Source organism: Phyllobates terribilis, unplaced genomic scaffold, assembly GCF_046119375.1.
Source record: "Phyllobates terribilis strain yellow unplaced genomic scaffold, ASM4611937v1 Scaffold_4096__1_contigs__length_65126, whole genome shotgun sequence".
Classification (NCBI taxonomy): domain Eukaryota; kingdom Metazoa; phylum Chordata; class Amphibia; order Anura; family Dendrobatidae; genus Phyllobates; species Phyllobates terribilis.
The window spans coordinates 3,651-65,127 of NW_027366848.1; the positions used below are offsets into that span (position 1 = coordinate 3,651).

General features: G+C 46.2%; 2 protein-coding genes across 2 annotated transcripts; both read right to left on the minus strand.

Moving 5' to 3' along the window:
* Positions 1 to 7,800: 7,800 nt before the first annotated feature.
* Positions 7,801 to 11,864, minus strand: LOC141248824 (E3 ubiquitin-protein ligase RNF123-like; the record flags this gene model as incomplete). The annotated part of the gene is made up of 4 exons (XM_073669457.1): positions 11,753 to 11,864; positions 10,625 to 10,709; positions 9,432 to 9,516; positions 7,801 to 7,880 (listed from the first exon to the last, which is right to left on the minus strand). Coding segments are annotated over exons 2-4 (247 nt in total), but the record flags the coding sequence as incomplete, so codon positions are not given.
* A 5,204-nt stretch (positions 11,865 to 17,068) lies between these two features.
* Positions 17,069 to 56,935, minus strand: LOC141248826 (telomeric repeat-binding factor 2-interacting protein 1-like). Its single transcript, XM_073669458.1, has 2 exons — positions 56,820 to 56,935; positions 17,069 to 17,854 (listed from the first exon to the last, which is right to left on the minus strand). The coding sequence occupies exons 1-2, from the start codon at positions 56,829 to 56,831 to the stop codon at positions 17,453 to 17,455; spliced, it is 414 nt and encodes a 137-aa protein (XP_073525559.1). The 5' UTR covers positions 56,832 to 56,935; the 3' UTR covers positions 17,069 to 17,452.
* Between the last annotated feature and the right edge of the window lie 4,542 nt (positions 56,936 to 61,477).

The following is a 61,477-nucleotide window of genomic DNA, read 5'->3' on the forward strand; positions in this document are numbered from 1 at the left end:
CTGTATGTGAGGTGCTCCCTCTAGTGGTGACTGTATATATATATACACATCTGTATGAGAGGAGCCCCCTCTAGTGGTGACTGTATATATATACACATCTGTATGAGAGGAGCCCCCTCTAGTGGTGACTGTATATATACACATCTGCATGTGAGGAGCCCCCTCTAGTGGAGACTGTATATATACACATCTGCATGTGAGGAGCCCCCTCTAGTGGTGACTGTATATATACACATCTGTATGTGAGGAGCCCCCTCTAGAGGTGACTGTATATATACACATCTGTATGTGAGGAGCCCCCTCTAGTGGTGACTGTATATATATTCACATTTGTATGTGAGGAGCCCCCTCTAGTGGTGACTGTATATACACATCTGTATGTGAGGAGCCCCCTCTAGTGGTGACTGTATATATATTCACATTTGTATGTGAGGAGCCCCCTCTAGTGGTGACTGTATATATACATCTGTATGTGAGGAGCCCCCTCTAGTGGTGACTGTATATATATATATACACATTTGTGTGTGAGGAGCCCCCTCTAGTGGTGACTGTATATACACATCTGTATGTGAGGAGCCCCCTCTAGTGGTGACTGTATATATATATATATATATACACATCTGTATGTGAGGAGCCCCCTCTAGTGGTGACTGTATATATATACACATCTGTATGTGAGGAGCCCCCTCTAGTGGTGACTGTATATATACACATCTGTATGTGAGGAGCTCCCTGTAGTGGTGACTGTATATATACACATCTGTATGTGAGGAGCCCCCTCTAGTGGTGACTGTATATATATACATCTGTATGTGAGGAGCCCCCTCTAGTGGTGACTGTATATATACATCTGTATGTGAGGAGCCCCCTCTAGTGGTGACTGTATATATATACACATCTGTATGTGAGGAGCCCCCTCTAGTGGTGACTGTATATATATACATCTGTATGTGAGGAGCTCCCTCTAGTGGTGACTGTATATATACACATCTGTATGTGAGGAGCCCCCTCTAGTGGTGACTGTATATATACACATCTGTATGTGAGGAGCCCCCTCTAGTGGTGACTGTATATATACACATCTGTATGTGAGGAGCCCCCTCTAGTGGTGACTGTATATATACACATCTGTATGTGAGGAGCTCCCTCTAGTGGTGACTGTATATATACACATCTGTATGTGAGGAGCCCCCTCTAGTGGTGACTGTATATATATACACATCTGTATGTGAGGAGCCTCCTCTAGTGGTGACTGTATATATATACACATCTGTATGTGAGGAGCCCCCTCTAGTGGTGACTGTATATATATACACATCTGTATGTGAGGAGCCCCCTCTAGTGGTGACTGTATATATACACATCTGTATGTGAGGAGCCCCCTCTAGTGGTGACTGTATATATACACATCTGTATGTGAGGAGCTCCCTCTAGTGGTGACTGTATATATACACATCTGTATGTGAGGAGCCCCCTCTAGTGGTGACTGTATATATATACACATCTGTATGTGAGGAGCCTCCTCTAGTGGTGACTGTATATATATACACATCTGTATGTGAGGAGCCCCCTCTAGTGGTGACTGTAATATACACATCTGTATGTGAGGAGCCCCCTCTAGTGGTGACTGTATATATATATACACATCTGTATGTGAGGAGCCCCCTCTAGTGGTGACTGTATATACACATCTGTATGTGAGGAGCCCCCTCTAGTGGTGACTGTATATATACACATCTGTATGTGAGGAGCCCCCTCTAGTGGTGACTGTATATATACACATCTGTATGTGAGGAGCCCCCTCTAGTGGTGACTGTATATATACACATCTGTATGTGAGGAGCCCCCTCTAGTGGTGACTGTATATATACACATCTGTATGTGAGGAGCCCCCTCTAGTGGTGACTGTATATACACTTCTGTATGTGAGGAGCCCCCTCTAGTAGTGACTGTATATATACATCGGTATGTGAGGAGCCCCCTCTAGTGTTGACTGTATATATACACATCTGTATGTGAGGAGCCCCCTCTAGTGGTGACTGTACATATACACATCTGTATGTGAGGAGCCCCCTCTAGTGGTGACTGTACATATACACATCTGTATGTGAGGAGCCCCCTCTAGTGGTGACTGTATATATACACATCTGTATGTGAGGAGCTCCCTCTAGTGGTGACTGTATATATACACATCTGTATGTGAGGAGCCCCCTCTAGTGGTGACTGTATATACACATCTGTATGTGAGGAGCCCCCTCTAGTGGTGACTGTATATATACATCTGTATGTGAGGAGCCCCCTCTAGTGGTGACTGTATATATACACATCTGTATGTGAGGAGCCTCCTCTAGTGGTGACTGTATATATACACATCTGTATGTGAGGAGCTCCCTCTAGTGGTGACTGTATATATACACATCTGTATGTGAGGAGCCCCCTCTAGTGGTGACTGTATATATATACACATCTGTATGTGAGGAGCCCCCTCTAGTGTTGACTGTATATATACACATCTGTATGTGAGGAGCCCCCTCTAGTGTTGACTGTATATATACACATCTCTATGTGAGGAGCCCCCTCTAGTGGTGACTGTATATATATATATACACATCTGTATGTGAGGAGCCCCCTCTAGTGATGACTGCATATATACACATCTGTATGTGAGGAGCTCCCTCTAGTGGTGACTGTATATATACACATCTGTATGTGAGGAGCCCCCTCTAGTAGTGACTGTATATATACACATCTGTATGTGAGGAGCCCCCTCTAGTGGTGACTGTATATATACACATCTGTATGTGAGGAGCCCCCTCTAGTGGTGACTGTATATATATATACACATCTGTATGTGAGGAGCCCCCTCTAGTGGTGACTGTATATATACACATCTGTATGTGAGGAGCTCCCTCTAGTGGTGACTGTATATATACACATCTGTATATGAGGAGCCCCCTCTAGTGGTGACTGTATATATATACATCTGTATGTGAGGAGCCCCCTCTAGTGGTGACTGTATATATATATACACATCTGTATGTGAGGAGCCCCCTCTAGTGGTGACTGTATATATACACATCTGTATGTGAGGAGCCCCCTCTAGTGGTGACTGTATATATACACATCTGTATGTGAGGAGCTCCCTCTAGTGGTGACTGTATATATACACATCTGTATATGAGGAGCCCCCTCTAGTGGTGACTGTATATATATACATCTGTATGTGAGGAGCTCCCTCTAGTGGTGACTGTATAAATACACATCTGTCTGTGAGGAGCCCCCTCTAGTGGTGACTGTATATATATACATCTGTATGTGAGGAGCTCCCTCTAGTGGTGACTGTATAAATACACATCTGTATGTGAGGAGCCTCCTCTAGTGGTGACTGTATATATATACATCTGTATGTGAGGAGCACCCTCTAGTGGTGACTGTATAAATACACATCTGTATATGAGGAGCCCCCTCTAGTGGTGACTGTATATATATACATCTGTATGTGAGGAGCTCCCTCTAGTGGTGACTGTATAAATACACATCTGTATGTGAGGAGCCTCCTCTAGTGGTGACTGTATATATACACATCTGTATGTGAGGATCCCCCTCTAGTGGTGACTGTATATATACACATCTGTATATGAGGAGCCCCCTCTAGTGTTGACTGTACATATACACATCTGTATGTGAGGAGCCCCCTCTAGTGGTGACTGTAATATACACATCTGTATGTGAGGAGCCCCCTCTAGTGGTGACTGTATATATATATACACATCTGTATGTGAGGAGCCCCCTCTAGTGGTGACTGTATATATACACATCTGTATGTGAGGAGCCCCCTCTAGTGGTGACTGTATATATACACATCTGTATGTGAGGAGCTCCCTCTAGTGGTGACTGTATATATACACATCTGTATGTGAGGAGCTCCCTCTAGTGGTGACTGTATATGTACACATCTGTATGTGAGGAGCTCCCTCTAGTGGTGACTGTATATGTACACATCTGTATGTGAGGAGCCCCCTCTAGTGGTGACTGTATATATACACATCTGTATGTGAGGAGCCCCCTCAAGTGGTGACTGTATATATACACATCTGTATGTGAGGAGCCCCCTCTAGTGGTGACTGTATATACACATCTGTATGTGAGGAGCTCCCTCTAGTGGTGACTGTATATATACACATCTGTATGAGAGCCCCCTCTAGTGGTGACTGTATATATATACACATCTGTATGAGAGGAGCCCCCTCTAGTGGTGACTGTATATACACATCTGTATGTGAGGAGCCCCCTCTAGTGGTGACTGTATATATATATACATCTGTATGTGAGGAGCCCCCTCTAGTGGTGACTGTATATACACATCTGTATGTGAGGAGCCCCCTCTAGTGGTGACTGTATATATATACACATCTGTATGTGAGGATCCCCCTCTAGTGGTGACTGTATATATACACATCTGTATATGAGGAGCCCCCTCTAGTGTTGACTGTACATATACACATCTGTATGTGAGGAGCCCCCTCTAGTGGTGACTGTAATATACACATCTGTATGTGAGGAGCCCCCTCTAGTGGTGACTGTATATATATATACACATCTGTATGTGAGGAGCCCCCTCTAGTGGTGACTGTATATATACACATCTGTATGTGAGGAGCCCCCTCTAGTGGTGACTGTATATATACACATCTGTATGTGAGGAGCTCCCTCTAGTGGTGACTGTATATATACACATCTGTATGTGAGGAGCTCCCTCTAGTGGTGACTGTATATGTACACATCTGTATGTGAGGAGCTCCCTCTAGTGGTGACTGTATATGTACACATCTGTATGTGAGGAGCCCCCTCTAGTGGTGACTGTATATATACACATCTGTATGTGAGGAGCCCCCTCAAGTGGTGACTGTATATATACACATCTGTATGTGAGGAGCCCCCTCTAGTGGTGACTGTATATACACATCTGTATGTGAGGAGCTCCCTCTAGTGGTGACTGTATATATACACATCTGTATGAGAGCCCCCTCTAGTGGTGACTGTATATATATACACATCTGTATGAGAGGAGCCCCCTCTAGTGGTGACTGTATATACACATCTGTATGTGAGGAGCCCCCTCTAGTGGTGACTGTATATATATATACATCTGTATGTGAGGAGCCCCCTCTAGTGGTGACTGTATATACACATCTGTATGTGAGGAGCCCCCTCTAGTGGTGACTGTATATATATACACATCTGTATGTGAGGAGCCCCCTCTAGTGGTGACTGTATATATACACATCTGTATGTGAGGAGCCCCCTCTAGTGGTGGCTGTATATATACACATCTGTATGTGAGGAGCCCCCTCTAGTGGTGGCTGTATATATACACATCTGTATGTGAGGAGCTCCCTCTAGTGGTGACTGTATATATACACATCTGTATGCGAGGAGCCCCCTCTAGTGGTGACTGTATATATACACATCTGTATGTGAGGAGCCCCCTCTAGTGGTGACTGTATATATACACATCTGTATGTGAGGAGCCCCCTCTAGTGACTGTATATATACACATCTGTATGTGAGGAGCCCCCTCTAGTGGTGACTGTATATATACACATCTGTATGTGAGGAGCCCCCTCTAGTGGTGACTGTATATATACACATCTGTATGTGAGGAGCTCCCTCTAGTGGTGACTGTATATATACACATCTGTATGTGAGGAGCTCCCTCTAGTGGTGACTGTATATATACACATCTGTATGTGAGGAGCCCCCTCTAGTGGTGACTGTATATATACACATCTGTATGTGAGGAGCCCCCTCTAGTGGTGACTGTATATATACACATCTGTATGTGAGGAGCCCCCTCTAGTGGTGACTGTATATACACATCTGTATGTGAGGAGCTCCCTCTAGTGGTGGCTGTATATATACACATCTGTATGTGAGGAGCCCCCTCTAGTGGTGGCTGTATATATACACATCTGTATGTGAGGAGCCCCCTCTAGTGGTGGCTGTATATATACACATCTGTATGTGAGGAGCCCCCTCTAGTGGTGACTGTATATATACACACATCTGCATGTGAGGAGCCCCCTCTAGTGGTGGCTGCATATATACACATCTGCATGTGAGGAGCCCCCTCTAGTGGTGACTGCATATATACACATCTGCATGTGAGGAGCCCCCTCTAGTGGTGACTGTATATATACACATCTGTATGTGAGGAGCCCCCTCTAGTGGTGACTGTATATATACACATCTGTATGTGAGGAGCCCCCTCTAGTGGTGACTGTATATATATACACATCTGTATGTGAGGAGCCCCCTGTAGTGGTGACTGTATATATACACATTTGCATGTGAGGAGCCTCCTCTAGTGGTGACTGTATATATACACATCTGTATGTGAGGAGCCCCCTCTAGTGGTGACTGTATATATACACATCTGTATGTGAGGAGCTCCCTCTAGTGGTGACTGTATATATACACATCTGTATGTGAGGAGCCTCCTCTAGTGGTGACTGTATATATACACATCTGTATGTGAGGAGCCTCCTCTAGTGGTGACTGTATATATACACATCTGTATGTGAGGAGCCCCCTCTAGTGGTGACTGTATATATATACACATCTGTATGTGAGGAGCCCCCTCTAGTGGTGACTGTATATATACACATCTGTATGTGAGGAGCCCCCTCTAGTGGTGACTGTATATATACACATCTGTATGTGAGGAGCCCCCTCTAGTGGTGACTGTATATATATACACATCTGTATGTGAGGAGCCCCCTCTAGTGGTGACTGTATATATATACACATCTGTATGTGAGGAGCCCCCTCTAGTGGTGACTGTATATATATATACACATCTGTATGTGAGGAGCCTCCTCTAGTGGTGACTGTATATATATACACATCTGTATGTGAGGAGCCCCCTCTAGTGGTGACTGTATATATATACACATCTGTATGTGAGGAGCCTCCTCTAGTGGTGACTGTATATATACACATCTGTATGTGAGGAGCCCCCTCTAGTGGTGACTGTATATATACACATCTGTATGCGTGGATCCCCCTCTAGTGGTGACTGTATATATACATATCTGTATGTGAGGAGCTCCCTCTAGTGGTGACTGTATATATACACATCTGTATGTGAGGAGCCCCCTCTAGTGGTGACTGTATATATACACATCTGTATGTGAGGATCCCCCTCTAGTGGTGACTGTATATATATACACATTTGTATGAGAGGAGCCCCCTCTAGTGGTGACTGTATATACACATCTGTATGTGAGGAGCCCCCTCTAGTGGTGACTGTATATATATATACACATCTGCATGTGAGGAGCCCCCTCTAGTGGTGGCTGCATATATACACATCTGCATGTGAGGAGCCCCCTCTAGTGGTGACTGCATATATACACATCTGCATGTGAGGAGCCCCCTCTAGTGGTGACTGTATATATACACATCTGTATGTGAGGAGCCTCCTCTAGTGGTGACTGTATATATACACATCTGTATGTGAGGAGCCCCCTCTAGTGGTGACTGTATATATACATCTGTATGTGAGGAGCCCCCTCTAGTGGTGACTGTATATATACACATCTGTATGTGAGGAGCCCCCTCTAGTGGTGACTGTATATATACATCTGTATGTGAGGAGCCCCCTCTAGTGGTGACTGTATATATACACATCTGTATGTGAGGAGCCTCCTCTAGTGGTGTGCTGTGTACCTAGTTTGGTGGGTGGTCTTTCCCCCGTATATTATGGACACAGACCCCCAGGCCCCGTGCGGTTCTCACCTGCACCCTCGTCCGTTGTCTGCGCGTCGGTCAGCAGTCGGTCGAGCCGCTCATCCAGATTGTGGAAGGTGAGAGGTTTCCTGTGGAGAGCAGCGGACGGTATGATCAGCGGCGCCCTCCTCCTCCTTGTTCTTACACGCTGGGGGTCCGCCATAGTGTGCGCGCCCTGATGTGTGGAAAGCCGGCTGACAACCACTTGTGGCCACCATGAGGAGCTCCAGGGTTGTCAGCCGACCTCCTGAAGACTGACGAGTCCTAGAGTGATGGAAGGTGCGGAACGGGCGACAGCAGCCATAGTGCTCCTCGCCCAAACAATCTGCCAGCCAGTGACCTGGGGAGCGGAGGCCGTAACCGGAGGAGGGCAGCTGCGGCGGAGGTAACCGGAGGAGGGCAGCTGCGGCTGAGGTAACCGGAGGAGGGCAGCTGCGGCGGAGGTAACCGGAGGAGGGCAGCTGCGGCGGAGGTAACCGGAGGAGGGCAGCAGAGGCGGAGGTAACCGGAGGAGGGCAGCTGCGGCGGAGGTAACCGGAGGAGGGCAGCTGCGGCGGAGGTAACCGGAGGAGGGCAGCTGCGGCGGAGGTAACCGGAGGAGGGCAGCTGCGGCTGAGGTAACCGGAGGAGGGCAGCTGCGGCGGAGGTAACCGGAGGAGGGCAGCTGCGGCGGAGGTAACCGGAGGAGGGCAGCTGCGGCGGAGGTAACCGGAGGAGGGTAGCAGAGGCGGAGGTAACCGGAGGAGGGCAGCAGAGGCGGAGGTAACCGGAGGAGGGCAGCAGAGGCGGAGGTAACCGGAGGAGGGCAGCAGAGGCGGAGGTAACCGGAGGAGAGCAGCAGAGGCGGCGGTAACCGGAGGAGAGCAGCAGAGGCGGCGGTAACCGGAGGAGGGCAGCAGAGGCGGCGGTAACCGGATGAGGGCAGCAGAGGCGGCGGTAACCGGAGGAGGGCAGCAGAGGCGGAGGTAACCGGAGGAGAGCAGCAGAGGCGGCGGTAACCAGAGGAGGGCAGCAGAGGCGGAGGTAACCGGAGGAGGGCAGCAGAGGCGGAGGTAACCGGAGGAGAGCAGCAGAGGCGGCGGTAACCGGAGGAGAGCAGCAGAGGCGGCGGTAACCGGAGGAGGGCAGCAGAGGCGGAGGTAACCGGAGGAGAGCAGCAGAGGCGGCGGTAACCGGAGGAGAGCAGCAGAGGCGGCGGTAACCGGAGGAGGGCAGCAGAGGCGGCGGTAACCGGAGGAGGGCAGCAGAGGCGGCGGTAACCGGAGGAGGGCAGCAGAGGCGGAGGTAACCGGAGGAGGGCAGCAGAGGCGGAGGTAACCGGAGGAGAGCAGCAGAGGCGGCGGTAACCGGAGGAGAGCAGCAGAGGCGGAGGTAACCGGAGGAGGGCAGCAGAGGCGGAGGTAACCGGAGGAGGGCAGCAGAGGCGGAGGTAACCGGAGGAGAGCAGCAGAGGCGGCGGTAACCGGAGGAGGGCAGCAGAGGCGGAGGTAACCGGAGGAGAGCAGCAGAGGCGGCGGTAACCGGAGGAGGGCAGCAGAGGCTATTTATAGAGGAGGTGAGGGAGCAGGACTATTATTGGGCACAGGCGCAGCAGCTGTCGCTCCTCAGCAGCACAGGGCAGAGCACACACTCATAGTTACCTGTAGTTAGCGCCATGCTGCGCCCCCTCGCTGCCCGGGAACACTCGGTGCAGGTACTGGCTCAGGAGCCGCTCAGTCACGATGCCTACAACACAGGAGATAGACAGCAGCGCCCCCAGGAGGACTATGGGGCTTCCCCAGTGTCAGGACCTCAACATCCCATCCATGTCTACACCAAGTCCGGGCATCCACACAGCTGAAGACTTGTTACAGTGTGTAAGTGCAGACAAGAGCACTCAGCACAAAGGGAAGATTACCGATACAAGGCAGCGAACCTTCAGCTGTGTGAGCAGGAAAGAAACGCTGGTAGCATCCATCCCATAATCCCGAGGGACGGGGCCAGCATAGATCCCACAATCCGGAGTAGTCGGGGCCAGTGCCATCCCATAATCCCGAGGGGCCGGCGCCATCGTAAATCCTATAATCCCGAGGGGCCAGCGCAATCGTAAATCCCATAATCCCGAGGGGCCGGCACCAGCGTCCATCCCATAATCACGAGGGGCCGGCACCAGCGTCCATCCCATAATCCCGAGGGGCCGGCGCAATCGTAAATCCCATAATCCCATGGGGCTGGGGCCAGCGTCCATCCCATAATCCCGAGGAGCCGGCGCCATCGTAAATCCCATAATCCCGAGGGGCCGGCACCAGCGCCCATCCCATAATCCCATGGGGCCGGGGCCAGCGTTCATCCCATAATCCCGAGGGGCCGGTGTCATCATAAATCCTATAATCCCGAAGGGCCGGCGCCATTGTAAATCCTATAATCCCGAGGGGTCGGAGCAATAGTAAATCTCATAATCCCATGGGGCCGGGGCCAGCGTCCATCCCATAATCCCGAGGGGCCGGCACCAGCATCCATCCCATAATCCCGAGGGGCTGTCGCAATCGTAAATCCCATAATCCCATGGGGCCGGGGCCAGCGTCTATCCCATAATCCAGAGGGGCCGGCACCAGCATCCATCCCATAATCCCGAGGGGCTGGCGCAATCTTAAATCCCATAATCCCATGGGGCCAGGGCCAGCATCCATCCCATAATCCCGAGGAGCCGGCGCCATCGTAAATCCCATAATCCCGAGGGGCCGGCACCAGCGTCCATCCCATAATCCCGAGGGGCTGGCACCAGCGTCCATCCCATAATCCCGAGGGGCTGGCACCAGCGCCCATCCCATAATCCCGAGAGGCCATGTTTTACCTGTGAGCTTTGTCTTCTCCGGTTCGCTGGACAGTCGGAAACTTCTCTTCGTCAGTGGCGCTCCGGAGCCTCTGGAAGCCATGACCTGAGGAGAACGTCAGCATGACGATCTGCCGGTCACATGACCTGGGGAGTGTGTCAGCATGACGACCTGCCGGTCACATGACTTGTGGAGAACGTTCAGCATGACGACCTGCCGGTCACATGCACATGACCTGTGGAGCGTGTCAGCATGACGATCTGCCGGTCACATGACCTGGGGACAGCGTCAGCATGACGACCTGCCAGCACGTGACCTAAGGAGAATGTCAGCATGACGCCCTGCCGGTCACATGACCTGAGGAGAGTCAGCATGACGACCTGCCAGCACGTGACCTGAGGAGAGCGTCAGCATGATGACCTGCCGGTCACATGACCTGAGGAGAGTCAGCATGACGACCTGCCAGCACGTGACCTGAGGAGAGCGTCAGCATGACGACCTGCCAGCACGCAACCTGAGAACATTAGCATGACGTCCTGCCGGTCACGTGACCTGTGGAGAGCGTCAGCATGACGACCTGCCGGTCACGTGACCTGTGGTGAGCGTCAGCATGACGACCCGCCGGTCACGTGACCTGGGGAGAGCATCAGCATGACGATCCGCCGGTCACGTGACCTGGGGAGAGCGTCAGCATGACGACCCGCCGGTCACGTGACCTGGGGAGAGCGTCACCATGACGACCCGCCGGTCACGTGACCTGGGGAGAGCATCAGCATGACGACCCGCCGGTCACGTGACCTGGGGAGAGCGTCAGCATGACGACCCGCCGGTCACGTGACCTGGGGAGAGCGTCAGCATGACGACCCGCCGGTCACGTGACCTGGGGAGAGTGGACATGGCAGGGTGGGTGTTACACTGCGGAGGTGGTTGCGGAGCGTCCTGAGTGGCTCCTCGAGGTCCCGCCCCCCTTCTGTGACGTCGGTGGTTGCGCAGTGGGAGGAGCCCACGCGTGGACTCTCAGGAGCTCTGAGTAAGATCCGGAGCGGAGTCACCGCGACCAAAGTCCTGTCCCGGAACAGCGGAGCCCCCGCCCCGGACCAGCGGCAGCACACGGCCGGTCTCCATAGTGATGGCGGCCGCACACTCACCTCCCCGGGCTCAGCCTGCGCTCTGCGCTCCCGGCAACGCTGACTCCTCCCCCTTCACCAGTCTCCGCCCCTCAAGCCACTTCCTGTTTTTTTTTTCCAATAAGCTTTATTCAGAGTGACAAACCGCGCAATTCTACGTACTACAGCGCCCGGCATGCCGCTCTCCCCGGGGCCGTAAGGTGGCGTGCTGGGAGTTGTAGTGCAGTGACTGGGGAGCCGCGGCTGGCGGCCTAATATAACAATAACGCAAATAATAAACTGCTGCGGAGCCGGAGGGGAAGACGCCGCACAGTGAGAACAGCGGCGGAAACGTGGCATCACAGCGCCGATAGCAGAAGGGTTCAATGACTCACAGAGACGCCCCGTCCTCCCCTCCATCTTCCTCGCTGATACAAGCCTGTGTGAGGTAGCAGAGCCCAGCTGCACAGTAGTCGGGGATATCAGCTGACTATTGTGAGGTAGCAGAGCTCAGCTGCACAGTAGTCGGGGATATCAGCTGACTATAGTGAGGTAGCAGAGCCCAGCTGCACAGTAGTCGGGGATATCAGCTGACTATAGTGAGGTAGCAGAGCCCAGCTGCACAGCAGTCGGGGATATCAGCTGACTATTGTGAGGTAGCAGAGCCCAGCTGCACAGCAGTCTGGGATATCAGCTGACTATTGTGAGGTAGCAGAGCCCAGCTGCACAGTAGTCGGGGATATCAGCTGACTATTGTGAGGTAGCAGAGCTCAGCTGCACAGCAGTCGGGATATCAGCTGACTATTGTGAGGTAGCAGAGCTCAGCTGCACAGCAGTCGGGATATCAGCTGACTATTGTGAGGTAGCAGAGCTCAGCTGCACAGCAGTCGGGATATCAGCTGACTATTGTGAGGTAGCAGAGCTCAGCTGCACAGCAGTCGGGGATATCAGCTGACTATAGTGAGGTAGCAGAGCCCAGCTGCACAGTAGTCGGGGATATCAGCTGACTATAGTGAGGTAGCAGAGCCCAGCTGCACAGCAGTCGGGGATATCAGCTGACTATTGTGAGGTAGCAGAGCCCAGCTGCACAGCAGTCGGGGATATCAGCTGACTATTGTGAGGTAGCAGAGCCCAGCTGCACAGTAGTCGGGGATATCAGCTGACTATTGTGAGGTAGCAGAGCTCAGCTGCACAGCAGTCGGGATATCAGCTGACTATTGTGAGGTAGCAGAGCTCAGCTGCACAGCAGTCGGGATATAAGCTGACTATTGTGAGGTAGCAGAGCTCAGCTGCACAGCAGTCGGGATATCAGCTGACTATTGTGAGGTAGCAGAGCTCAGCTGCACAGCAGTCGGGATATCAGCTGACTATTGTGAGGTAGCAGAGCTCAGCTGCACAGCAGTCGGGATATCAGCTGACTATTGTGAGGTAGCAGAGCTCAGCTGCACAGCAGTCGGGATATCAGCTGACTATTGTGAGGTAGCAGAGCCCAGCTGCACAGCAGTCGGGGATATCAGCTGACTATAGTGAGGTAGCAGAGCCCAGCTGCACAGCAGTCAGGGATATCAGCTGACTATTGTGAGGTAGCAGAGCCCAGCTGCACAGCAGTCAGGGATATCAGCTGACTATTGTGAGGTAGCAGAGCCCAGCTGCACAGCAGTCGGGGATATCAGCTGACTATAGTGAGGTAGCAGAGCCCAGCTGCACAGCAGTCGGGGATATCAGCTGACTATAGTGAGGTAGCAGAGCCCAGCTGCACAGCAGTCGGGGATATCAGCTGACTATAGTGAGGTAGCAGAGCCCAGCTGCACAGTAGTCGGGGATATCAGCTGACTATTGTGAGGTAGCAGAGCCCAGCTGCACAGCAGTCGGGGATATCAGCTGACTATTGTGAGGTAGCAGAGCCCAGCTGCACAGCAGTCAGGATATCAGCTGACTATTGTGATGTAGCAGAGCCCAGCTGCACAGTAGTCGGGGATATCAGCTGACTATAGTGAGGTAGCAGAGCCCAGCTGCACAGCAGTCGGGGATATCAGCTGACTATAGTGAGGTAGCAGAGCCCAGCTGCACAGTAGTCGGGGATATCAGCTGACTATTGTGAGGTAGCAGAGCCCAGCTGCACAGCAGTCGGGGATATCAGCTGACTATTGTGATGTAGCAGAGCCCAGCTGCACAGTAGTCGGGGATATCAGCTGACTATAGTGAGGTAGCAGAGCCCAGCTGCACAGTAGTCGGGGATATCAGCTGACTATTGTGAGGTAGCAGAGCCCAGCTGCACAGCAGTCGGGGATATCAGCTGACTATAGTGAGGTAGCAGAGCCCAGCTGCACAGTAGTCGGGGATATCAGCTGACTATTGTGAGGTAGCAGAGCTCAGCTGCACAGCAGTCGGGATATCAGCTGACTATTGTGATGTAGCAGAGCCCAGCTGCACAGCAGTCGGGGATATCAGCTGACTATAGTGAGGTAGCAGAGCCCAGCTGCACAGTAGTCGGGGATATCAGCTGACTTGTGAGGTAGCAGAGCCCAGCTGCACAGCAGTCAGGGATATCAGCTGACTATTGTGAGGTAGCAGAGCCCAGCTGCACAGCAGTCAGGATATCAGCTGACTATTGTGATGTAGCAGAGCCCAGCTGCACAGTAGTCGGGGATATCAGCTGACTATAGTGAGGTAGCAGAGCCCAGCTGCACAGCAGTCGGGGATATCAGCTGACTATAGTGAGGTAGCAGAGCCCAGCTGCACAGTAGTCGGGGATATCAGCTGACTATTGTGAGGTAGCAGAGCCCAGCTGCACAGCTGCCGGGGATATCAGCTGACTAGTGTGAGGTAGCAGAGCCCAGCTGCACAGCAGTGTTGAGGATATCAGCTGACTACTGTGATGTAGCAGAGCCCAGCTGCACAGCAGTCGGGGATATCAGCTGACTATTGTGATGTAGCAGAGCCCAGCTGCACAGCTGTCGGGGATATCAGCTGACTATTGTGATGTAGCAGAGCCCAGCCGAAGTCGGGTATATTAGCTGACTCTTATGATGTAGCAGAGCCCAGCCGCACAGCAGTCGGGTATATCAGCTGACTACGGTGATGTAGCAAAGTCTAGCCGCACAACAGAGTCAGAGATATCAGCTAACTACTGTGATGTAGCAGAGCCCAGCCGCATAGCAGAGTCGGAGATATCAGCTGACTCTTGGGATGTAGCAGAGCCCAGCCGCACAGCAATGTTGAGGATATCAGCTGACTATTGTGATGTAACAGAGCCCAGCTGCACAGTAGTTGGGGATATCAGCTGACTATTGTGAGGTAGCAGAGCCCAGCTGCACAGTAGTCGGGGATATCAGCTGACTATTGTGAGGTAGCAGAGCCCAGCCGCACAGCAGATTCGGGGATATCAGCTGACTAGTGTGATGTAGCAGAGCCCAGCTGCACAGTAGTCGGGTATATTAGCTGACTACTGTGATGTACCAGAGCCCGGCCGCAGTCGGGTAAATTATCGGACTACTGTGATGAAGCAGAGCCCAGCCGCAGTCGGGTATATCAGCTGACTCTTATGATGTAGCAGAGCCCAGCCGCAAAGCAGAGTCAGAGATATCAGCTAACTACTGAGATGTAGCAGAACCCAGCCGCACAACAGAGTCGGGTATATGAGCTGACTCTTGGGATGTAGCAGAGCCCGGCCACACAGCAGAGTCAGAGATATCAGCCATCTACTGTGATGTAGCAGAGCCCAGCCGCACAGCAGAGTCGGAGATATCAGCTGACTATTGTGATGTAGCAGAGCCCAGCCTCATAGCAGTGTTGAGGATATCAGCTGACTATTGTGATGTAACAGAGCCCAGCTGAATAGTAGTTGGGGATATCAGCTGACTATTGTGATGTAGCAGAGCCCAGCTGAACAATAGTCGGGGATATCAGCTGACTATTGTGAGGTAGCAGAGTCGAGATATCAGCTGACTACTGTGATGTAGTAGAGCCCAGCCACACAGCAGAGTTGGAGATATCAGTTGACTACTGTGATGTAGCAGAGCCCAGCAGCACAGCAGAGTCGGGGATATCAGCTGACTATTGTAGGTAGCAGAGCCCAGCCGCACAGTAGATTCAGGGATATCAGCTGACTATTGTGATGTAGCAGAGCCCAGCTGCACAGTAGTTGGGGATATCAGCTGACTATTGCGAAGTAGCAGAGCCCAGCAGCACAGCAGAGTTGGGGATATCAGCTGACTATTGTAATGTAGCAGAGCCCAGCCGCACAGCAGAGTTGGGGATATCAGCTGACTAGTGTGATGTAGCAGAGCCCAGCTGCACAGTAGTCGGGGATATCAGCTGACTAGTGTGAGGTAGCAGAGCCCAGCCGAAGTCGGGTATATTAGCTAACTACTGTGATGAAGCAGAGGCCAGCCGCAGTCGGGTATATCAGCTGACTCTTATGATGCAGCAGAGCACAGCAGAGTCGGGGATATAAGCTGACTAATGTGATGTAGCAGAGTCTAGACTCATAACAGAGTCAGAGATATCAGCTAACTACTGTGATGTAGCAGAGCCCAGCCGCACAGCAGAGTTGGGGATATCAGCTGACTATTGTGATGCAGAAGAGCCCAGCTGACTATTGTGAAGTAGCAGAGCCCAGCTGCATAGTAGTCGGGGATATCAGCTGATTATTGTGAGGTAGCAGAGCCCAGCCGCACAGCAGTGTTGGGGATATCATCTGACTATTATGAGGTAGCAGAGCCCAGCAGAGTTGGGGATATCAGCAGACTATTGTGAGGTAGCAGAGCCCAGCAGAGTTGGGGATATCAGCTGACTATTGTGAGGTAGCAGAGCCCAGCAGAGTTGGGGATATCAGCTGACTATTGTGAGGTAGCAGAGCCCAGCAGAGTTGGGGATATCAGCTGACTATTGTGAGGTAGCAGAGCCCAGCAGAGTTGGGGATATCAGCTGACTATTGTGAGGTAGCAGAGCCCAGCAGAGTTGGGGATATCAGCTGACTATTGTGAGGTAGCAGAGCCCAGCAGAGTTGGGGATATCAGCTGACTATTGTGAGGTAGCAGAGCCCAGCAGAGTTGGGGATATCAGCTGAATATTGTGAGGTAGCAGAGCCCAGCAGAGTTGGGGATATCAGCTGACCATTGTGAGGTAGCAGAGCCCAGCAGAGTTGGGGATATCAGCTGACTATTGTGAGGTAGCAGAGCCCAGCAGCACAGCAGGGTTGGGATGTCTGATCACTATTGTGGTGCTGTAGTTTCTGGTGACTTTGGTACCGGTACCACAATGTGCGTTACATATTCGGGGCAGTACCACGCTGATGCTGGGGAGCCGTCCTGACAACTTCTTCTCTGCTTTCTAATTACATTGTGAGGAAGAAAATACTGAAAAATAATTGACTTTAATCAAACACTATAGAGAAACTAAACAGACGGTCCCAGCCGCCGAGGAGAGGCAGCGGAGGAAGGCGCCACCACTTTATCCCCGTCACAGCGGAGGAAGGCGCCACCACTTTATCCCCGTCACAGCGGAGGAAGGCGCCACCACTTTATCCCCGTCACAGCGGAGGAAGGCGCCACCACTTTATCCCCGTCACAGCGGAGGAAGGCGCCACCACTTTATCCCCGTCACGTCTGACTGTTTCCTCCTTCACATCTGTAAGGAAGTTGGGGGCCGGTCGTATGTGCAGACCCCAGAGACAGGTTCCTGAGCGGTGGATACAGCCAGGCTGGGGCTGCAGCATCGGAGACGAGGTCCAGCTCACAGCTAACTGGCCAGGAAGGCCACTCTTTTGGCCACGTTATCCGCCCCGTACTTCCTCACCAGCTGGACCTGCAGCGCCGGATCGTTCTTCTGTAACAACACGTCATCTTTATGCTCCCAGACAGGAAAACCGTCAGGCCGCCGGCCGGTCAGCAGGAAGTGCCGGGTGCTGCCCACCTCCCCACTGTTCTTGAGAAGGGCCTGAGTCACCCGGCAGACGTCCATCCTAAACTCGCTCATCAGGTCGGTCAGGGCGTCCTGCAGACCCTCGCTGTCAGACATGTCCGGGCTGACCGTCACATCATCCACCTGAGACTCCGCGCTCATGGAGTCCTCACCCATCACAAAGTCTTTCAGACTGATAGCGGGAACCTTCACCGTACAAGCAGAATCCTCATCATCCAACTGCCAGGAGAGAGACGATGAGAGCACAATCCGCAGACATGGCAGCAAGTCAGTCATAAAACACCAATAGGAACAAAGGAGATGATGGGTGAGAGGCCAGAACTAACCCAACACAGGACCTCTGCACTAGAGTCCCAGAGCCACCTCTAACCATCCTGTATTTTACCCCAGAGCTGCACTCACTATTCTGCTGGTGGAGTCACTGTGTATATACATTACATTACTGATCCTGAGTTACATCCTGTATTATACTCCAGAGCTGCACTCACTATTCTGCTGGTGCAGTCACTGTGTACATACATTACATTACTGATCCTGAGTTACATCCTGTATTATACTCCAGAGCTGCACTCACTATTCTGCTGGTGCAGTCACTGTGTACATACATTACATTACTGATCCTGAGTTACCTCCTGTATTATACTCCAGAGCTGCACTCACTATTCTGCTGGTGCAGTCACTGTGTACATACATTACATTACTGATCCTGAGTTACATCCTGTATTATACCCCAGAGCTGCACTCACTATTCTGCTGGTGCAGTCACTGTGTACATATATTACATTACTGATCCTGAGTTACATCCTGTATTATACTCCAGAGCTGCACTCACTATTCTGCTGGTGCAGTCACTGTGTACATACATTACATTACTGATCCTGAGTTACATCCTGTATTATACTCCAGAGCTGCACTCACTATTCTGCTGGTGCAGTCACCATGTACATACATTACATTACTAATCCTGAGTTATATCCTGTATTATACTCCAGAGCTGCACTCACTATTCTGCTGGTGCAGTCACTGTGTACGTACATTACATTACTGATCCTGAGTTACCTCCTGTATTATACCCCAGAGCTGCACTCACTATTCTGCTGGTGCAGTCACTGTGTACATACATTACATTACTGATCCTGAGTTACCTCCTGTATTATACTCCAGAGCTGCACTCACTATTCTGCTGGTGCAGTCACTGTGTACATACATTACATTACTGATCCTGAGTTACATCCTGTATTATACCCAAGAGCTGCACTCACTATTCTGCTGGTGCAGTCACTGTGTACATACATTACATTACTGATCCTGAGTTACATCCTGTATTATACTCCAGAGCTGCACTCCCTATTCTGCTGGTGCAGTCACTGTGTACATACATTACATTACTGATCCTGAGTTACATCCTGTATTATACCCCAGAGCTGCACTCACTATTCTGCTGGTGCAGTCACTGTGTACATACATTACTGATCCTGAGTTACATCCTGTATTATACTCCAGAGCTGCACTCACTATTCTGCTGGTGCAGTCACTGTGTACATACATTACATTACTGATCCTGAGTTACCTCCTGTATTATACTCCAGAGCTGCACTCACTATTCTGCTGGTGCAGTCACTGTGTACATACATTACATTAGTGATCCTGAGTTACATCCTGTATTATACCCCAGAGCTGCACTCACTATTCTGCTGGTGCAGTCACTGTGTACATACATTACATTACTGATCCTGAGTTACATCCTGTATTATACTCCAGAGCAGCACTCACTATTCTGCTGGTGCAGTCACTGTGTACATACATTACATTACTGATCCTGAGTTACATCCTATATAATACTCCAGAGCTGCACTCACTATTCTGCTGGCGCAGTCACTGTGTACATACATTACATTACTGATCCTGAGTTACATCCTGTATTATACTCCAGAGCTGCACTCACTATTCTGCTGGCGCAGTCACTGTGTACATACATTACATTACTGATCCTGAGTTACATCCTGTATTATACTCCAGAGCTGCACTCACTATTCTGCTGGTGCAGTCACTGTTTACATACATTACATTACTGATCCTGAGTTACATCCTGTATTATACTCCAGAGCTGCACTCGCTATTCTGCTGGTGCAGTCACTGTGTACATACATTACATTAATGATCCTGAGTTACATCCTATATTATACTCCAGAGCTGCACTCACTATTCTGCTGGTGCAGTCACTGTGTACATACATTACTGATCCTGAGTTACATCCTGTATTATACTCCAGAGCTGCACTCACTATTCTGCTGGTGCAGTCACTGTGTACATACATTACATTACTGATCCTGAGTTACATCCTATATTATACTCCAGAGCTGCACTCACTATTCTGCTGGTGCAGTCACTGTGTACATACATTACATTACTGATCCTGAGTTACATCCTGTATTATACTCCAGAGCTGCACTCACTATTCTGCTGGTGCAGTCACTGTGTACATACATTACATTACTGATCCTGAGTTACATCCTATATTATACTCCAGAGCTGCACTCACTATTCTGCTGGTGCAGTCACTGTGTACATACATTACATTACTGATCCTCAGTTACATCCTGTATTATACTCCAGAGCTGCACTCACTATTCTGCTGGTGCAGTCACTGTGTACATACATTACATTACTGATCCTGAGTTACATCCTATATTATACTCCAGAGCTGCACTCACTATTCTGCTGGTGCAGTCACTGTGTACATACATTACATTACTGATCCTGAGTTACATCCTGTATTATACCCCAGAGCTGCACTCACTATTCTGCTGGTGCAGTCACTGTGTACATACATTACATTACTGATCCTGAGTTACATCCTGTATTATACCCCACAGCTGCACTCACTATTCTGCTGGTGCAGTCACTGTGTACATACATTACATTACTGATCCTGAGTTACATCCTGTATTATACCCCAGAGCTGCACTCACTATTCTGCTGGTGCAGTCACTGTGTACATACATTACATTACTGATCCTGAGTTACATCCTGTATTATACTCCAGAGCTGCACTCACTATTCTGCTGGTGCAGTCACTGTGTACATACATTACATTACTGATCCTGAGTTACATCCTGTATTATACCCCAGAGCTGCACTCACTATTCTGCTGGTGCAGTCACTGTGTACATACATTACATTACTGATCCTGAGTTACATCCTGTATTATACTCCAGAGCTGCACTCACTATTCTGCTGGTGCAGTCACTGTGTACATACATTACATTACTGATCCTGAGTTACATCCTGTATTATACTCCAGAGCTGCACTCCCTATTCTGCTGGTGCAGTCACTGTGTACATACATTACATTACTGATCCTGAGTTACATCCTGTATTATACCCCAGAGCTGCACTCAGTATTCTGCTGGTGCAGTCACTGTGTACATACATTACATTACTGATCCTGAGTTACATCCTGTATTATACCCCAGAGCTGCACTCACTATTCTGCTGGTGCAGTCACTGTGTACATACATTACTGATCCTGAGTTACATCCTGTATTATACTCCAGAGCTGCTCTCACTATTCTGCTGGTGCAGTCACTGTGTACATACATTACTGATCCTGAGTTACATCCTGTATTATACTCCAGAGCTGCACTCACTATTCTGCTGGTGCAGTCACTGTGTACATACATTACATTACTGATCCTGAGTTACATCCTGTATTATACTCCAGAGCTGCACTCACTATTCTGCTGGTGCAGTCACTGTGTACATACATTACATTACTGATCCTGAGTTACATCCTGTATTATACTCCAGAGCTGCACTCACTATTCTGCTGGTGCAGTCACTGTGTACATACATTACATTACTGATCCTGAGTTACATCCTGTATTATACTCCAGAGCTGCACTCCCTATTCTGCTGGTGCAGTCACTGTGTACATACATTACATTACTGATCCTGAGTTACATCCTGTATTATACTCCAGAGCTGCACTCACTATTCTGCTGGTGCAGTCACGGTGTACATACATTACATTACTGATCCTGAGTTACATCCTGTATTATAGTCCAGAGCTGCACTCCCTATTCTGCTGGTGCAGTCACTGTGTACATACATTACATTACTGATCCTGAGTTACATCCTGTATTATACCCCAGAGCTGCACTCACTATTCTGCTGGTGCAGTCACTGTGTACATACATTACATTACTGATCCTGAGTTACATCCTGTATTATACCCAAGAGCTGCACTCACTATTCTGCTGGTGCAGTCACTGTGTACATACATTACATTACTGATCCTGAGTTACATCCTGTATTATACTCCAGAGCTGCACTCCCTATTCTGCTGGTGCAGTCACTGTGTACATACATTACATTACTGATCCTGAGTTACATCCTGTATTATACCCCAGAGCTGCATTCACTATTCTGCTGGTGCAGTCACTGTGTACATACATTACTGATCCTGAGTTACATCCTGTATTATACTCCAGAGCTGCACTCACTATTCTGCTGGTGCAGTCACTGTGTACATACATTACATTACTGATCCTGAGTTACCTCCTGTATTATACTCCAGAGCTGCACTCACTATTCTGCTGGTGCAGTCACTGTGTACATACATTACATTAGTGATCCTGAGTTACATCCTGTATTATACCCCAGAGCTGCACTCACTATTCTGCTGGTGCAGTCACTGTGTACATACATTACATTACTGATCCTCAGTTACATCCTGTATTATACTCCAGAGCTGCACTCACTATTCTGCTGGTGCAGTCACTGTGTACATACATTACATTACTGATCCTGAGTTACATCCTATATTATACTAAAGAGCTGCACTCACTATTCTGCTGGTGCAGTCACTGTGTACATACATTACATTACTGATCCTGAGTTACATCCTGTATTATACCCCAGAGCTGCACTCACTATTCTGCTGGTGCAGTCACTGTGTACATACATTACATTACTGATCCTGAGTTACATCCTGTATTATACTCCAGAGCTGCACTCACTATTCTGCTGGTGCAGTCACTGTGTACATACATTACATTACTGATCCTGAGTTACATCCTGTATTATACCCCAGAGCTGCACTCACTATTCTGCTGGTGCAGTCACTGTGTACATACATTACATTACTGATCCTGAGTTACATCCTGTATTATACTCCAGAGCTGCACTCACTATTCTGCTGGTGCAGTCACTGTGTACATACATTACATTACTGATCCTGAGTTACATCCTGTATTATACCCCAGAGCTGCACTCACTATTCTGCTGTTGCAGTCACTTTGTACATACATTACATTACTGATCCTGAGTTACATCCTGTATTATACCCCAGAGCTGCACTCACTATTCTGCTGGTGCAGTCACTGTGTACATACATTACATTACTGATCCTGAGTTACATCCTATATTATACTCCAGAGCTGCACTCATTATTCTGCTGGTGCAGTCACTGTGTACATACATTACATTACGGATCCTGAGTTACATCCTGTATTATACCCCAGAGCTGCACTCACTATTCTGCTGGTGCAGTCACTGTGTACATACATTACATTACTGATCCTGAGTTACCTCCTGTATTATACTCCAGAGCTGCACTCACTATTCTGCTGGTGCAGTCACTGTGTACATACATTACATTACTGATCCTGAGTTACATCCTGTATTATAGTCCAGAGCTGCACTCCCTATTCTGCTGGTGCAGTCACTGTGTACATACATTACATTACTGATCCTGAGTTACATCCTGTATTATACCCCAGAGCTGCACTCCCTATTCTGCTGGTGCAGTCACTGTGTACATACATTACATTACTGATCCTGAGTTACATCCTGTATTATACTCCAGAGCTGCACTCCCTATTCTGCTGGTGCAGTCACTGTGTACATACATTACATTACTGATCCTGAGTTACATCCTGTATTATACTCCAGAGCTGCACTCACTATTCTGCTGGTGCAGTCACGGTGTACATACATTACATTACTGATCCTGAGTTACATCCTGTATTATAGTCCAGAGCTGCACTCCCTATTCTGCTGGTGCAGTCACGGTGTACATACATTACATTACTGATCCTGAGTTACATCCTGTATTATACTCCAGAGCTGCACTCACTATTCTGCTGGTGCAGTCACTGTGTACATACATTACATTACTGATCCTGAGTTACATCCTGTATTATACTCCAGAGCTGCACTCACTATTCTGCTGGTGCAGTCACTGTGTACATACATTACATTACTGATCCTGAGTTACATCCTGTATTATACCCCAGAGCTGCACTCACTATTCTGCTGGTGCAGTCACGGTGTACATACATTACATTACTGATCCTGAGTTACATCCTGTATTATAGTCCAGAGCTGCACTCCCTATTCTGCTGGTGCAGTCACTGTGTACATACATTACATTACTGATCCTGAGTTACATCCTGTATTATACTCCAGAGCTGCACTCACTATTCTGCTGGTGCAGTCACTGTGTACATACATTACATTACTGATCCTGAGTTACATCCTGTATTATACCCCAGAGCTGCACTCACTATTCTGCTGGTGCAGTCACTGTGTACATACATTACATTAGTGATCCTGAGTTACATCCTGTATTATACCCCAGAGCTGCACTCACTATTCTGCTGGTGCAGTTACTGTGTACATACATTACATTAGTGATCCTGAGTTACATCCTGTATTATACCCCAGAGCTGCACTCACTATTCTGCTGGTGCAGTCACTGTGTACATACATTACATTAGTGATCCTGAGTTACATCCTGTATTATACTCCAGAGCTGCCCTCACTATTCTGCTGGTGCAGTCACTGTGTACATACATTACATTACTGATCCCGAGTTACATCCTGTATTATAGTCCAGAGCTGCACTCCCTATTCTGCTGGTGCAGTCACTGTGTACATACATTACATTACTGATCCTGAGTTACATCCTGTATTATACCCCAGAGCTGCACTCACTATTCTGCTGGTGCAGTCACGGTGTACATACATTACATTACTGATCCTGAGTTACATCCTGTATTATAGTCCAGAGCTGCACTCCCTATTCTGCTGGTGCAGTCACTGTGTACATACATTACATTACTGATCCTGAGTTACATCCTATATTATACTCCAGAGCTGCACTCACTATTCTGCTGGTGCAGTCACTGTGTACATACATTACATTACTGATCCGGAGTTACATCCTGTATTATACCCCAGAGCTGCACTCACTATTCTGCTGGTGCAGTCACTGTGTACATACATTACATTACTGATCCTGAGTTACATCCTGTATTATACTCCAGAGCTGCACTCACTATTCTGCTGGTGCAGTCACTGTGTACGTACATTACATTACTGATCCTGAGTTACCTCCTGTATTATACTCCAGAGCTGCACTCACTATTCTGCTGGTGCAGTCACTGTGTACATTACATTACTGATCCTGAGTTACATCCTGTATTATACTCCAGAGCTGCACTCACTATTCTGCTGGTGCAGTCACTGTGTACATACATTACATTACTGATCCTGAGTTACATCCTGTATTATACTCCAGAGCTGCACTCACTATTCTGCTGGTGCAGTCACTGTGTACATACATTACATTACTGATCCTGAGTTACATCCTGTATTATACCCCAGAGCTGCACTCACTATTCTGCTGGTGCAGTCACGGTGTACATACTTTACATTACTGATCCTGAGTTACATCCTGTATTATAGTCCAGAGCTGCACTCCCTATTCTGCTGGTGCAGTCACTGTGTACATACATTACATTACTGATCCTGAGTTACATCCTGTATTATACTCCAGAGCTGCACTCACTATTCTGCTGGTGCAGTCACTGTGTACGTACATTACATTACTGATCCTGAGTTACCTCCTGTATTATACTCCAGAGCTGCACTCACTATTCTGCTGGTGCAGTCACTGTGTACATTACATTACTGATCCTGAGTTACATCCTGTATTATACTCCAGAGCTGCACTCACTATTCTGCTGGTGCAGTCACTGTGTACATACATTACTGATCCTGAGTTACATCCTGTATTATGCTCCAGAGCTGCACTCACTATTCTGCTGGTGCAGTCACTGTGTACATTACATTACTGATCCTGAGTTACATCCTGTATTATACTCCAGAGCTGCACTCACTATTCTGCTGGTGCAGTCACTGTGTACATACATTACATTACTGATCCTGAGTTACATCCTGTATTATACCCCAGAGCTGCACTCACTATTCTGCTGTTGCAGTCACTTTGTACATACATTACATTACTGATCCTGAGTTACATCCTGTATTATACCCCAGAGCTGCACTCACTATTCTGCTGGTGCAGTCACTGTGTACATACATTACATTACTGATCCTGAGTTACATCCTATATTATACTCCAGAGCTGCACTCATTATTCTGCTGGTGCAGTCACTGTGTACATACATTACATTACGGATCCTGAGTTACATCCTGTATTATACCCCAGAGCTGCACTCACTATTCTGCTGGTGCAGTCACTGTGTACATACATTACATTACTGATCCTGAGTTACCTCCTGTATTACACTCCAGAGCTGCACTAACTATTCTGCTGGTGCAGTCACTGTGCACATACATTACATTACTGATCCTGAGTTACATCCTGTATTATACTCCAGAGCTGCACTAACTATTCTGCTGGTGCAGTCACTGTGCACATACATTACATTACTGATCCTGAGTTACATCCTGTATTATACCCCAGAGCTGCACTCACTATTCTGCTGGTGCAGTCACTGTGTACATACATTACATTACTGATCCTGAGTTACCTCCTGTATTATACTCCAGAGCTGCACTCACTATTCTGCTGGTGCAGTCACTGTGTACATACATTACATTACTGATCCTGAGTTACATCCTGTATTATAGTCCAGAGCTGCACTCCCTATTCTGCTGGTGCAGTCACTGTGTACATACATTACATTACTGATCCTGAGTTACATCCTGTATTATACCCCAGAGCTGCACTCCCTATTCTGCTGGTGCAGTCACTGTGTACATACATTACATTACTGATCCTGAGTTACATCCTGTATTATACTCCAGAGCTGCACTCCCTATTCTGCTGGTGCAGTCACTGTGTACATACATTACATTACTGATCCTGAGTTACATCCTGTATTATACTCCAGAGCTGCACTCACTATTCTGCTGGTGCAGTCACGGTGTACATACATTACATTACTGATCCTGAGTTACATCCTGTATTATAGTCCAGAGCTGCACTCCCTATTCTGCTGGTGCAGTCACGGTGTACATACATTACATTACTGATCCTGAGTTACATCCTGTATTATAGTCCAGAGCTGCACTCCCTATTCTGCTGGTGCAGTCACTGTGTACATACATTACATTACTGATCCTGAGTTACCTCCTGTATTATACCCCAGAGCTGCACTCACTATTCTGCTGGTGCAGTCACTGTGTACATACATTACATTACTGATCCTGAGTTACATCCTGTATTATACTCCAGAGCTGCACTCACTATTCTGCTGGTGCAGTCACTGTGTACATACATTACTGATCCTGAGTTACATCCTGTATTATGCTCCAGAGCTGCACTCACTATTCTGCTGGTGCAGTCACTGTGTACATTACATTACTGATCCTGAGTTACATCCTGTATTATACTCCAGAGCTGCACTCACTATTCTGCTGGTGCAGTCACTGTGTACATACATTACATTACTGATCCTGAGTTACATCCTGTATTATACTCCAGAGCTGCACTCACTATTCTGCTGGTGCAGTCACTGTGTACATACATTACATTACTGATCCTGAGTTACATCCTGTATTATACCCCAGAGCTGCACTCACTATTCTGCTGGTGCAGTCACGGTGTACATACATTACATTACTGATCCTCAGTTACATCCTGTATTATAGTCCAGAGCTGCACTCCCTATTCTGCTGGTGCAGTCACTGTGTACATACATTACATTACTGATCCTGAGTTACATCCTGTATTATACTCCAGAGCTGCACTCACTATTCTGCTGGTGCAGTCACTGTGTACATACATTACATTACTGATCCTGAGTTACATCCTGTATTATACCCCAGAGCTGCACTCACTATTCTGCTGGTGCAGTCACTGTGTACATACATTACATTAGTGATCCTGAGTTACATCCTGTATTATACCCCAGAGCTGCACTCACTATTCTGCTGGTGCAGTTACTGTGTACATACATTACATTAGTGATCCTGAGTTACATCCTGTATTATACCCCAGAGCTGCACTCACTATTCTGCTGGTGCAGTCACTGTGTACATACATTACATTAGTGATCCTGAGTTACATCCTGTATTATACTCCAGAGCTGCCCTCACTATTCTGCTGGTGCAGTCACTGTGTACATACATTACATTACTGATCCCGAGTTACATCCTGTATTATAGTCCAGAGCTGCACTCCCTATTCTGCTGGTGCAGTCACTGTGTACATACATTACATTACTGATCCTGAGTTACATCCTGTATTATACCCCAGAGCTGCACTCACTATTCTGCTGGTGCAGTCACGGTGTACATACATTACATTACTGATCCTGAGTTACATCCTGTATTATAGTCCAGAGCTGCACTCCCTATTCTGCTGGTGCAGTCACTGTGTACATACATTACATTACTGATCCTGAGTTACATCCTATATTATACTCCAGAGCTGCACTCACTATTCTGCTGGTGCAGTCACTGTGTACATACATTACATTACTGATCCGGAGTTACATCCTGTATTATACCCCAGAGCTGCACTCACTATTCTGCTGGTGCAGTCACTGTGTACATACATTACATTACTGATCCTGAGTTACATCCTGTATTATATCCAGAGCTGCACTCACTATTCTGCTGGTGCAGTCACTGTGTACGTACATTACATTACTGATCCTGAGTTACCTCCTGTATTATACTCCAGAGCTGCACTCACTATTCTGCTGGTGCAGTCACTGTGTACATTACATTCACCTGATCCTGAGTTACATCCTGTATTATACTCCAGAGCTGCACTCACTATTCTGCTGGTGCAGTCACTGTGTACATACATTACATTACTGATCCTGAGTTACATCCTGTATTATACTCCAGAGCTGCACTCACTATTCTGCTGGTGCAGTCACGGTGTACATACATTACATTACTGATCCTGAGTTACATCCTGTATTATAGTCCCAGAGCTGCACTCACTATTCTGCTGGTGCAGTCACTGTGTACATACTTTACATTACTGATCCTGAGTTACATCCTGTATTATATCCAGAGCTGCACTCCCTATTCTGCTGGTGCAGTCACTGTGTACATACATTACATTACTGATCCTGAGTTACATCCTGTATTATACTCCAGAGCTGCACTCACTATTCTGCTGGTGCAGTCACTGTGTACGTACATTACATTACTGATCCTGAGTTACCTCCTGTATTATACTCCAGAGCTGCACTCACTATTCTGCTGGTGCAGTCACTGTGTACATACATTACTGATCCTGAGTTACATCCTGTATTATACTCCAGAGCTGCACTCACTATTCTGCTGGTGCAGTCACTGTGTACATACATTACATTACTAATCCTGAGTTACCTCCTGTATTATACTCCAGAGCTGCACTCACTATTCTGCTGGTGCAGTCACTGTGTCCATACATTACATTACTGATCCTGAGTTACATCCTATATTATACTCCAGAGCTGCACTCACTATTCTGCTGGTGCAGTCACTGTGTACATACATTACATTACTGATCCTGAGTTACATCCTGTATTATACTCCAGAGCTGCACTCACTATTCTGCTGGTGCAGTCACTGTGTACATACATACATTAGTGATCCTGAGTTACATCCTGTATTATACCCCAGAGCTGCACTCACTATTCTGCTGGTGCAGTCACTGTGTACATACATTACATTAGTGATCCTGAGTTACATCCTGTATTATACCCCAGAGCTGCACTCACTATTCTGCTGCAGTTACTGTGTACATACATTACATTAGTGATCCTGAGTTACATCCTGTATTATACCCCAGAGCTGCACTCACTATTCTGCTGGTGCAGTCACTGTGTACATACATTACATTAGTGATCCTGAGTTACATCCTGTATTATACTCCAGAGCTGCCCTCACTATTCTGCTGGTGCAGTCACTGTGTACATACATTACATTACTGATCCCGAGTTACATCCTGTATTATAGTCCAGAGCTGCACTCCCTATTCTGCTGGTGCAGTCACTGTGTACATACATTACATTACTGATCCTGAGTTACATCCTGTATTATACTCCAGAGCTGCACTCACTATTCTGCTGGTGCAGTCACTGTGTACGTACATTACATTACTGATCCTGAGTTACCTCCTGTATTATACTCCAGAGCTGCACTCACTATTCTGCTGGTGCAGTCACTGTGTACATTACATTACTGATCCTGAGTTACATCCTGTATTATACTCCAGAGCTGCACTCACTATTCTGCTGGTGCAGTCACTGTGTACATACATTACATTACTGATCCTGAGTTACATCCTGTATTATACTCCAGAGCTGCACTCACTATTCTGCTGGTGCAGTCACTGTGTACATACATTACATTACTGATCCTGAGTTACATCCTGTATTATACCCCAGAGCTGCACTCACTATTCTGCTGGTGCAGTCACGGTGTACATACTTTACATTACTGATCCTGAGTTACATCCTGTATTATAGTCCAGAGCTGCACTCCCTATTCTGCTGGTGCAGTCACTGTGTACATACATTACATTACTGATCCTGAGTTACATCCTGTATTATACTCCAGAGCTGCACTCACTATTCTGCTGGTGCAGTCACTGTGTACGTACATTACATTACTGATCCTGAGTTACCTCCTGTATTATACTCCAGAGCTGCACTCACTATTCTGCTGGTGCAGTCACTGTGTACATTACATTACTGATCCTGAGTTACATCCTGTATTATACTCCAGAGCTGCACTCACTATTCTGCTGGTGCAGTCACTGTGTACATACATTACATTACTAATCCTGAGTTACCTCCTGTATTATACTCCAGAGCTGCACTCACTATTCTGCTGGTGCAGTCACTGTGTCCATACATTACATTACTGATCCTGAGTTACATCCTATATTATACTCCAGAGCTGCACTCACTATTCTGCTGGTGCAGTCACTGTGTACATTACATTACTGATCCTGAGTTACATCCTTTATTATACTCCAAAGCTGCACTCACTATTCTGCTGGTGCAGTCACTGTGTACATACATTACATTACTAATCCTGAGTTACCTCCTGTATTATACTCCAGAGCTGCACTCACTATTCTGCTGGTGCAGTCACTGTGTCCATACATTACATTACTGATCCTGAGTTACATCCTATATTATACTCCAGAGCTGCACTCACTATTCTGCTGGTGCAGTCACTGTGTACATTACATTACTGATCCTGAGTTACATCCTTTATTATACTCCAAAGCTGCACTCACTATTCTGCTGGTGCAGTCACTGTGTACATACATTACATTACTGATCCTGAGTTACCTCCTGTATTATACTCCAGAGCTGCACTCACTATTCTGCTGGTGCAGTCACTGTGTACATACATTACATTACTGATCCTGAGTTACATCCTGTATTATACTCCAGAGCTGCACTCACTATTCTGCTGGTGCAGTCACTGTGTACATACATTACATTACTGATCCTGAGTTACCTCCTGTATTATACTCCAGAGCTGCCCTCACTATTCTGCTGGTGCAGTCACTGTGTACATACATTACATTACTAATCCTGAGTTACCTCCTGTATTATACTCCAGAGCTGCACTCACTATTCTGCTGGTGCAGTCACTGTGTCCATACATTACATTACTGATCCTGAGTTACATCCTATATTATACTCCAGAGCTGCACTCACTATTCTGCTGGTGCAGTCACTGTGTACATACATTACATTACTGATCCTGAGTTACATCCTGTATTATACTCCAGAGCTGCACTCACTATTCTGCTGGTGCAGTCACTGTGTACATACATTACATTACTGATCCTGAGTTACATCCTGTATTATACCCCAGAGCTGCACTCACTATTCTGCTGGTGCAGTCACTGTGTACATACATTACATTACTGATCCTCAGTTACATCCTGTATTATACTCCAGAGCTGCACTCACTATTCTGCTGGTGCAGTCACTGTGTACATACATTACATTACTGATCCTGAGTTACATCCTATATTATACTCCAGAGCTGCACTCACTATTCTGCTGGTGCAGTCACTGTGTACATACATTACATTACTGATCCTGAGTTACATCCTGTATTATACCCCAGAGCTGCACTCACTATTCTGCTGGTGCAGTCACTGTGTACATACATTACATTACTGATCCTGAGTTACATCCTGTATTATACCCCAGAGCTGCACTCACTATTCTGCTGGTGCAGTCACTGTGTACATACATTACATTACTGATCCTGAGTTACATCCTGTATTATACTCCAGAGCTGCACTCACTATTCTGCTGGTGCAGTCACTGTGTACATACATTACATTACTGATCCCGAGTTACATCCTGTATTATACCCCAGAGCTGCACTCACTATTCTGCTGGTGCAGTCACTGTGTACATACATTACATTACTGATCCTGAGTTACATCCTGTATTATACCCCAGAGCTGCACTCACTATTCTGCTGGTGCAGTCACTGTGTACATACATTACATTACTGATCCTGAGTTACATCCTATATTATACTCCAGAGCTGCACTCATTATTCTGCTGGTGCAGTCACTGTGTACATACATTACATTACTGATCCTGAGTTACATCCTGTATTATACCCCAGAGCTGCACTCACTATTCTGCTGGTGCAGTCACTGTGTACATACATTACATTACTGATCCTGAGTTACATCCTGTATTATAGTCCAGAGCTGCACTCCCTATTCTGCTGGTGCAGTCACTGTGTACATACATTACATTACTGATCCTGAGTTACATCCTGTATTATACTCCAGAGCTGCACTCCCTATTCTGCTGGTGCAGTCACTGTGTACATACATTACATTACTGATCCTGAGTTACATCCTGTATTATACTCCAGAGCTGCACTCACTATTCTGCTGGTGCAGTCACGGTGTACATACATTACATTACTGATCCTGAGTTACATCCTGTATTATACTCCAGAGCTGCACTCACTATTCTGCTGGTGCAGTCACTGTGTACATACATTACATTACTGATCCTGAGTTACATCCTGTATTATACCCCAGAGCTGCACTCACTATTCTGCTGGTGCAGTCACGGAGTACATACATTACATTACTGATCCTGAGTTACATCCTGTATTATAGTCCAGAGCTGCACTCCCTATTCTGCTGGTGCAGTCACTGTGTACATACATTACATTACTGATCCTGAGTTACATCCTGTATTATACTCCAGAGCTGCACTCACTATTCTGCTGGTGCAGTCACTGTGTACATACATTACATTACTAATCCTGAGTTACCTCCTGTATTATACTCCTGAGCTGCACTCACTATTCTGCTGGTGCAGTCACTGTGTACATACATTACATTACTGATCCTGAGTTACATCCTGTATTATACTCCAGAGCTGCACTCACTATTCTGCTGGTGCAGTCACTGTGTACGTACATTACATTACTGATCCTGAGTTACCTCCTGTATTATACTCCAGAGCTGCACTCACTATTCTGCTGGTGCAGTCACTGTGTACATTACATTACTGATCCTGAGTTACATCCTGTATTATACTCCAGAGCTGCACTCACTATTCTGCTGGTGCAGTCACTGTGTACATACATTACATTACTAATCCTGAGTTACCTCCTGTATTATACTCCAGAGCTGCACTCACTATTCTGCTGGTGCAGTCACTGTGTCCATACATTACATTACTGATCCTGAGTTACATCCTATATTATACTCCAGAGCTGCACTCACTATTCTGCTGGTGCAGTCACTGTGTACATTACATTACTGATCCTGAGTTACATCCTGTATTATACTCCAGAGCTGCACTCACTATTCTGCTGGTGCAGTCACTGTGTACATACATTACATTACTGATCCTGAGTTACCTCCTGTATTATACTCCAGAGCTGCACTCACTATTCTGCTGGTGCAGTCACTGTGTACATACATTACATTACTAATCCTGAGTTACCTCCTGTATTATACTCCAGAGCTGCACTCACTATTCTGCTGGTGCAGTCACTGTGTCCATACATTACATTACTGATCCTGAGTTACATCCTATATTATACTCCAGAGCTGCACTCACTATTCTGCTGGTGCAGTCACTGTGTACATACATTACATTACTGATCCTGAGTTACATCCTGTATTATACTCCAGAGCTGCACTCACTATTCTGCTGGTGCAGTCACTGTGTCCATACATTACATTACTGATCCTGAGTTACATCCTATATTATACTCCAGAGCTGCACTCACTATTCTGCTGGTGCAGTCACTGTGTACATACATTACATTACTGATCCTGAGTTACATCCTGTATTATACCCCAGAGCTGCACTCACTATTCTGCTGGTGCAGTCACTGTGTACATACATTACATTACTGATCCTCAGTTACATCCTGTATTATACTCCAGAGCTGCACTCACTATTCTGCTGGTGCAGTCACTGTGTACATACATTACATTACTGATCCTGAGTTACATCCTATATTATACTCCAGAGCTGCACTCACTATTCTGCTGGTGCAGTCACTGTGTACATACATTACATTACTGATCCTGAGTTACATCCTGTATTATACCCCAGAGCTGCACTCACTATTCTGCTGGTGCAGTCACTGTGTACATACATTACATTACTGATCCTGAGTTACATCCTGTATTATACCCCAGAGCTGCACTCACTATTCTGCTGGTGCAGTCACTGTGTACATACATTACATTACTGATCCTGAGTTACATCCTGTATTATACTCCAGAGCTGCACTCACTATTCTGCTGGTGCAGTCACTGTGTACATACATTACATTACTGATCCCGAGTTACATCCTGTATTATACCCCAGAGCTGCACTCACTATTCTGCTGGTGCAGTCACTGTGTACATACATTACATTACTGATCCTGAGTTACATCCTGTATTATACCCCAGAGCTGCACTCACTATTCTGCTGGTGCAGTCACTGTGTACATACATTACATTACTGATCCTGAGTTACATCCTATATTATACTCCAGAGCTGCACTCATTATTCTGCTGGTGCAGTCACTGTGTACATACATTACATTACTGATCCTGAGTTACATCCTGTATTATACCCCAGAGCTGCACTCACTATTCTGCTGGTGCAGTCACTGTGTACATACATTACATTACTGATCCTGAGTTACATCCTGTATTATAGTCCAGAGCTGCACTCCCTATTCTGCTGGTGCAGTCACTGTGTACATACATTACATTACTGATCCTGAGTTACATCCTGTATTATACTCCAGAGCTGCACTCCCTATTCTGCTGGTGCAGTCACTGTGTACATACATTACATTACTGATCCTAAGTTACATCCTGTATTATACTCCAGAGCTGCACTCACTATTCTGCTGGTGCAGTCACGGTGTACATACATTACATTACTGATCCTGAGTTACATCCTGTATTATAGTCCAGAGCTGCACTCCCTATTCTGCTGGTGCAGTCACGGTGTACATACATTACATTACTGATCCTGAGTTACATCCTGTATTATAGTCCAGAGCTGCACTCCCTATTCTGCTGGTGCAGTCACTGTGTACATACATTACATTACTGATCCTGAGTTACCTCCTGTATTATACCCCAGAGCTGCACTCACTATTCTGCTGGTGCAGTCACTGTGTACATACATTACATTACTGATCCTGAGTTACATCCTGTATTATACTCCAGAGCTGCACTCACTATTCTGCTGGTGCAGTCACTGTGTACATACATTACTGATCCTGAGTTACATCCTGTATTATGCTCCAGAGCTGCACTCACTATTCTGCTGGTGCAGTCACTGTGTACATACATTACATTACTGATCCTGAGTTACATCCTGTATTATACCCCAGAGCTGCACTCACTATTCTGCTGGTGCAGTCACTGTGTACATACATTACATTACTGATCCTGAGTTACATCCTGTATTATACCCCAGAGCTGCACTCACTATTCTGCTGGTGCAGTCACTGTGTACATACATTACATTAGTGATCCTGAGTTACATCCTGTATTATACCCCAGAGCTGCACTCACTATTCTGCTGGTGCAGTCACTGTGTACATACATTACTGATCCTGAGTTACATCCTGTATTATGCTCCAGAGCTGCACTCACTATTCTGCTGGTGCAGTCACTGTGTACATACATTACATTACTGATCCTGAGTTACATCCTGTATTATACCCCAGAGCTGCACTCACTATTCTGCTGGTGCAGTCACTGTGTACATACATTACATTAGTGATCTTGAGTTACATCCTGTATTATACCCCAGAGCTGCACTCACTATTCTGCTGGTGCAGTTACTGTGTACATACATTACATTAGTGATCCTGAGTTACATCCTGTATTATACCCCAGAGCTGCACTCACTATTCTGCTGGTGCAGTCACTGTGTACATACATTACATTAGTGATCCTGAGTTACATCCTGTATTATACTCCAGAGCTGCCCTCACTATTCTGCTGGTGCAGTCACTGTGTACATACATTACATTACTGATCCTGAGTTACATCCTGTATTATACTCCAGAGCTGCACTCACTATTCTGCTGGTGCAGTCACTGTGTACATACATTACATTACTGATCCCGAGTTACATCCTGTATTATAGTCCAGAGCTGCACTCCCTATTCTGCTGGTGCAGTCACTGTGTACATACATTACATTACTGATCCTGAGTTACATCCTGTATTATACCCCAGAGCTGCACTCACTATTCTGCTGGTGCAGTCACGGTGTACATACATTACATTACTGATCCTGAGTTACATCCTGTATTATAGTCCAGAGCTGCACTCCCTATTCTGCTGGTGCAGTCACTGTGTACATACATTACATTACTGATCCTGAGTTACATCCTATATTATACTCCAGAGCTGCACTCACTATTCTGCTGGTGCAGTCACTGTGTACATACATTACATTACTGATCCGGAGTTACATCCTGTATTATACCCCAGAGCTGCACTCACTATTCTGCTGGTGCAGTCACTGTGTACATACATTACATTACTGATCCTGAGTTACATCCTGTATTATACTCCAGAGCTGCACTCACTATTCTGCTGGTGCAGTCACTGTGTACGTACATTACATTACTGATCCTGAGTTACCTCCTGTATTATACTCCAGAGCTGCACTCACTATTCTGCTGGTGCAGTCACTGTGTACATTACATTACTGATCCTGAGTTACATCCTGTATTATACCCCAGAGCTGCACTCACTATTCTGCTGGTGCAGTCACTGTGTACATACATTACATTACTGATCCTGAGTTACATCCTGTATTATACTCCAGAGCTGCACTCACTATTCTGCTGGTGCAGTCACTGTGTACATACATTACATTACTGATCCTGAGTTACATCCTGTATTATACCCCAGAGCTGCACTCACTATTCTGCTGGTGCAGTCACGGTGTACATACATTACATTACTGATCCTGAGTTACATCCTGTATTATAGTCCAGAGCTGCACTCCCTATTCTGCTGGTGCAGTCACTGTGTACATACATTACATTACTGATCCTGAGTTACATCCTGTATTATACTCCAGAGCTGCACTCACTATTCTGCTGGTGCAGTCACTGTGTACATACATTACATTACTAATCCTGAGTTACCTCCTGTATTATACTCCTGAGCTGCACTCACTATTCTGCTGGTGCAGTCACTGTGTACATACATTACATTACTGATCCTGAGTTACATCCTGTATTATACTCCAGAGCTGCACTCACTATTCTGCTGGTGCAGTCACTGTGTACATACATTACATTACTGATCCTGAGTTACATCCTGTATTATCCTCCAGAGCTGCACTCACTATTCTGCTGGTGCAGTCACTGTGTACGTACATTACATTACTGATCCTGAGTTACCTCCTGTATTATACTCCAGAGCTGCACTCACTATTCTGCTGGTGCAGTCACTGTGTACATTACATTACTGATCCTGAGTTACATCCTGTATTATACTCCAGAGCTGCACTCACTATTCTGCTGGTGCAGTCACTGTGTACATTACATTACTGATCCTGAGTTACATCCTGTATTATACTCCAAAGCTGCACTCACTATTCTGCTGGTGCAGTCACAGTGTACATACATGACATTACTGATCCTGAGTTACCTCCTGTATTATACTCCAGAGCTGCACTCACTATTCTGCTGGTGCAGTCACTGTGTACATACATTACATTACTAATCCTGAGTTACCTCCTGTATTATACTCCAGAGCTGCACTCACTATTCTGCTGGTGCAGTCACTGTGTCCATACATTACATTACTGATCCTGAGTTACTTCCTGTATTATACTCCAGAGCAGCACTCACTATTCTGCTGGTGCAGTCACTGTGTACATACATTACTGATCCTGAGTTACATCCTGTATTATACTCCAGAGCTGCACTCACTATTCTGCTGGTGCAGTCACTGTGTACATACATTACATTACTGATCCTGAGTTACATCCTGTATTATACTCCAGAGCTTCACTCACTATTCTGCTGGTGCAGTCACCGTGTACATACATTACATTACTGATCCTGAGTTACATCCTGTATTATACTCCAGAGCTGCACTCACTATTCTGCTGGTGCAGTCACTGTGTACATACATTACATTACTGATCCTGTATTATACCCCAGAGCTGCACTCACTATTCTGCTGGTGCAGTCACCGTGTACATACATTACATTACTGATCCTGAGTTACATCCTGTATTATAGTCCAGAGCTGCACTCACTATTCTGCTGGTGCAGTCACTGTGTACGTACATTACATTACTGATCCTGAGTTACATCCTGTATTATACTCCAGAGCTGCACTCACTATTCTGCTGGTGCAGTCACTGTGTACATACATTACATTACTGATCCTGAGTTACCTCCTGTATTATACTCCAGAGCTGCACTCACTATTCTGCTGGTGCAGTCACTGTGTACATACATTACATTACTGATCCTGAGTTACATCCTGTATTATACCCCAGAGCTGCACTCACTATTCTGCTGGTGCAGTCACTGTGTACATACATTACATTAGTGATCTTGAGTTACATCCTGTATTATACCCCAGAGCTGCACTCACTATTCTGCTGGTGCAGTTACTGTGTACATACATTACATTAGTGATCCTGAGTTACATCCTGTATTATACCCCAGAGCTGCACTCACTATTCTGCTGGTGCAGTCACTGTGTACATACATTACATTAGTGATCCTGAGTTACATCCTGTATTATACTCCAGAGCTGCCCTCACTATTCTGCTGGTGCAGTCACTGTGTACATACATTACATTACTGATCCTGAGTTACATCCTGTATTATACTCCAGAGCTGCACTCACTATTCTGCTGGTGCAGTCACTGTGTACATACATTACATTACTGATCCCGAGTTACATCCTGTATTATAGTCCAGAGCTGCACTCCCTATTCTGCTGGTGCAGTCACGGTGTACATACATTACATTACTGATCCTGAGTTACATCCTGTATTATAGTCCAGAGCTGCACTCCCTATTCTGCTGGTGCAGTCACTGTGTACATACATTACATTACTGATCCTGAGTTACATCCTATATTATACTCCAGAGCTGCACTCACTATTCTGCTGGTGCAGTCACTGTGTACATACATTACATTACTGATCCGGAGTTACATCCTGTATTATACCCCAGAGCTGCACTCACTATTCTGCTGGTGCAGTCACTGTGTACATACATTACATTACTGATCCTGAGTTACATCCTGTATTATACTCCAGAGCTGCACTCACTATTCTGCTGGTGCAGTCACTGTGTACGTACATTACATTACTGATCCTGAGTTACCTCCTGTATTATACTCCAGAGCTGCACTCACTATTCTGCTGGTGCAGTCACTGTGTACATTACATTACTGATCCTGAGTTACATCCTGTATTATACTCCAGAGCTGCACTCACTATTCTGCTGGTGCAGTCACTGTGTACATTACATTACTGATCCTGAGTTACATCCTGTATTATACTCCAAAGCTGCACTCACTATTCTGCTGGTGCAGTCACAGTGTACATACATTACATTACTGATCCTGAGTTACATCCTGTATTATACTCCAGAGCTGCACTCACTATTCTGCTGGTGCAGTCACTGTGTACGTACATTACATTACTGATCCTGAGTTACCTCCTGTATTATACTCCAGAGCTGCACTCACTATTCTGCTGGTGCAGTCACTGTGTACATTACATTACTGATCCTGAGTTACATCCTGTATTATACTCCAGAGCTGCACTCACTATTCTGCTGGTGCAGTCACTGTGTACATACATTACATTACTGATCCTGAGTTACATCCTGTATTATACTCCAGAGCTGCACTCACTATTCTGCTGGTGCAGTCACTGTGTACATTACATTACTGATCCTGAGTTATATCCTGTATTATACTCCAGAGCTGCACTCACTATTCTGCTGGTGCAGTCACTGTGTACATACATTACATTACTAATCCTGAGTTACCTCCTGTATTATACTCCAGAGCTGCACTCACTATTCTGCTGGTGCAGTCACTGTGTCCATACATTACATTACTGATCCTGAGTTACATCCTATATTATACTCCAGAGCTGCACTCACTATTCTGCTGGTGCAGTCACTATGTACATTACATTACTGATCCTGAGTTACATCCTGTATTATACTCCAGAGCTGCACTCACTATTCTGCTGGTGCAGTCACTGTGTACATACATTACATTACTGATCCTGAGTTACCTCCTGTATTATACTCCAGAGCTGCACTCACTATTCTGCTGGTGCAGTCACTGTGTACATACATTACATTACTAATCCTGAGTTACCTCCTGTATTATACTCCAGAGCTGCACTCACTATTCTGCTGGTGCAGTCACTGTGTCCATACATTACATTACTGATCCTGAGTTACATCCTATATTATACTCCAGAGCTGCACTCACTATTCTGCTGGTGCAGTCACTGTGTACATACATTACATTACTGATCCTGAGTTACATCCTGTATTATACTCCAGAGCTGCACTCACTATTCTGCTGGTGCAGTCACTGTGTCCATACATTACATTACTGATCCTGAGTTACATCCTATATTATACTCCAGAGCTGCACTCACTATTCTGCTGGTGCAGTCACTGTGTACATACATTACATTACTGATCCTGAGTTACATCCTGTATTATACCCCAGAGCTGCACTCACTATTCTGCTGGTGCAGTCACTGTGTACATACATTACATTACTGATCCTCAGTTACATCCTGTATTATACTCCAGAGCTGCACTCACTATTCTGCTGGTGCAGTCACTGTGTACATACATTACATTACTGATCCTGAGTTACATCCTATATTATACTCCAGAGCTGCACTCACTATTCTGCTGGTGCAGTCACTGTGTACATACATTACATTACTGATCCTGAGTTACATCCTGTATTATACCCCAGAGCTGCACTCACTATTCTGCTGGTGCAGTCACTGTGTACATACATTACATTACTGATCCTGAGTTACATCCTGTATTATACCCCAGAGCTGCACTCACTATTCTGCTGGTGCAGTCACTGTGTACATACATTACATTACTGATCCTGAGTTACATCCTGTATTATACTCCAGAGCTGCACTCACTATTCTGCTGGTGCAGTCACTGTGTACATACATTACATTACTGATCCCGAGTTACATCCTGTATTATACCCCAGAGCTGCACTCACTATTCTGCTGGTGCAGTCACTGTGTACATACATTACATTACTGATCCTGAGTTACATCCTGTATTATACCCCAGAGCTGCACTCACTATTCTGCTGGTGCAGTCACTGTGTACATACATTACATTACTGATCCTGAGTTACATCCTATATTATACTCCAGAGCTGCACTCATTATTCTGCTGGTGCAGTCACTGTGTACATACATTACATTACTGATCCTGAGTTACATCCTGTATTATACCCCAGAGCTGCACTCACTATTCTGCTGGTGCAGTCACTGTGTACATACATTACATTACTGATCCTGAGTTACATCCTGTATTATAGTCCAGAGCTGCACTCCCTATTCTGCTGGTGCAGTCACTGTGTACATACATTACATTACTGATCCTGAGTTACATCCTGTATTATACTCCAGAGCTGCACTCACTATTCTGCTGGTGCAGTCACGGTGTACATACATTACATTACTGATCCTGAGTTACATCCTGTATTATAGTCCAGAGCTGCACTCCCTATTCTGCTGGTGCAGTCACGGTGTACATACATTACATTACTGATCCTGAGTTACATCCTGTATTATAGTCCAGAGCTGCACTCCCTATTCTGCTGGTGCAGTCACTGTGTACATACATTACATTACTGATCCTGAGTTACCTCCTGTATTATACCCCAGAGCTGCACTCACTATTCTGCTGGTGCAGTCACTGTGTACATACATTACATTACTGATCCTGAGTTACATCCTGTATTATACTCCAGAGCTGCACTCACTATTCTGCTGGTGCAGTCACTGTGTACATACATTACTGATCCTGAGTTACATCCTGTATTATGCTCCAGAGCTGCACTCACTATTCTGCTGGTGCAGTCACTGTGTACATACATTACATTACTGATCCTGAGTTACATCCTGTATTATACCCCAGAGCTGCACTCACTATTCTGCTGGTGCAGTCACTGTGTACATACATTACATTACTGATCCTGAGTTACATCCTGTATTATACCCCAGAGCTGCACTCACTATTCTGCTGGTGCAGTCACTGTGTACATACATTACATTAGTGATCCTGAGTTACATCCTGTATTATACCCCAGAGCTGCACTCACTATTCTGCTGGTGCAGTCACTGTGTACATACATTACTGATCCTGAGTTACATCCTGTATTATGCTCCAGAGCTGCACTCACTATTCTGCTGGTGCAGTCACTGTGTACATACATTACATTACTGATCCTGAGTTACATCCTGTATTATACCCCAGAGCTGCACTCACTATTCTGCTGGTGCAGTCACTGTGTACATACATTACATTAGTGATCTTGAGTTACATCCTGTATTATACCCCAGAGCTGCACTCACTATTCTGCTGGTGCAGTTACTGTGTACATACATTACATTAGTGATCCTGAGTTACATCCTGTATTATACCCCAGAGCTGCACTCACTATTCTGCTGGTGCAGTCACTGTGTACATACATTACATTAGTGATCCTGAGTTACATCCTGTATTATACTCCAGAGCTGCCCTCACTATTCTGCTGGTGCAGTCACTGTGTACATACATTACATTACTGATCCTGAGTTACATCCTGTATTATACTCCAGAGCTGCACTCACTATTCTGCTGGTGCAGTCACTGTGTACATACATTACATTACTGATCCTGAGTTACATCCTATATTATACTCCAGAGCTGCACTCACTATTCTGCTGGTGCAGTCACTGTGTACATACATTACATTACTGATCCGGAGTTACATCCTGTATTATACCCCAGAGCTGCACTCACTATTCTGCTGGTGCAGTCACTGTGTACATACATTACATTACTGATCCTGAGTTACATCCTGTATTATACTCCAGAGCTGCACTCACTATTCTGCTGGTGCAGTCACTGTGTACGTACATTACATTACTGATCCTGAGTTACCTCCTGTATTATACTCCAGAGCTGCACTCACTATTCTGCTGGTGCAGTCACTGTGTACATTACATTACTGATCCTGAGTTACATCCTGTATTATACCCCAGAGCTGCACTCACTATTCTGCTGGTGCAGTCACTGTGTACATACATTACATTACTGATCCTGAGTTACATCCTGTATTATACTCCAGAGCTGCACTCACTATTCTGCTGGTGCAGTCACTGTGTACATACATTACATTACTGATCCTGAGTTACATCCTGTATTATACCCCAGAGCTGCACTCACTATTCTGCTGGTGCAGTCACGGTGTACATACATTACATTACTGATCCTGAGTTACATCCTGTATTATAGTCCAGAGCTGCACTCCCTATTCTGCTGGTGCAGTCACTGTGTACATACATTACATTACTGATCCTGAGTTACATCCTGTATTATACTCCAGAGCTGCACTCACTATTCTGCTGGTGCAGTCACTGTGTACATACATTACATTACTAATCCTGAGTTACCTCCTGTATTATACTCCTGAGCTGCACTCACTATTCTGCTGGTGCAGTCACTGTGTACATACATTACATTACTGATCCTGAGTTACATCCTGTATTATACTCCAGAGCTGCACTCACTATTCTGCTGGTGCAGTCACTGTGTACATACATTACATTACTGATCCTGAGTTACATCCTGTATTATCCTCCAGAGCTGCACTCACTATTCTGCTGGTGCAGTCACTGTGTACGTACATTACATTACTGATCCTGAGTTACCTCCTGTATTATACTCCAGAGCTGCACTCACTATTCTGCTGGTGCAGTCACTGTGTACATTACATTACTGATCCTGAGTTACATCCTGTATTATACTCCAGAGCTGCACTCACTATTCTGCTGGTGCAGTCACTGTGTACATTACATTACTGATCCTGAGTTACATCCTGTATTATACTCCAAAGCTGCACTCACTATTCTGCTGGTGCAGTCACAGTGTACATACATGACATTACTGATCCTGAGTTACCTCCTGTATTATACTCCAGAGCTGCACTCACTATTCTGCTGGTGCAGTCACTGTGTACATACATTACATTACTAATCCTGAGTTACCTCCTGTATTATACTCCAGAGCTGCACTCACTATTCTGCTGGTGCAGTCACTGTGTCCATACATTACATTACTGATCCTGAGTTACTTCCTGTATTATACTCCAGAGCAGCACTCACTATTCTGCTGGTGCAGTCACTGTGTACATACATTACTGATCCTGAGTTACATCCTGTATTATACTCCAGAGCTGCACTCACTATTCTGCTGGTGCAGTCACTGTGTACATACATTACATTACTGATCCTGAGTTACATCCTGTATTATACTCCAGAGCTTCACTCACTATTCTGCTGGTGCAGTCACCGTGTACATACATTACATTACTGATCCTGAGTTACATCCTGTATTATACTCCAGAGCTGCACTCACTATTCTGCTGGTGCAGTCACTGTGTACATACATTACATTACTGATCCTGTATTATACCCCAGAGCTGCACTCACTATTCTGCTGGTGCAGTCACCGTGTACATACATTACATTACTGATCCTGAGTTACATCCTGTATTATAGTCCAGAGCTGCACTCACTATTCTGCTGGTGCAGTCACTGTGTACGTACATTACATTACTGATCCTGAGTTACATCCTGTATTATACTCCAGAGCTGCACTCACTATTCTGCTGGTGCAGTCACTGTGTACATACATTACATTACTGATCCTGAGTTACCTCCTGTATTATACTCCAGAGCTGCACTCACTATTCTGCTGGTGCAGTCACTGTGTACATACATTACATTACTGATCCTGAGTTACATCCTGTATTACACTCCAGTGCTGCACTCACTATTCTGCTGGTGCAGTCACTGTGTACATTACATTACTGATCCTGAGTTACATCCTGTATTATACTCCAGAGCTGCACTCACTATTCTGCTGGTGCAGTCACTGTGTACATACATTACATTACTGATCCTGAGTTACATCCTGTATTACACTCCAGAGCTGCACTCACTATTCTGCTGGTGCAGTCACTGTGTACATACATTACATTACTGATCCTCAGTTACATCCTGTATTAGACTCCAGAGCTGCACTCACTATTCTGCTGGTGCAGTCACTGTGTACATACATTACATTACTAATCCTGAGTTACCTCCTGTATTATACTCCAGAGCTGCACTCACTATTCTGCTGGTGCAGTCACTGTGTACATACATTACATTACTAATCCTGAGTTACCTCCTGTATTATACTCCAGAGCTGCACTCACTATTCTGCTGGTGCAGTCACTGTGTACATTACATTACTGATCCTGAGTTACATCCTGTATTATACTCCAGAGCTGCACTCACTATTCTGCTGGTGCAGTCACTGTGTACATTACATTAATGATCCTGAGTTACATCCTGTATTATACTCCAGAGCTGCACTCACTATTCTGCTGGTGCAGTCACTGTGTACATACATTACATTACTAATCCTGAGTTACCTCCTGTATTATACTCCAGAGCTGCACTCACTATTCTGCTGGTGCAGTCACTGTGTACATTACATTACTGATCCTGAGTTACATCCTGTATTATACTCCAGAGCTGCACTCACTATTCTGCTGGTGCAGTCACTGTGTACATTACATTAATGATCCTGAGTTACCTCCTGTATTATACTCCAGAGCTGCACTCACTATTCTGCTGGTGCAGTCACTGTGTCCATACATTACATTACTGATCCTGAGTTACTTCCTGCATTATACTCCAGAGCTGCACTCACTATTCTGCTGGTGCAGTCACTGTGTACATACATTACTGATCCTGAGTTACATCCTGTATTATACTCCAGAGCTGCACTCACTATTCTGCTGGTGCAGTCACTGTGTACATACATTACATTACTGATCCTGAGTTACATCCTGTATTATACTCCAGAGCTTCACTCACTATTCTGCTGGTGCAGTCACCGTGTACATACATTACATTACTGATCCTGAGTTACATCCTGTATTATACTCCAGAGCTGCACTCACTATTCTGCTGGTGCAGTCACTGTGTACATACATTACATTACTGATCCTGAGTTACATCCTGTATTATACCCCAGAGCTGCACTCACTATTCTGCTGGTGCAGTCACTGTGTACATACATTACATTACTGATCTTGAGTTACATCCTGTATTATACTCCAGAGCTGCACTCACTATTCTGCTGGTGGAGTCACTGTGTACATTACATTACTGATCCTGAGTTACATCCTGTATTATACTCCAGAGCTGCACTCACTATTCGGCAGGTGCAGTCACTGTGTACATACATTACATTACTGAACCTGAGTTACCTCCTGTATTATACCCCAGAGCTGCACTCACTACTCTGCTGGTGCAGTCACTGTGTACATACATTACATTACTGATCCTGAGTTACATCCTGTATTATACTCCAGAGCTGCATTCACTATTCTGCTGGTGCAGTCACTGTGTACATACATTACATTACTGATCCTGAGTTACATCCTGTATTATACTCCAGAGCTGCACTCACTATTCTGCTGGTGCAGTCACTGTGTACATACATTACATTACTGATCCTGAGTTACCTCCTGTATTATACTCCAGAGCTGCACTCACTATTCAGCTGGTGCAGTCACTGTGTACATACATTACATTACTGATCCTGAGTTACCTCCTGTATTATACTCCAGAGCTGCACTCACTATTCTGCTGGTGCAGTCACTGTGTACATACATTACATTACTGATCCGGAGTTACATCCTGTATTATACCCCAGAGCTGCACTCACTATTCTGCTGGTGCAGTCACTGTGTACATACATTACATTACTGATCCTGAGTTACATCCTGTATTATACTCCAGAGCTGCACTCCTATATGGTGCAGTCACGGTGTACATACATTACATTACTGATCCTGAGTTACCTCCTGTATTATACTCCAGAGCTGCACTCACTATTCTGCTGGTGCAGTCACTGTGTACATACATTACATTACTGATCCTGAGTTACATCCTGTATTACACTCCAGAGCTGCACTCACTATTCTGCTGGTGCAGTCACTGTGTACATTACATTACTGATCCTGAGTTACATCCTGTATTATACTCCAGAGCTGCACTCACTATTCTGCTGGTGCAGTCACTGTGTACATACATTACATTACTGATCCTGAGTTACATCCTGTATTACACTCCAGAGCTGCACTCACTATTCTGCTGGTGCAGTCACTGTGTACATACATTACATTACTGATCCTGAGTTACATCCTGTATTATACTCCAGAGCTGCACTCACTATTCTGCTGGTGCAGTCACTGTGTACATACATTACATTACTGATCCTGAGTTACCTCCTGTATTATACTCCAGAGCTGCACTCACTATTCTGCTGGTGCAGTCACTGTGTACATACATTACATTACTGATCCTGAGTTACATCCTGTATTACACTCCAGAGCTGCACTCACTATTCTGCTGGTGCAGTCACTGTGTACATTACATTACTGATCCTGAGTTACATCCTGTATTATACTCCAGAGCTGCACTCACTATTCTGCTGGTGCAGTCACTGTGTACATACATTACATTACTGATCCTGAGTTACATCCTGTATTACACTCCAGAGCTGCACTCACTATTCTGCTGGTGCAGTCACTGTGTACATACATTACATTACTGATCCTGAGTTACATCCTGTATTATACTCCAGAGCTGCACTCACTATTCTGCTGGTGCAGTCACTGTGTACATACATTACATTACTGATCCTGAGTTACCCCCTGTATTATACTCCAGAGCTGCACTCACTATTCTGCTGGTGCAGTCACTGTGTACATACATTACATTACTGATTCTGAGTTACCTCCTGTATTATACTCCAGAGCTGCACTCACTATTCTGCTGGTGCAGTCACTGTGTACATACATTACATTACTAATCCTGAGTTACCTCCTGTATTATACTCCTGAGCTGCACTCACTATTCTGCTGGTGCAGTCACTGTGTACATACATTACATTACTGATCCTGAGTTACATCCTGTATTATACTCCAGAGCTGCACTCACTATTCTGCTGGTGCAGTCACTGTGTACGTACATTACATTACTGATCCTGAGTTACCTCCTGTATTATACTCCAGAGCTGCACTCACTATTCTGCTGGTGCAGTCACTGTGTACATTACATTACTGATCCTGAGTTACATCCTGTATTATACTCCAGAGCTGCACTCACTATTCTGCTGGTGCAGTCACTGTGTACATTACATTACTGATCCTGAGTTACATCCTGTATTATACTCCAGAGCTGCACTCACTATTCTGCTGGTGCAGTCACAGTGTACATACATTACATTACTGATCCTGAGTTACCTCCTGTATTATACTCCAGAGCTGCACTCACTATTCTGCTGGTGCAGTCACTGTGTACATACATTACATTACTAATCCTGAGTTACCTCCTGTATTATACTCCAGAGCTGCACTCACTATTCTGCTGATTCAGTCACTGTGTCCATACATTACATTACTGATCCTGAGTTACTTCCTGTATTATACTCCAGAGCTGCACTCACTATTCTGCTGGTGCAGTCACTGTGTACATACATTACTGATCCTGAGTTACATCCTGTATTATACTCCAGAGCTGCACTCACTATTCTGCTGGTGCAGTCACTGTGTACATACATTACATTACTGATCCTGAGTTACATCCTGTATTATACTCCAGAGCTACACTCACTATTCTGCTGGTGCAGTCACCGTGTACATACATTACATTACTGATCCTGAGTTACCTCCTGTATTATACTCCAGAGCTGCACTCACTATTCTGCTGGTGCAGTCACTGTGTACATACATTACATTACTGATCCTGAGTTACCTCCTGTATTATACTCCAGAGCTGCACTCACTATTCTGCTGGTGCAGTCACTGTGTACATACATTACATTACTGATCCTGAGTTACATCCTGTATTATACTCCAGAGCTGCACTCACTATTCTGCTGGTGCAGTCACTGTGTACATACATTACATTACTGATCCTGTATTATACCCCAGAGCTGCACTCACTATTCTGCTGGTGCAGTCACTGTGTACATACATTACATTACTGATCCTGAGTTACATCCTGTATTATACCCCAGAGCTGCACTCACTATTCTGCTGGTGCAGTCACGGTGTACATACATTACATTACTGATCCTGAGTTACATCCTGTATTATAGTCCAGAGCTGCACTCCCTATTCTGCTGGTGCAGTCACTGTGTACATACATTACATTACTGATCCTGAGTTACATCCTATATTATACTCCAGAGCTGCACTCACTATTCTGCTGGTGCAGTCACTGTGTACATACATTACATTACTGATCCGGAGTTACATCCTGTATTATACCCCAGAGCTGCACTCACTATTCTGCTGGTGCAGTCACTGTGTACGTACATTACATTACTGATCCTGAGTTACATCCTGTATTATACTCCAGAGCTGCACTCCTATATGGTGCAGTCACTGTGTACATACATTACATTACTGATCCTGAGTTACCTCGTGTATTATACTCCAGAGCTGCACTCACTATTCTGCTGGTGCAGTCACTGTGTACATACATTACATTACTGATCCTGAGTTACATCCTGTATTACACTCCAGTGCTGCACTCACTATTCTGCTGGTGCAGTCACTGTGTACATTACATTACTGATCCTGAGTTACATCCTGTATTATACTCCAGAGCTGCACTCACTATTCTGCTGGTGCAGTCACTGTGTACATACATTACATTACTGATCCTGAGTTACATCCTGTATTACACTCCAGAGCTGCACTCCCTATTCTGCTGGTGCAGTCACTGTGTACATACATTACATTACTGATCCTGAGTTACATCCTGTATTATACTCCAGAGCTACACTCACTATTCTGCTGGTGCAGTCACTGTGTACATACATTACATTACTGATCCTGAGTTACCTCCTGTATTATACTCCAGAGCTGCACTCACTATTCTGCTGGTGCAGTCACTGTGTACATACATTACATTACTGATCCTGAGTTACATCCTGTATTACACTCCAGAGCTGCACTCACTATTCTGCTGGTGCAGTCACTGTGTACATACATTACATTACTGATCCTGAGTTACATCCTGTATTACACTCCAGAGCTGCACTCACTATTCTGCTGGTGCAGTCACTGTGTACATACATTACATTACTAATCCTGAGTTACCTCCTGTATTATACTCCAGAGCTGCACTCACTATTCTGCTGGTGCAGTCACTGTGTACATACATTACATTACTAATCCTGAGTTACCTCCTGTATTATACTCCAGAGCTGCACTCACTATTCTGCTGGTGCAGTCACTGTGTACATACATTGCATTACTGATCCTGAGTTACATCCTGTATTATACTCCAGAGCTGCACTCACTATTCTGCTGGTGCAGTCACTGTGTACGTACATTACATTACTGATCCTGAGTTACCTCCTGTATTATACTCCAGAGCTGCACTCACTATTCTGCTGGTGCAGTCACTGTGTACATTACATTACTAATCCTGAGTTACATCCTGTATTATACTCCAGAGCTGCACTCACTATTCTGCTGGTGCAGTCACTGTGTCCATACATTACATTACTGATCCTGAGTTACTTCCTGCATTATACTCCAGAGCTGCACTCACTATTCTGCTGGTGCAGTCACTGTGTACATACATTACATTACTGATCCTGAGTTACATCCTGTATTATACTCCAGAGCTTCACTCACTATTCTGCTGGTGCAGTCACCGTGTACATACATTACATTACTGATCCTGAGTTACATCCTGTATTATACTCCAGAGCTGCACTCACTATTCTGCTGGTGCAGTCACTGTGTACATACATTACATTACTGATCCTGAGTTACATCCTGTATTATACCCCAGAGCTGCACTCACTATTCTGCTGGTGCAGTCACTGTGTACATACATTACATTACTGATCTTGAGTTACATCCTGTATTATACTCCAGAGCTGCACTCACTATTCTGCTGGTGGAGTCACTGTGTACATTACATTACTGATCCTGAGTTACATCCTGCATTATACTCCAGAGCTGCACTCACTATTCGGCTGGTGCAGTCACTGTGTACATACATTACATTACTGAACCTGAGTTACCTCCTGTATTATACCCCAGAGCTGCACTCACTACTCTGCTGGTGCAGTCACTGTGTACATACATTACATTACTGATCCTGAGTTACATCCTGTATTATACTCCAGAGCTGCATTCACTATTCTGCTGGTGCAGTCACTGTGTACATACATTACATTATTGATCCTGAGTTACATCCTGTATTATACCCCAGAGCTGCACTCACTATTCTGCTGGTGCAGTCACTGTGTACATACATTACATTACTGATCCTGAGTTACATCCTGTATTATACTCCAGAGCTGCATTCACTATTCTGCTGGTGCAGTCACTGTGTACATACATTACATTATTGATCCTGAGTTACATCCTGTATTATACCCCAGAGCTGCACTCACTATTCTGCTGGTGCAGTCACTGTGTACATACATTACATTACTGATCCTGAGTTACATCCTATATTATACTCCAGAGCTGCACTCACTATTCTGCTGGTGCAGTCACTGTGTACATACATTACATTACTGATCCTGAGTTACATCCTGTATAATACTCCAGAGCTGCACTCACTATTCTGCTGGCGCAGTCACTGTGTACATACATTACATTACTGATCCTGAGTTACATCCTGTATTATACTCCAGAGCTGCATTCACTATTCTGCTGGTGCAGTCACTGTGTACATACATTACATTACTGATCCTGAGTTACATCCTGTATTATACTCCAGAGCTGCACTCACTATTCTGCTGGTGCAGTCACTGTGTAAATACATTACATTACTGATCCTGAGTTACATCCTGTATTATACTCCAGAGCTGCACTCACTATTCTGCTGGTGCAGTCACTGTGTACATACATTACATTACTGATCCTGAGTTACATCCTGTATAATACTCCAGAGCTGCACTCACTATTCTGCTGGTGCAGTCACTGTGTACATACATTACATTACTGATCCTGAGTTACATCCTGTATAATACTCCAGAGCTGCACTCACTATTCTGCTGGTGCAGTCACTGTGTACATACATTACATTACTGATCCTGAGTTACATCCTGTATTATACCCCAGAGCTGCACTCACTATTCTGCTGGTGCAGTCACTGTGTACATACATTACATTACTGATCCTGAGTTACATCCTGTATTATACCCCAGAGCTGCACTCACTATTCTGCTGGTGCAGTCACTGTGTACATACATTACATTACTGATCCTGAGTTACATCCTGTATTATACTCCAGAGCTGCACTCACTATTCTGCTGGTGCAGTCACTGTGCACATACATTACATTACTGATCCTGAGTTACATCCTGTATTATACTCCAGAGCTGCACTCACTATTCTGCTGGTGCAGTCACTGTGTACATACATTACATTACTGATCCTGAGTTACATCCTGTATTATACCCCAGAGCTGCACTCACTATTCTGCTGGTGCAGTCACTGTGTACATACATTACATTACTGATCCTGAGTTACATCCTGTATTATACTCCAGAGCTGCACTCACTATTCTGCTGGTGCAGTCACTGTGTACATACATTACATTACTGATCCTGAGTTACCTCCTGTATTATACTCCAGAGCTGCACTCACTATTCTGCTGGTGCAGTCACTGTGTACATACATTACATTACTGATCCTGAGTTACATCCTGTATTATACTCCAGAGCTGCACTCACTATTCTGCTGGTGCAGTCACTGTGTACATACATTACATTACTGATCCTGAGTTACATCCTGTATAATACTCCAGAGCTGCACTCACTATTCTGCTGGTGCAGTCACTGTGTACATACATTACATTACTGATCCTGAGTTACCTCCTGTATTATACTCCAGAGCTGCACTCACTATTCTGCTGGTGCAGTCACTGTGTACATACATTACATTACTGATCCTGAGTTACATCCTGTATTATACTCCAGAGCTGCACTCACTATTCTGCTGGTGCAGTCACTGTGTACATACATTACATTACTGATCCTGAGTTACATCCTGTATTATACTCCAGAGCTGCACTCACTATTCTGCTGGTGCAGTCACTGTGTACATACATTACATTACTGATCCTGAGTTACCTCCTGTATTATACTCCAGAGCTGCACTCACTATTCTGCTGGTGCAGTCACTGTGTACATACATTACATTACTGATCCTGAGTTACATCCTGTATTATACCCCAGAGCTGCACTCACTATTCTGCTGGTGCAGTCACTGTGTACATACATTACATTACTGATCCTGAGTTACATCCTGTATTATACTCCAGAGCTGCACTCACTATTCTGCTGGTGCAGTCACTGTGTACATACATTACATTACTGATCCTGAGTTACATCCTGTATTATACTCCAGAGCTGCACTCACTATTCTGCTGGTGCAGTCACTGTGTACATACATTACATTACTGTTCCTGAGTTACCTCCTGTATTATACTCCAGAGCTGCACTCACTATTCTGCTGGTGCAGTCACTGTGCACATACATTACATTACTGATCCTGAGTTACCTCCTGTATTATAATCCAGAGCTGCACTCACTATTCTGCTGGTGCAGTCACTGTGTACATACATTACATTACTGATCCTGAGTTACATCCTGTATTATACTCCAGAGCTGCACTCACTATTCTGCTGGTGCAGTCACTGTGTACATACATTACATTACTGTTCCTGAGTTACCTCCTGTATTATACTCCAGAGCTGCACTCACTATTCTGCTGGTGCAGTCACTGTGTACATACATTACATTACTGATCCTGAGTTACATCCTGTATTATACTCCAGAGCTGCACTCACTATTCTGCTGGTGCAGTCACTGTGTACATACATTACATTACTGATCCTGAGTTACATCCTGTATTATACTCCAGAGCTGCACTCACTATTCTCCTGGTGCAGTCACTGTGTACATACATTACATTACTGATCCTGAGTTACATCCTGTATTATACTCCAGAGCTGCACTCACTATTCTGCTGGTGCAGTCACTGTGTACATACATTACATTACTGATCCTGAGTTACCTCCTGTATTATACTCCAGAGCTGCACTCACTATTCTGCTGGTGCAGTCACTGTGTACATACATTACATTACTGATCCTGAGTTACATCCTGTATTATACTCCAGAGCTGCACTCACTATTCTGCTGGTGCAGTCACTGTGTACATACATTACATTACTGATCCTGAGTTACATCATGTATTATACTCCAGAGCTGCACTCACTATTCTGCTGGTGCAGTCACTGTGTACATACATTACATTACTGATCCTGAGTTACCTCCTGTATTATACTCCAGAGCTGCACTCACTATTCTGCTGGTGCAGTCACTGTGTACATACATTACATTACTGATCCTGAGTTACATCCTGTATTATACTCCAGAGCTGCATTCACTATTCTGCTGGTGCAGTCACTGTGTACATACATTACATTACTGATCCTGAGTTACCTCCTGTATTATACTCCAGAGCTGCACTCACTATTCTGCTGGTGCAGTCACTGTGTACATACATTACATTACTGATCCTGAGTTACCTCCTGTATTATAATCCAGAGCTGCACTCACTATTCTGCTGGTGCAGTCACTGTGTACATACATTACATTACTGATCCTGAGTTACATCCTGTATTATACTCCAGAGCTGCACTCACTATTCTGCTGGTGCAGTCACTGTGTACATACATTACATTACTGTTCCTGAGTTACCTCCTGTATTATACTCCAGAGCTGCACTCACTATTCTGCTGGTGCAGTCACTGTGTACATACATTACATTACTGATCCTGAGTTACATCCTGTATTATACTCCAGAGCTGCACTCACTATTCTGCTGGTGCAGTCACTGTGTACATACATTACATTACTGATCCTGAGTTACATCCTGTATTATACTCCAGAGCTGCACTCACTATTCTCCTGGTGCAGTCACTGTGTACATACATTACATTACTGATCCTGAGTTACATCCTGTATTATACTCCAGAGCTGCACTCACTATTCTGCTGGTGCAGTCACTGTGTACATACATTACATTACTGATCCTGAGTTACCTCCTGTATTATACTCCAGAGCTGCACTCACTATTCTGCTGGTGCAGTCACTGTGTACATACATTACATTACTGATCCTGAGTTACATCCTGTATTATACTCCAGAGCTGCACTCACTATTCTGCTGGTGCAGTCACTGTGTACATACATTACATTACTGATCCTGAGTTACATCATGTATTATACTCCAGAGCTGCACTCACTATTCTGCTGGTGCAGTCACTGTGTACATACATTACATTACTGATCCTGAGTTACCTCCTGTATTATACTCCAGAGCTGCACTCACTATTCTGCTGGTGCAGTCACTGTGTACATACATTACATTACTGATCCTGAGTTACATCCTGTATTATACTCCAGAGCTGCATTCACTATTCTGCTGGTGCAGTCACTGTGTACATACATTACATTACTGATCCTGAGTTACCTCCTGTATTATACTCCAGAGCTGCACTCACTATTCTGCTGGTGCAGTCACTGTGTACATACATTACATTACTGATCCTGAGTTACCTCCTGTATTATACTCCAGAGCTGCACTCACTATTCTGCTGGTGCAGTCACTGTGTACATACATTACATTACTGATCCTGAGTTACATCCTGTATTATACTCCAGAGCTGCATTCACTATTCTGCTGGTGCAGTCACTGTGTACATACATTACATTACTGATCCTGAGTTACCTCCTGTATTATACTCCAGAGCTGCACTCACTATTCTGCTGGTGCAGTCACTGTGTACATACATTACATTACTGATCCTGAGTTACCTCCTGTATTATACTCCAGAGCTGCACTCACTATTGTGCAGTGTCAGAGCTGACTCTCAGCTGTTAGTGTGAAGGGGTCACAAACTTTACCCAATAATATTGGTGGATTCTGTGTTCTCTGTACCTCAAACTCCATGTTGGCGATCTCGAATATCTGCAGCTCTTCCGAGTGGTCGGTGTCCTGGTCCTCGGGCGGCTGCTTAGTTATAGATGTGGATTCTTTCTTCCCTGAAGAAACAGAGACACAACAAGCCCAGGGAAACCGTCAGTAGTGGAGCGGCACACACGGACACAACAAGCCCAGGGAAACCGTCAGTAATGGAGCGGCACACACACGGACACAACAAGCCCAGGGAAACCGTCAGTAGTGGAGCGGCATACACGGACACAACAAGCCCAGGGAAACCGTCAGTAAGGCTGTGTTCACACGATGCGTATTTCATGCGTTTCCGCGGCGTTTTTGCAGTTGCGTAAACGCCGCGGAAACGCATGAAAAACGCATGGTAGAAGGGAAGCAATGTTCCCCAATGGAAATCCGCATGTGCTGTGCCCATGATGCGGATTTTTCCGCAGCGTTAGGGTATGTGCACACGATGCAGAAATGAAGCAGAAAATTTCTGCATCATTTCTGCATCTCCCTGGCAGATTGTGCATGCGTTTTTCCTGCAGAATACATGCGGATCCACATGCAGATTCACATGCGTTTCCGCATGCAGATTGACAAGCGCTTTCCAGGCGATTTTAGCATCACCTGGAAAGTGCTTGACAACTAGGTCACACTATATAAATCCATGCAAACAGCATGGATTTATACAGTGTGAACCGAGAGAGTGTATATACTTACCTCTGATGGCCCGCGCTGTCCTGCTCACTCCGTTCTCCCGGCTGCCGGCAACTTTGAATTGAAAGACCTGCCGACGTCAGCGTCACGTGACCCGTCACATGACTCTGACGTCACCGCAGGTCCTACAACTCACTGCAAGTGCCGGGAACCAAGCGGGAGCGCTGCGCGGGCCGACAGATGGTAAGTATATATATATTTTTTATTTTATTCTTGTTTTACAGCTTTTTTAATGGTACCTGGGTGTGGAGGAGACTCTCCTCTCCTCCACACCCGGGTACCATCCGCACATTAGAACGCACCAATTACACAAGTACAGATGCTGTCTTGCGGAATTGGCGCGTTCTAATGCAAGTCAATGGCGGCGAAATCGCCGCGTTTCCGCAAAATTAATTGACATGCTGCGGATTTTTGACCGCAGCGTTAACGCTGCGGAAAAATCCGCATCATGGGCACAGCACATGCGGATTTCCATTGGGGAACATTGCTGCCCTTCTACCATGCGTTTTTCATGCGTTTCCGCGGCGTTTACGCAACTGCAAAAACGCCACGGAAACGCATGAAATACGCATCGTGTGAACACAGCCTTAACGCTGCGGTCAAAAATCCGCAGCATGTCAATTAATTTTGCGGAAACGCGGCGATTTCGCCGCCATTGACTTGCATTAGAACGCGCCAATTCCGCAAGACAGCATCTGTACTTGCGTAATTGGTGCGTTCTAATGTGCGGATGGTACCCGGGTGTGGAGGAGAGGAGAGTCTCATCCACACCCAGGTACCATTAAAAAAGCTGTAAAAAGAAGAATAAAATAAAAAATAAATGTATTCTTACCTTCTGTCGGCCCGCACAGCGCTCCCGCTTGGTTCCCGGCACTTTGCAGTGAGTTGTAGGACCTGCGGTGACGTCGGCAGGTCTTTCAATTCAAAGTTGCCGGCAGCCGGGAGAACAGATTGAGCAGGACAGCGCGGGCCATCGGAGGTAAGTATATACACGCTCTCGGTTCACACTGTATAAATCCATGCTGTTTGCATGGATTTATATAGTGTGACCTAGTTATCAAGCACTTTCCAGGTGATGCTAACATCGCCTGGAAAGCGCTTGTCAATCTGCATGCGTTTTTTCTGCCAGGGAGATGCAGAAATGATGCAGAAATTTTCTGCTTCATTTCTGCATCGTGTGCACATACCCTAATGGAGCGGCACACACAGACACAACAAGCCCAGGGAAACCGTCAGTAATGGAGCGGCACACACACGGACACAACAAGCCCAGGGAAACCGTCAGTAGTGGAGCGGCACACACGGACACAACAAGCCCAGGGAAACCGTCAGTAATGGAGCGGCACACACAGACACAACAAGCCCAGGGAAACCGTCAGTAGTGGAGCGGCATACACGGACACAACAAGCCCAGGGAAACCGTCAGTAATGGAGCGGCACACACAGACACAACAAGCCCAGGGAAACCGTCAGTAATGGAGCGGCACACACGGACACAACAAGCCCAGGGAAACCGTCAGTAATGGAGCGGCACACACAGACACAACAAGCCCAGGGAAACCGTCAGTAGTGGAGCGGCATACACGGACACAACAAGCCCAGGGAAACCGTCAGTAATGGAGCGGCACACACACGGACAAAACAAGCCCAGGGAAACCGTCAGTAATGGAGCGGCACACACGGACACAACAAGCCCAGGGAAACCGTCAGTAATGGAGCGGCACACACAGACACAACAAGCCCAGGGAAACCGTCAGTAGTGGAGCGGCATACACGGACACAACAAGCCCAGGGAAACCGTCAGTAATGGAGCGGCACACACGGACAAAACAAGCCCAGGGAAACCGTCAGTAATGGAGCGGCACACACGGACACAACAAGCCCAGGGAAACCGTCAGTAATGGAGCGGCACACACGGACACAACAAGCCCAGGGAAACCGTCAGTAATGGAGCGGCACACACGGACACAACAAGCCCAGGGAAACCGTCAGTAATGGAGCGGCACACACGGACACAACAAGCCCAGGGAAACCGTCAGTAGTGGAGCGGCACACACGGACACAACAAGCCCAGGGAAACCGTCAGTAATGGAGCGGCACACACAGACACAACAAGCCCAGGGAAACCGTCAGTAGTGGAGCGGCATACACGGACACAACAAGCCCAGGGAAACCGTCAGTAATGGAGCGGCACACACGGACAAAACAAGCCCAGGGAAACCGTCAGTAGTGGAGCGGCATACACGGACACAACAAGCCCAGGGAAACCGTCAGTAATGGAGCGGCACACACAGACACAACAAGCCCAGGGAAACCGTCAGTAGTGGAGCGGCATACACGGACACAACAAGCCCAGGGAAACCGTCAGTAATGGAGCGGCACACACGGACAAAACAAGCCCAGGGAAACCGTCAGTAATGGAGCGGCACACACGGACACAACAAGCCCAGGGAAACCGTCAGTAATGGAGCGGCACACACGGACACAACAAGCCCAGGGAAACCGTCAGTAGTGGAGCGGCACACACGGACACAACAAGCCCAGGGAAACCGTCAGTAATGGAGCGGCACACACGGACACAACAAGCCCAGGGAAACCGTCAGTAATGGAGCGGCACACACGGACACAACAAGCCCAGGGAAACCGTCAGTAATGGAGCGGCACACACACGGACACAACAAGCCCAGGGAAACCGTCAGTAGTGGAGCGGCACACACGGACACAACAAGCCCAGGGAAACCGTCAGTAATGGAGCGGCACACACGGACACAACAAGCCCAGGGAAACCGTCAGTAATGGAGCGGCACACACGGACACAACAAGCCCAGGGAAACCGTCAGTAGTGGAGCGGCACACACGGACACAACAAGCCCAGGGAAACCGTCAGTAATGGAGCGGCACACACAGACACAACAAGCCCAGGGAAACCGTCAGTAGTGGAGCGGCATACACGGACACAACAAGCCCAGGGAAACCGTCAGTAATGGAGCGGCACACACGGACAAAACAAGCCCAGGGAAACCGTCAGTAGTGGAGCGGCATACACGGACACAACAAGCCCAGGGAAACCGTCAGTAATGGAGCGGCACACACAGACACAACAAGCCCAGGGAAACCGTCAGTAGTGGAGCGGCACACACGGACACAACAAGCCCAGGGAAACCGTCAGTAATGGAGCGGCACACACAGACACAACAAGCCCAGGGAAACCGTCAGTAGTGGAGCGGCATACACGGACACAACAAGCCCAGGGAAACCGTCAGTAATGGAGCGGCACACACGGACAAAACAAGCCCAGGGAAACCGTCAGTAATGGAGCGGCACACACGGACAAAACAAGCCCAGGGAAACCGTCAGTAATGGAGCGGCACACACGGACACAACAAGCCCAGGGAAACCGTCAGTAATGGAGCGGCACACACGGACACGAGCCAGATGATGATATATTTTGCACTACATTAAATATGCTTTTTTTTTTGCTTTTAATTTTTTTTTCGTTTCACCTTTTTAGAGCAAAAAGTCAGATAATCCTTTAGCATGCTGCAGGCTAAGGCCACGTTCACACGCTCAGTATTTGGTCAGTATTTTACATCAGTATTTGTAAGCTAAAACCAGGAGTGGAACAATCAGAGGGAAAGTATAATAGAAACGCGTCACCACTTCTGGATTTATCACCCACTCCTGGTTTTGGCTTATAAAATACTGATGTAAAATACTGAACGTGTGAACGTGGCCTAAATCTTCATCTGCACAGAAGTACGAGATCAATTCATCTAGAGCGCAGATAAAGTGCAGCCTGCACCGCGCTATCCCGCAGCCTGCACCGCGCTCCGCGCTATCCCGCAGCCTGCACCGCGCTCCGCGCTATCCCGCAGCCTGCACCGCGCTCCGCGCTATCCCGCAGCCTGCACCGCGCTCCGCGCTATCCCGCAGCCTGCACC